Raw genomic sequence first — 56,264 nt, 5'->3', positions numbered from 1 at the left:
GCAATCCCCTCGAGGCCGACCTAATTGAGGTAAAATTAAGTTCTAAACTTCTAATCAAGACACAACCTAATCTATTTGGGGAGTGCTGAGAAGTCTAGACCTTTTTGAGGAAAAATCCTCTCGAGGTGGACTTGGATAAGGTGGAACAAGTCAAAAGAATTAGTTAGGTGAGCTTGATCGAATATCTCGACTAGTGCGCATAGTGGTGTGTTAGGTCCGCAAGTCATGCATTAGGGGATCCATTACACCATTCTCAAGACAACCGGGGGCGGGGGGGGGGGGGGGGGGGGTTTATTTTCTGCTTGCAACTGATTCAGCCGAACTAACTAATTCTGTTGGCTTGTTCCACCTTATCCAAATCCACCTCGAGAGGTGGATCTATTACACCATTCTCTTGGTATCGCAAAGCGCGAGCGCGAGATCTGGCTCGCTGGAACGCGGCAGGTATTACCCACACCATTGATCTATGTTTCGCCTTCTGCGCGGTGGTAATCGTTCACCGCTAGCTGCTTTTCTTTGTTTCTGGAACACCGCAACCAACACCTTCGACTTCCGATTCGGCCAGATGAGCATCACCTTGCTAGATATCTTCACTATCACCGGACTACCCATCGACGGCAAACTTGCATGGCCAGTTTGACTCTACTACATTTACATCGACGATGGCTCAGACCGTCGCGGTTCCTACAACGGTTCCTATCTGCGGTGGCTGACCCATTACTGCAAAGAGCACAACGCGACTGGCTGGATTGCTTTCCTGGAGTACTAGCTATGCAAGTACATTTTCTGCACCTCCGCCAACAAATCCACTGGTCCTTGGACTTTCCTGGCCACGGCCCTCTACAACGGCCGCCGCGTAGGGCTCGAACAACCGGTATTAGGCGCTCTCTACTGCACTCTCTACCAAGCCACTATGCACCCTTTCGAGACCGGCGTTTCTGGCCCCTTCTGGCTCCTTGACTTCTAGATTCAAATTTATTTCCCACATTTCCGCTGCGACGACATCCCACCGCTTCCACCAGATGATGAGCTTCTCGGTCAATGGCTCAACCGCGAGGCAAGGTACATATCCCCACCTTACTCCGAGGGATTCACATATTTGTATGTCCTACACGAGATGCCATACCTGGACTTGGTGCTCAATAGAAGATTCATGTCCCCGCTCGAACATGGGTTCCTTCCTGGGGATCCTAACTATAGTGATCGCGCGCACTTGGCCTTTCGCCGCAAGATCTCCTGCTCAGATATTAGGCTCGCCGCTGACGAACTCAGTTACGAGCTTTATGCCCCCAACCATTTCGCTCACCAACTCGGCCTAATCCAGTTAGTGCCATTCCCCCTCTATGATGCTTGGAACTACAACACCTCCTGGCGCAGAATTGGCTCCCCTACTGGGCCTCCGCCAACCCAAAGTATGCTTGCACTAGTCGATCTTCCTAACTGGGCCAACGAAATTGCTCCCGTCGATGGGACCGCCGAGGACTATGAGCAATGGTGGTCAGAAGTTTATGTTAACTGCTGGAGACAAAGGGATGACGATGTAACGCCCCAAACTGCACGTCACAGTGCCGCGAGGCCCCGAAACATAAACTGAAGGTTCGATTTACATTCCAGAAACCCGCAAGGTATTTTATTAAATAATTTTTCATAAACCGCACAGCGAAAACGTTTAAAATAATATTGAGGTGAAAACTTTAAAACTTTTAATTCAAATGTTCGTCCAGGACTTAACGTTGCAAACAACCGAGGAATAAAGGACTTAGCATATAACAAACAAATTGTGACAAGTTTCGAAAATACAATTTTAAGGAACAAGAATAAGATTGGAACCCAGAACCAGACTTCTATTGAAATATGCACACCCAGCTCCATCCGCTCTAATCCCGTTTCCAGTGCACAGTACCTGTAACCACACTGTTGTAGGGGTGAGCTTTCGTCCTCGCTACTCAATAGGGGCTTCACCCGACTAGGTTTGAAAACCGACACAAAAGATAATAATTTGGGATCCCAGTATGAAAAAGTTAAACCATTTCTTTAAAGAACAACAAACTTTAAATATCTTTCGGACTCAAAATCTAATGCACGAAACTCAAAGAAATGCATAATACCTGATGGCCAGTCCCATGGACCAACTACACGGCCTTACCTCAAATAAAATCATCACCAGGTAAGCGTAGTGAGAGTGTCCACTTACGCCATATCACCTAGAAATAGTGCCACACCTCAGAGGATATCAGACACCATTCCGTCCATACGGCCCCTCCGGAGGTTTAGGGGATCGAAGCCCAAGGAATCGCTATGTTTCACTCACTCTTAAGCCATCAATAACCAAACCATGCAACTCAAATATGCATAAACATTTAATTCAAAACGGAAAACAACTAACTGAATGAGTCCCGAGTCCCCTACTTGGATTCCGATGCTTTAACCTTTTACGTTGTCCGAGATTCACGAACCTTCCGTTCCTCGGGTAACTGGAAATCCTAGATTCCGACATAATTAACGTTAATAATCCGTCGAACAAATATTTAAAGCCAACCCTTCCTGGTTTGACCAGGATTGACCAATTTGACCACGTTTGACCAATCGAGATAAGTTCAATAATTAACTTAGATTATTGAACATTTACTTGAAATTTGTGATACCGACCAAATATATATTGAGCGCACCCAATTGACTAAGGCCACCCAATATATAATTTCTTTTCTTTACTTATTACCAAACCACAAAATACACAAGCAACCAATAACAATTTCACCAAGTAAGTAAACGTGTCATTAGTGAAATCAAACGTATACCCGGAGACTTCGATTTCCACCACAACACCACAGTCACTCAAACTAACAGAGTGTGCAGGAAAACTGAATTTGAATTTCAATGAAGTCAGACCAATCTCAGTAGCCTAACTTCCAATCATCAACACGAGCAGACTTGATTCAAGGGTCGAGTTATACCTTCGGAAATCGACTGTAACTGAGCTCAACACACTGCCGAGACTGGGAAGGTGGTGAACTGATGATTTTCACACTAGCGACTCGACGAACTCCTCGATTGTTGACTAGAAGTGCAGCTGAGCAAGAGATCGAGCCCAGAAAGGCCGGAAACGTCGCCGGAGTCGAAGAACACTGCGGAGCCGAAACCACCCAAAATCGAAAATCATTAAAACCTAATCGAATTCGAAAACTAATCATACAGACATGTAAAGCATGACGAGATGATCGATTTTCATACCACATGCAGCCCAAACGATGACCGGAGTCGCCGGAATTCGTTGAACCCGCCGGAAAAGCTTCAAGCTTCTCATCGTCGATTCTCCGTCCACAGCCGATGCATGGACGATCTGAGGATGCAGGGAGGTAGGCGACGCAGAGACGAAGACGTGGCTTCCCGCGCTCCGTCATGGGGTGGCCGGATTGTGGTACGATGGCCGGGTTTCCTTCTCGGGTCGGTGGCGTCCGGGTCTGGGAACTCCCAGCTCGCTCTCTCTCTCGCGCGTCTCCCAGAGCACCTGATCTGATCCAGCAGCTATATAAGCCTCCTCTTCTTAATATCCAACGGTTGTGATCAATCGATGGAATGATGGATGGCTGGGATTGCTCCACCTATTTTCTATTTCTTGATTTAATTTCTAAAATTCAACAACTTCGGAAAATAGCTATAAATAGCTCGAGTACCCGGAAAATTCCCCGAAAATTTCCACAAACTCGCCGTGACGTGTACTTTATTATCCAACTCCGAATTTGAGGATTTCACTTTATGAAAATTTCTGGAAATTTCCTCGAGCATCTTGACATTTATCGAGATCGTTGAATAATTTCGCGTACGATCTCCATTAAGCTCGATACATTTTTCCGGGGCTCATAGACAAGCTCTTCGCGACCCTCTTCCAGGACTTGAGATATCCCTATGAAGCTGACACAGAATTGCTCGCCCGCTTCCCTGAAGATGAAGCACAATCTCCGCTACCAGAGCCAGCTCCACGACCCGCGCGACCCCCATGTCCTGCTCAAGACGGCATTGTAATCCGCGAACCTACTCAAGAGGTAATTCCCTTAGTAATGTCTCCATTGTCTCCTTCTGTTTCACTACCTCGTCTCCTTAACTCAACTTCATTGCAGCAGGGACGTATGCCGCCTTCCGGCAATCACGCAGCTGATGCTTATCTGGCCATTGGACAGGCCGCAAAACAAAATGCAATAGTGACGGAGCCTGAAGTCGAAGATTCTTCTTCTGATGATGACCCACAGACAGTAAGGAATCTCTTTTAGATTCAAATGTCCTGACATTTTGTTTCAATCACTACAAAAAACCAAGCATTTTGCGACACATAAGCGCGGCCGTCGTAATTACTCATTAATGGGATAGACAATTGACCAAATTTTTTTTTTTTTGCTCGGAGCCAAACTATTTGCCACACTGATTTAAGTAATGTCGCAAAAGATGTAGCAAATAGGTTCAATGGTAACTGCTATTCGCTACACATACGCATCTCGTATTTGAGATATTTTTTAGATAACTTTTTTTCTTTGTAGGTTATTGATAGCGCCTCTGCCAAGAGTTAACTGCTCTTAGTTTCCCCTCTTTCACTCTCACCTAGAATTAGTGATTGAAGCCTCAAATCGATACCCATCACAAAGTTCCTGTAAGTCATTGCGGCCACAATCTTCTTCTCCTTAATTAGATTCATATCTGATTGTTGGTGGTTATTGTAGTTTTAGGTCGAAGAATGTTGTCCGTCCTTCACCTTTGAAGTCGTCTTAGGGTTCCTCCCATCAATCTTTGGTTTGCCCTACTTTTCTAATTGTGCATACATTTAATTGATGTGATCAAGTTTTGTTTTCTTCTCATAGTGCAGGAGAAACCCAAAACAAATCAAGGCCTTCTAGATTGGGCGTCCTTGTTCTTCATATGATTGACGGGTAAATTATATAGTTTCTTTCATGTGATATTTGTATATTAGTTATCAAAGTCTAATATTTGAATGTCAACAGGCAAAAGCCCTAATTCTTATTTGTTGAGTCTACCCTAATTTGATCTAAAAAGAAAAGGTACATCTCTCTATAGATTTCTTGATCTTTTCTGTTCATGATGAATTTTAGGTAAATTGATTTTTACGAGTTTTAACAGAAACGTAGATTTTAAAAGATGAGAAGTATAAAGTTTGAGAAGTGTGATGTTTCCTGACCTTGGATGCCTATATACAGATCGTGAGTCTAGCTACTTATTGAGTGAAGCTTTTATAGATTAGAATTTTGTTTCTTGAATTTGATTAATTATATATATTATATGTGTGCGTCCACTTGATTTCTCTATTGAGTTCATCCAAATACTAACCCATGTCTCTATATAAGTAGCTCTGTAAGTCTGCATCTAATCAAACTTATTAATAATTGGTTTGGTGTTTTCCTTTGCAAGATTGTTTAAATCATTTAGTTGGGTACTTTTGCTTTATTTAGTGAAATCTCTTGACCCTATTTTTTATCTATGTTTCCTCCTCTGATTTGGATAGTTGTCTAATGTTTAGGTTTTTCTTTTATTTTTGCAGGGTTTTAAACTTCCATTTATGACAAGCACATACTCTCGCTTGAGATAAGGATTCTAGTTTTTGGAATGTATGATTAACTTATGACAAGTACCTGACCTTAACTAAGTTATGATGATATAATTTTTATTTTGGCTACTATTCACAGTTCTGGGAGTTTTGACTTTTTTCTTTACTTGGGTGGTTTGATTATTTGTTAATCTTGTTGCTGCATATTGTTTTGTCTTAGGATGTTGATTTCTGAAGTTCCAGTAATACATATCACCATGGGGATTGGAGAGATGAGTTTTGTTACAGCTTTGCCTCTTTTTTTTCTGTTTTTTCTTTTTCAAACATTTACATCTTTGCTTTGATTCTCTTGTTGAAGCACAATTATAGATTGATAAGTCCATATAAATATATATCATTATAAAATAACTTGGTAGATCGTAAGAGTGCATATAAATTACAGTAAGTGAATGAAAATGGGAGGTCTGGAATTTTGTTTACAGTAAGTAACACACTATTTTTTTTCATGACCATGCTAATTAAATCTAATTGTATATGTGCAGGGTTTCAATCGAGATTACATACCAGACCTTACATCCCCATATGAGTATTTTTAATAGTAACATTTGTATATGACATTAGAATATTTTTTGTATAAACAGTTAGATCATGTATGATGTTTACCTACACCCCCTTAGATCAAAAATATAAATGATATATAAACTTGTTATAAGTGAAAGGTATTTATAATTCAAATGCAAATAGTGTATATTTTCAATTTACCTCTTACTGCGACAGTCATCTTGGCTGTTGCGATTTTTTTTTATTTACCTCACAATGTATTTGCGACGGATAAAAAACGTCGTAACCTTGTCGCAAAAGGTTTTTGCGACGTTTGATTACGCGTCGCATTTAATGATAATTATTTATGACATAAGTTATTTATGACATAAGTACTTGCGACACTTGAAAAAACGTCGCAAGACCGTCGCGAAAGGCTTTTGCGACGCCTCTTTATGTGTCGTAAAAAGCGAAAAAGTATTTGCTACGCGATTTATGGCGACGGTTCACCAAGCGTCGCAAAACCGTCGCAAAAGGTTATTTATGACGCTTTTTGTTATTTTTACGACGTTTTCCTTATGTCGTAAAAAACTCTCTTTTTTGTAGTGAATATTTAATTTTATTCTCTCTCAATCCTAGAAGATTGCCGCCGCTTTGGCCCGCAAACGCAGTCGCGCCTATCCCCGGACTGACCAGTGGGCAGAAGACGAACCAATCGCTGATCGACTGGTAATACATATTTAACGCGAGCGCTGAAATTTTCATTTCATCATTATATCTGAACCTATAATGCTCCTTACTTGCAGGTCCGTCGCAGGTCCTCAAGGCAAGTTGGTGAACGATCGTATACTGCTGGCGAAGGAGCACCCTCCTCGCAAACCCAAGCGCTGTTTGATTCAACCAACCCTCCACCTCTAATCAATACCGCGAGTGATTCGCAGCTGTCCCTGGTGCCAGTGCAGATTCTAGATGATAGCTCGCCTGAGGCTGAGGAGAGAGTGCTAATTCAAGACACCCCTCGCAAGCAGCCAACTGCAACATCCATCCTGGAACAACTAGCGCCTGATTCAGTTCCAGACACTGCTGAGGTTGTCCAAGAACAAATGGCAACAGAGACTCTCCGCGAGCCACCTGCTGAAGAGGTACCCTTCTTTGTAACCATTTTTACTCCTAACCCCCATCTTAATCTTTCTGACATTCCAATGCCTGTTCCTAGGGTCAAAATGTCGTTCCAAACGAGGAAGTGGCGGTCGCCGCCGAAGAGATGGCTGTCGAGAACCCCGCTGAACTGGATGGCGAAAACATAGCTGACCAGGAACCTGCCCCCCATGTCCCCCAAGTGCTTGAAGCAGGGGAAGAAGTAAACCCTAAGCCAGCGCCGGAGGCAGTCTCTGTTGCGGAGCCTCTTGAGTCTCCCGTGACGGTCGCTCCAAATCCACCGCCCGCGCCTCCTTCCAGATTAGAGAGGCTGGCTCGCGTGCTTGAAGTGACTCTACCTGGAGTTCCAAATGACGCTAGAGAGGGCCTTCGTCGTCTCTTGGGTCCTGACATTTTGACGCCTGGCATGCCCACCAGAGCTTTAGAGTACCTGAGGGTGCTTCGCCGCGAGCGTGCTATCAGTGAAGCCCAGTTCATTGATATTGATCAGCTGCTGCAGGATCTCCCGCAGTGGCTCAATGAGAAGGCGGCAGCGATGGCCCAGGCTAGGCAAGCCCAGGCACACTATCAGGCCCTTGCCCAACAGATGGACTCTTCGCGCGACTTCTTGGGTGAGCGGGCTATACTCATTAGAGACTTGAGGCTCGCGCAGAATCAACTTCGGTCTCAGATTCAAGATCTTCAGGCCCAACTAGCCGCTGTAACGGCCAGACTTGCCCATGAAGAACCTCAGCTAGAGCAACCCTTAGCCGCTTCCGAAACGCTGTCTCAGAACCTGGCCTAGGCCCGCGAAGTGGCCCAACAAGCTGAACGAGCCGCTGCTGATGCTAGCTTTCGCTTGGACGAACATTTCCTCCGCTTAACTTATGCGGGCCGAGGTCTTTAGGCCTCCACTGTTAGGCCCATTATTTTGTATGAACAATTTTAGTATTAATATTATTATCTTATTTATTTAGCCCACTCACTGGCCCAAATACTTCTTTACTTTTGTAGGCAATTAAGTATTCAACTTTGCCTTAACTGCACATTAAGACGGTTTTAAAAGATAATCTCGAAATGGAGCGGTTACCTCCTTGAAGACGGTTCCATCGCCCACACGTCTTCAATGTTCCTTCATTTCTGAGATCATAGTATTGAATTCTCTTGATGACCCTATTAATGGCGTTGAACCAACTTCAATTGTCCATCAAAGGGTTGAGGCCACTGAAGCTGGCCCTATAAATATCTGTACTTGTGAGAGTGAAAATACACGTAACCATGGCTTCCGCAGAAATAACTTTGCAAGCCCTACTTCTCTTCCTTCTATTTCTGAAATCTTCTCCTCATAGTTTTGCTCCCAGCCTTTAGATCTTAGGCTTTATGGCTTAATCTCAATTCCTAAGTAGGCCTTATAGCCTAATCTCAGGTCCAGCCGCGTGTCTTTAGCCTCACAAAGTCTGGATGAGATTCACCGGTTTCAGTTAGGCTGAAGAACACGCGGCACTCCTAATGCGGGATACCACATTCTGGGGAACTTCTCTCCTTGGGTTTCCTCGAGCGGAGCAAACCGAAGAAGGGTGGAAGGCCACTCAAGGCCCCACGCTCTTCTTTGGCGTCCTACCTCAGGGGTCTGACGGACAGACTTCTGTTTTTCCCCTTAGGGAGATGAAGCAACTGGGCTGCGCTCTCCTCCGGTGACCCATCTCTATCCCGAAGGATAACCAACTGGAAGGGTTGTGATGGATTATTTCCTTCCCTCTCCTTACCGTACAAACGATAGCAGCTGCAGCTCAGGTTGAAGGAGGGTGAAGAGAGGAAGAGTAAGAGAGATCAAATCGCTGCCCCCCTTAGCAGAAAACTCAGATGATCCAGAAACTCCTTAGAAGATCTGAAAAATCGTCATGATTTTCAGCCACTTTTGGCTTTGTAACTTGCAAATGTAACCTTCGCGAATGTATTTGTATTGCTTTTGGCCGCAAAGCCACTTTATAAATGCAAACATATTTCTTTCGCTATTTCAAACTTTTATTATTTAATAAGGCCTCTGATATATGCCTTGTTACACAGATACTCTTAACACTTGTTGTCAAAAGAATTGAAAAAACTTGAAAAAATTCAAAGCCATAAATATCAATATCAGGCCACAAATATGGAGTGTTGCCTCCCTAGTCTTATTAGGTGAAGCGAATACATAAGAATGAGGCCACAGATGAGGCCAAAAAGGGTGATGCGAACCAAGTAAGACTATAGTTGCCCCCTGTCCCAGGTGGGTCTTCAAACTCCCAAACACTGGGGTAGTATTTCTTTAAGAACCTGCCATTGATGGGGTTGCGGTGGATCTCACCATCCAAATCCTTAAGGTGAAAATTCCCGCGTTCCAAAATTCTGTGAATCACGAAGGTTCCTTCCCAGCGCGGAGTCCATTTACCGCGGTTGGTCAACTTCTCGCCAAACGGCAAGACTGCCTTCCAAACGAGCTCACCTTCTTTGTAACTGCGGCCGCGCGTCCTCTTATCATAGGCGCGAGCGATGTGTTGCTTTTCCATCACTAAGCTGTCCAAAGCCTCTAGGCGCTTCTCGCTAAGATCTTCATGTTCTTGCCACATAGCCTGGATGTAGTCTTCACCGATCAGGTCATGTTCATCCTGGACGCAGGGATTGAACATTGAGTTTCAAGGGGAGAATTGCATCGTGGCCAAACATCAAAGCATAGGGTGTGGTGGCGGTTTCGCTTGGAAGTGCGATAAGCCCACAATGTCTCATACAGTGTTTCATGCCACTGGCGAGGGTTCTTGACAAGCGTCTTCTTCAATAAGGTGATGATAATCTTGTTACTGGCCTCCGCTCGACCGTTGGATTGACCATAATAAGGTGAGCTCGTTTGGAAGGAAGAACTCGGCCTTGAAGCAGTTGAAAATATCTTAGTGGTCTTTACTTGGTGTACTGTTTGTGAAATTTTCCCTTTCTAGAAAACTAAGAACACTTTCTACACTAGAATAGGATAGGTCGTTTTCTGCACTCAACTTATGTCGGTGTGGAAATGACGTTGTTTGGACAAGACTAACTAATCAAAAAGACGTCGTTTTGACGAAAGAAAGAGGAAAAGAAGAAAAAAAATCTCACAGGTCATCTTCTTCCTCTCGCTCCAGACGCATTAAGGGCCGCCTCCGCCCAAACAAGCCGCTCCAATGTCGGGGCGGCCGCTTTTCCAGCAGCGCGTCTCATTTTGGACCGGCGAGGCAATTTCAGGCCGCCTCACACCGAAGCGCGCACGGGGCTCGCCTCGGCGTCGCCTTTGAAAACACTGCTCTATACTACCCTATTAACATGGGTAGGTCGTCAGTGGGTGTGGAGTCATTGAGATATTATCAATTTATCTAGTGTTTCGATAATTTTTTTTCGCATTAATATACCGACTGCACAGTAATAACAATAATTTATATTTGACAAGTAATGGTAAGCATTGTAGCAACCATATGACTTCTTGTTGGGAAGAGAACAATGGCTTTGGAGAGTGGACTTTCTGAACCACAGAACTGGCCTAGTAGATACCTATATTGATTTTCCCACCGTTACATTCTATTATTGTTACAGCTCGATCCAGTGCAGTTGTTACTGAAAACAAAAAAAATTATGATTGCGGTAGTAGTATATGCACATGTGTATCATTAAAAGCACTATAAGAAGCAAGACTAGTTCTCCCGGGTATGAATACTTTCCTTTGATAAAAATAGAAAGTGTTTGTGTGCTTGAGAGGCAGGTTTTTCCATGAACTAGACAGAGACCTCCAACTAAAGAAAAACAAGTAAGCACTTGGTTTCCAATGCATGTAAGACCTAGAGTGAGATTTCTGGCTTTTTCCCAATGTTGAGTTCATCTTGATTTTCAGTTTTTACATGCATTTGATGGGTAGCTCTATAGCATTTGAACATATATGTTTGGTTTTGAATAGCACCTTTTCTAACTTGGTGATAGCTTCACATGTACTTTACCTATCAGAGAACTTTTATTTGAAAGAGAAAGTAACTTAGCTATACAAATACATTTTTAAGTACATATGTCATTCAGATGTGTACTCTATGGTCTCAACTAATGGTACTACCCTTGGTCTGCTTAAAATTAACAATGTGTAAGATACATTTCCTTTTCTTTTCTGCTTTCAAATTTTTTAAAAAAGGTAGACCAATGGTACTACCCTTGGTCTACAGCGTCATTCTAAAGTTAGAATAGATGCTATACCTGACTCCCAATACATGGATTGACAGTGATATGGTCAGTGACATGTTCATGACTGTGACATGGCCAATGACATAGTTAGTGACTTGAGGTTAACAGTTACTTGGTTAGTGACCTCACTAACTAGGGACTTGACCTGACCACTGACTTAACTAGCCAGTGACTTGGCTGGAGATTGACATGTCATCGACAAAGTCAGTAACATGGATATAATAATGACTCGACAAGTGACATGTTATTGACAGTGACTTGGTCAGTGACATGACCAGTGACCTGGTCATGTCAATGACTTAACTTGTATTTCAATGACTTGTATAACAGTGACATGGTCAAGGACTTGCAATGTAACATGGTTAATGACATGAATATAACAATGATTAGCCAGTGACTTGACATGTTCTTGTTCCATTTTTAAAATAAGAAGGTTAGCATTGAGTTTGCAAGTTATATGACCAGTTACTTGGCCAGCTACTGATCTGCCCAGTGATGTCACATGGCATGTCAATGACAATGTTAGTGACATGATCAGTTACATGGTCAATTACATACATTGTAAGTTACATGATCAGTTACATGGTCAGTTACATACATTGTAAGTTACATGGTTAGTTACATAATCTGTGACATGAGGTTAACACACGTTGCCAAGGAGTTGGCCTAGTGAAGTCACAGGCCATGTCAGTGACAATGTCAGTGACATGATCAATTACATGGTCAGTTACATACATTGTAAGTTACATGGTCAGTTACATGATCAGTTACATGGTCAGTTACATACATTGTAAGGGACATGGTCAGTTACATAATCTGTGACATGAGGTTAACATACGTTGCCAAGGAGTTGGCCTTTTCCAGTGACTTCTCTGGCCAATGACTTGTCTAGCGACTTGGTCAGTTACAAGATCAGTTACATAATCTGTGACATGAGGTTAACACACGTTGCCAAGGAGTTGGCCCAGTGAAGTCACAGGCCATGTCAATGACAATGTCAGTGACATGATTAATTACATGGTCAGTTACATACATTGTAAGTGACATGGTCAGTTACATACATTGTAAGTGACATGGTCAGTTACATGCATCCTATAAAGTATGCATTTGAACTAGCAGCACTTCCATTTTAGTAAAGCATACAACCTAAATAGCATCACAAACAAGGCATAATGAAATGTGACTTTGCCTTGAAGTAACATGTCAAGGCAAAGTCACTGGCCATTTAATAAGGCATCACCTTATTAAATGGCGACTTGGCCCGACCAATGACTTCACTGGCCAGTGACCTCATTAACTATGGACTTGAGGTTAATAGTGACTCGACCAATTACCTCATTAACTATGATCAAAATTACTTTCACAGGTAAATTGGTTCAATTCTTGCTCCTCACCCAGATTCCTCTCGAGGAGATTTCTACTCACCTAGATTCACCTCGAGAGGATTATTCCTCACTCATATTGGTTTTGAGGTGATTTCTTCTCACACCCATATTAGCCTTGAGAGGATTTCTTCTCACACATATTCGTCTTTAGGGAATTACTTTACTCCTCACCCAAATTTTCTTTAAGAAGATATCTCCTCACCTAGATTTCCCTTGAGAAGATTACTCCTCACCCATATTAGCTTTGAGAGGATTTATTCTCACACAGATTAGCCTTTAGGGAATTACTTTACTCTTCACCCAAATTTTCTTTAAGAGGATATCTCCTCACCTAGATTTCCCTTGAGAAGATTACTCCTCACCCATATTAGCTTTAAGAGGATTTATTCTCACACAGATTAGCCTTTAGGGAATTATTTTACGCCTCACCCAAATTTTCCTTGAGGGGATATCTCATCATCCAGATTTTCCTTAAGGAGATTACTCCTCACTCATATTGGTCTTGAGGGGATATCTCCTCATCCAGATTTCCCTTGAGGAAATTACTATGAATATATGCAATATGACTTGGCCAGTAACTTGGTCAGTGACAAGTGTATAACAGTGACATGGTCAATGATGCAATGTGACTTGGCCAGTGACTTGGTCAGTGACTTATATTACAGTGAAATGCAATGTGACCTGACCAGTGACATGAATATAACAGTAACTTGGCAAGTGATATGCAATTGCCAGTGACATGTTCAGTGACTTGTCTACTGACTTGTGATCAACCTTGGACATGGTCAGTGACATTGACTTGTTGAATTCAAAAGATGCCGAAAATTAGAAGGTGCTATAAAAGATCTATAAAAGTAATGTTTTATTAAGGAAAACTAAACATAACAGTGACATCATAAAAAGATACAAAAAGCTCATTTATTTAATAAACTGGAGTTTACAATTCACCAGTGACTTGCATCCTAAGCCCTAGGCAAATTTCTAAAACCCTAAATCTGCAGAGATCCAATTGTGCCTATGTTCCGCAAATATCTTGATTATATGAGCTTTATATTGCAAAATATCTTTGCCGAGTTTCTTCTGAATCCCCTCCTCTTTCGAAAGTTTCTCCATGTAGTTCACCTCTGTCTTGGAAAAATCAAGTGCCGGTTGTGATATTTCAAGCCCTTCCTTTCGAACAATGGACTCATACCTAGAAGTGTTGTAGAAGAAGAACAATATAGAGTTTGAGCAACAGAGTTTTACAGTAGTTCAAATGCAAGCAAGCATCCTAACTTTGCTAAAAGGAAATGCAGCTACAGTACCGTTGAGGATTGAAATTGTCACCTCCAAGGTCCTAATCCCGTAGAAGAATGCGACTATATTGATCAACTATATCAGGATGTAAGAAACGCTTTGCGAACCACATAGGCATCAAGAAAGCTATCACTCAGAAACGCATCTAAAATAAGCAACTTCTAATACAAATGAAATGATTGAAGGCATAAAGATAAGTCCTGTGTACCATTTTGTTTGATTGACTACAAACACATAAATGACAAGATCATTCCATTGAAATTGCTTCCACTCATCAACGTTACCATCATAATGAAAAAGCATCACAACAAAACCACTTGACAAAAACTGCATTACGGTGTATAAGATCAAACACAAAGCCAATTCAATAGAATGTCAATGCAATATAATCTATTAAATATCACATTCCAACTATGAAAAAGGCATGAAACATCAAATAACATAATTATAAAAATTTCAAATCAGCAACAGTTTAACAGTTCAGTAGTTCAAGAACTTGGAAACTTTGAAACGTTCTTTATAAGTTTTCATGCCAAACCCAACGAGTCTAGAAGAAAAAAAAAACTTAGAAGTGGATTGAGATTGGATTAATATTTTGAAGAGATTGAGAGAATCGGAATGCCCAAAAACTAACACGATCAAACCAGTTTCCGGCAACAATTACAGTTCAAATTTTACTTCAACAATAAAACCTGGGCTTACCTTGATGGTGAGGTAGAGAGGGAGAGCCCAGGAGATGGAGTTGTGTTTGGAGGCTCGTCGTCTTGCCGAGCTCTTACCGGCCTCGAGGAGCACCGATCCCAATTGCAGGGCGCGATCAATGAGTTTGATCTGATCGGCGTCGGAGTCACGGGAGTCGAGGAACCACTAGAAGGAGCGATCGATGGTGAAGGGCGGCGAGTCGGAGAAGTTGAGGAAGGTCTTAAGGAGTCGCGGTCAAGGAGGTTGGGATGGTAAGGGTTTGTGGAGAGAGAGAGAGAGAGAGACAGAGATTTTGGTAAAGGGTTGAATCTGAACGGATAACATATTAATGGAAGGGAGGGAGAGAGAGCCAGCGGTGGCAGTTTTTGTAATTAAGTTTAACTCTAGTGGTAGGTTGTTAATAGATGACCTTAATTATCAGGGGGACATTTGTGGTGTCTGAATTATCATAAAGTAATTTAAAATGACCTCTTTTATCATTGTCCCTTAATCTAAATCTGAATTCATTTAATAATAAAAAAGTTTTAATAATAAAAATTTTCAACCCGACGAATCATTGATAGCTCAATCCAAATCCTTTGACTAAAGGATGCTCAATTTACTAATCTGATCCTTTTATAATAATGAATATTTAAATATTTAAATAATAATATTAATGTTTAAGGAGGCCTAGTTTGTGTGTCTGGCCCAAACTTTGATTACTTGTCTGAGTTGTAATAGAGTTAGTCTAGGGGTCGTCAGTGGGCAGGGCAGGGCCGGCCCTGCCCAAAATTAATGGGCTCGGGCCGGGCCGGGCAGGGCCAAAACATATTTTTTTTAAATTTTTCGGGCCGGGCAGGGCCGGGCTTCTCTTAAAAATCAAGGCCCAGGGCCTTACGGGCTTTTTAGGGCCGGGCCTGGCCGGGCTTTTTTGGGTGGGCAGGGCCGAGCCCATTATATTTATATGTCATAATATTTTGTTAAAAAAAATACAAAAAGCTATGAAAAAATTATGATATGTTAATGATTGACCAAAATAAAATACAAAATTAAAAAAACATATGACCTAATGCAATAATTAGTTCAATATAACTACATAAAAAGATATTAATACAAGAATTGAATGGCCTTTCGGGTGGGCTTATAAGGCCGGGCCGGGCGGGCTTTAATGGGCATATAACGGGCCGGGCCTGGGCTTTGAACCCTCCGCCCTAGCCCTGCCTCGTGCCTAATGGGCAGGGCCGAGATGGGCTTTGCTGCGGGCCGGGCCGGACTTTTGCCCACTGGGCCGGGCGGGCGCCCATGGGCTTTTAGGCCCGCGGGCCAAATGATGACCCCTAAGTTAGTCTCACCGATATCTACGGAGATATTTCAATCATTGTATGATTCAGTTACTTTAATTTTCTATATAAAGAGACCCCTATTATCAATGAAAGCAAAACTCATTTTACCACTTTTAAGGCAATTGTATGCATGTCATACGTTAACACATTGTAGAATTTTCCTAAATTGTTATCATGGTACTTCGAAAAACATTAATAAAATATTAAAAAAAAATGAAGAGTATCACTAAAAATTAAATTACATAACCAAAATATTCCTTAGTTTATCAAACCAAAGTACTAAATTTTCAAAGCAATAATGTGTGTGTGTGTGTCTATTTATATATATATATATATATATATATATATATATATATATATATATATATATATATATATATAAGTTCTCATACTTCTACATAGAATATGTGCATATATATTCTACATATAATGACTACAGTTGACCAATTCGATCGGATTCGAAAATATGGTGAAATTGGCTAAATTTTTCACCACACTCATAATTTATTGTAATAATCTCATCCAACAGTCAGTTTTTCTATTTTCTTTTAATTGATAACGGTTTCCCTTTGGAGTGTATGATATATAAATATAGGTTTATAAGGGTAACTAAGTTTGACCTAGTTGATTGAATTCGAAACGAGAACCAAATTGGCTGGATTTTTTACAACCACCATAAAACATTACAATCTCTCCATCGAGCGGTTGGTTTCTCCAAATTCATTTTTCACTTCATGGTTGCTTTAGAATGAACCTCAACAATTTAAATGCAATATATAAGTCAATACAACTTTAGGAGGTAAATTGGTATAGGCCCACGTCTTTGTAATTAAAATTGAAATTTTTATCTTATGTCCACACACATCCATCGATAGAATATTTGCAGACGTGATGTGAAAAAATAAGCACGTTTCGCGGTCGTCATGCCATCGGTTAACCAAGAAGACACACAAGTGACGACGGTTGACCAATTCGATCGGATTCGAAAGTATGGTGAAATTGGCTAAATTTTTTACCACACTCATAATTTATTGTAATAATCACATCCAACGGCCGGTTTTTTCATTTCTTTGAATTGATAGAGGTTGCTCTTTGGAGTGTATGATATATAAATATAGGTTTATAAGAGTGACTAAGTTTGATCTACTTGATCGAATTTGAAACGAGAACCAAATTAGCTGGATTTTTTACAACCACCATAAAACATTACAATCTCTCCATCGAGCGGTTGGTTTCTCCAAATTCATTTTCCACTTCATGGTTGCTTTAGAATGACCTCAACAATTTAAATGTAATGTATAAGTCATACAACTTTAGGAGGCAAATTGGTATAGGCCAACGTATTTGTAATTCAAATTGAAATTTTTATCTTATGTCCACGCACATCCATCGATGGAATATTTACAAACGTGATGTAAAAAAATAAGCACGTTTCGCGGTCGTCACACCATCGATCAACCAAGAAAACATACAAGTGACTACGGTTGACCAATTCAAGTGTATGATAGAGGTTGAATTGATAGAGGTTACTCTTTAGAGTGTATGATATATACATATATATTTATAAAAAATTAGTGTCTTTAAAGATTTATTTATTAATAAAGCCTGCAAGGCCCGCTTGATATGGACGGGCTTGGATCCTTCGATTTACAATAAAGCCCCGCCCGGCCCGTTATTATTTAAAAATGTAGTAAGGCCCGGCCCGTTGACGAGGCCTACATAAAAGAACCAAAAAAAATAAAATAATATAGGCATTAAGCTTCAACTTCATATTCCCATAATCCCAATATTGAAAACTTATTCAAGAATACTAAGTCCTTTAGGTTTTTGCAAAAAAATTGCTATTAATATATATATATATATATATATATACAGGCCTTCTCCACTGCGGACGTCCGCAGTTTTTCATTGGTGCGGATTTCCAGTTTTGACCCTCTTTCCGATCATATTTTCACATCTTAACCGTTCAGTTTTTAGGTCCTAATGTATAGATCACCTCTGCAAAATTTCAGCCAAATTGGTGATCGTTAAGGCATCCAAAACTGCAATTTACAACAATGTACACGAACGGTTCCGGTTCGGCAAATTCGGTCCGTTCGTGTAAATTGCAGTTTTGGATGCCTTAACGATCACCAATTTTGCTGAAATTTTGTAGAGATGATCTATACATTAGGACCTAAAAACTGAACGGCTAATATGTGAAAATGTGATCGGAAAGTGGGGAAAAAATGAAAATCCGCACCTTTTTCTTAGGTGCGGATATGTTTGCTCAGGTGCGGATATCCGCATCGAAGAAAAAGGTGCGGATTTCCAGTTTTGACCCACTTTCCGATCACATTTTTACATCTTAGCCGTTCAGTTTTTAGATCCTAATGTATAGATCATCTCTGCAAAATTTCAGCCAATTTGATGATCGTTAAGGCATCCAAAATTGCAATTTACACGAACGGACCGAATCTGTCGAACCGGAACCGTTCGTATTTATAATGGTAAGTTGCATTTTTGGATGCCTTAATGATCACCAAATTGGCTGAAATTTTGTAGAGGTGATCTATACATTATGACCTAAAAACTGAACGGCTAAGATGTGAAAATATGATCGAAAAGTGGGTCAAAACCGGAAATCCGCACCTAAGCAAAAAGTGCGGACGTCCGCACCGGAGAAGCCCTATATATATATATATAAGTATTCATAATATTTAGTATTTTGAAAAATAATATTTTATTGATACAAAAATAATATTTAATTATTATAAAACGAACCAGATCATGAATGAATTGGATCGATGTAAATCCATGTTTGATCCGCTAAATAGGCGGATCAACAGATTTGGACCAGTAACAGACCAACGAATCAAAATTTTAATTTAAACCCGTCAAATAACTACAGATCCGGATTGGATATGGATCAAAATCCGGTTCATTGCAAGCCTATATAAGATAATACGAAACATGAATGAATCAGCTTGCATGCTTGCCTTGACTTGAACTACTCGATCAGAACTGTAGGCCATGGAAACTACTATGTTCTTCATTTCCCTGCTAGTTCTCTTTGCTTCTCTCTACTATATCTTCTGTAAAATTATTCCTAGCCCTAGGCAACAAGTAACAGTTTATCAACTGCCGCCATGAAGCACAGGTTGGCCCATCATTGATGAAACCTTCGAGTATCTAAGCACAGCCAGAAATGGTGTCCCTAAAAAGTTTGTAGCAGACCGACGGAAAAAATACTCCAATGTCTCATTATCATCAACTGCAGAAACAGCAGCCTCGTGCAAGGTGTTCAAGACATCGTTGCTCGGCGAATCTATGGCCATGCTGTGCATCGCTGCTGGAAAAAAATTCCTGTTTTCGAACGAGAACAAACTGGTCAAGTCCTGGGGGCCTGCTAACTTCAAAAAGATGTTTCCAGACACCAACAAAGCAGACTTCTCCAAGGAGCCCATCCGAATGCGCGCAGTCATATCAACATTTCTCAAGCCTAACGCTGTCCTAAAGCATATAGGAGACGTGGATCAGGTCACCAAAAACCATTTCGATACACATTAGTCCTCGCTGGATCAAAAACAAGTGGTCAAATTTCACTCAGTAGCAATGAAGTATACCTTAGCATTATCTTGCAGACTCCTCTTAAACATCGAGGATCCACAAGTGATTGCCAAGCTAGAGAAACCCATTCGGTATATAAATGTGGGGCTCGTTTCATTGCCAGTAGATTTGCCGGGCACCAACTTCAATAGAGCCATCAGAGCATCCAAGAAAATGAAGAAGGAAATTGAGAGTATGGTTGTGAAGAGGAAGTTAGATCTCATGAATCTCAATTTGATTGAACGTGAACAATTAGCTAATGCACCACAAGATCTAATGTCTAGCTGGCTCATGGAGAGATATAGCGATGGAGAAGAGATGACGGAAGCGGACATTGCCGAAAAGTTGTGTGGTATAATACTAGTCGGTTATGACCCCAATAATTAACACATTGTACGTGTTCCACTGTCATCTTTCTATCACAGCTTCCTCCAGTTTATGATGTCGTCCTTGAAGGTTCATTATCTACATAAGCAAATTCTACCTAGCTAACTAGCTGCATTAACTAGCTACTAATATATGCTCATTCCAATGATCATTACAATCAAACAAGAATTGAATTATTTACATATTTGATTTCAACTATGCATCCATCTTCTATTAATATTTCATGATTTCTCTGGATCACAAATCTCTACGCCTCTGTGTTTGTAGGCTTAGCATGTACTCACATAGCTAGAGGATAGATATATAATTGACGCAGTCGGAATGATCGGATTGATAACCTAGGTTTACCAGCAATAAACCTAACAAAGAATTCTGGAGTCCACCAGAGATAAAAGAGAATAATCTCAAATTTATTGATAAAAGATAATAGATGTGTTCTGCAGCCTTAAGGCGGCTTATTTATAAGAAAATAAACCCTAGGGCGACTAACAATGAAACCCTAAAGCCCATGGGTAAAAACGAAAACAACCCGAAAATAACTAGGAAAACCAAAACACCGGAAAATAGAAAAATGCAGTTTTGAGGCCCTAAACGACCCCGAAAGCCCGAAAAATGTGACAGGTCGTGGCAAAGCGAGGAGTTTGATTTCTGGCGCGATTCCCTTTCCGGAAAGGTAAGGTGCGTCCCAAATGGACTCTGAGGAGCTGTTTCGCATCTACTAGTCACTTTTCGTTTTCCTCATTTAGCACGATCCAATTGTTCTTCAAATTGGGCTGCCATCTGTTCTGCATCAATAATCAATATATTAATGCCATCTTGAGTGGTCATATACAGTGGAGCCTCAATAATTTAATACTTGATAAATTAATAATCTCAATTAAATAATAGGATAATAATATTTTTGGTCGGTCCCGATTTCCGCACAACATGCTAAATTTGGGCGGCGATCTCACGGTCCCCAGACCAGGCAGTAACGGGACAACGACAGCGAGGATACAGAGAGGCGGTGGTGTTCTTCTTGGTTCGTCAACGGCCTTGGTTCGGTTGGTTTGCTTGACGGAAGTTTGAGACAGTAAGGGCGTCGACTCGCGGCCGTTTCAACTGAGGCGGTTAAGGGTGAGTGCCGGCAGATTGTCTTGCTTGGGGGCGGTGATCTGATCGTGGTTGCTTGATTACCGGTCAGGGGTCTCGGATCTTAGGCAGAGCGGGTGCAGGTTTCTTAGTCGGCGACAAAGGTTTTCCAGGCCTTCGTTGATCGTTTTTTTTTTTTTTTTTAAGCAGGCTCTCAGGTCAGACTCAAGGAGGACCCAGCGATGGTGGACGAGCGATGGAGGCCGCCGAAATGGTGAAGGGCGAAGCTGCCTTCCGATAAGGCTAGTCAGGCCCAGATGGTGTGAGAAAGATGGATTTTGGCAGTGGGCTTGAGCCTTTGCCTCGCTGAGTTGTGTTGTGCATCCTAGTGACCTGGGTCTAGTTGGGCCCAGTTCTCCTCTTTCTTTTCACGGAGTTCGGGCTGGTCTGGGCTTTTCACTGCCAACTGATATAAAAAGACAAATAAGGAAAAAGAAGGAAAAAGAAAAATAAATAAATACTCTTCTTACCTCCTCCATCAATGTAACATTCAATTAATTTTTTTCCTTTAATTTCCTTATATTACTTATATAATTTTAATTTACCTAAAGCAATTATGTAAAAATAATTAAATTTTACAGTACATGGCCCCATCATTTATACAATAATAAATTAAACATAATTTGATTTGAAATTTCATTAAACTAAATTCATTGAATATTTTGGTGTAGTTAGTACTAACTAAGATCCAAAGTCAACTTCTTTTAATTAGATGTAATTGATATATTATCTATTTGATAACCAAAGTCTTTTCTATAACCATCCATATTGCAAAACAAATAAAAAAATTATGATCTGGATTAACAAAACAATATTTATAATTGTTTACTTGTTCGGTCCTCCAAGAATCACTTTTTGGTTCCATCACTAAAAGTACACTAAAAATGTAAGCAACTCTCTCACAAAATTTTTCGCGGTTGAATTGATAGAGAGATTAAAAAAAAAATGTTAAGGATACAGATTTAATTATTCAAGGAGGTGTACTTAGATTTTTGAGTATTAAAAAAATGAATTGGAGGTTTAATAAGTAAGTTAGGTCCAAATAGAATCATCCTTCAAAAAATATGGAAGGAACACCTGAACATTCAGCGAGTCAAAACTCTAATCTATGGGTTTGAGTCCAAAGACGCAATTGTTCTCGATCGTTTTGTTAGAGAAACTAAACAATATGAAAGCAATAGAAATATTGGAACTGAATGATTTTCATTGATTGAAAACAAGCTCTATACAAAACAAACTAAGTAGAAAATTTGGATCAACTACCCAATGACTAACAACTCTCAAGTTGATGGCTTGATAAACTAACACTAACAAACTCCTAGTAGAGTAAGACTTTTACTTATTCAAAACAAATAACGATTACAATACTTATCACGTTTATGATTTATGAGAAAACAGACGAATAGGAAGTCCTTGGGTAGGAAAAGGAACAGGGTCCACGACCATCTTCTCGTCAGGAAAAACCATCTCCCACTTGAATCTGGTGACCAGGTTATACATGAAAACCAATATCTGGAATCGAGCATTTTCTTTCCGGGACACATTCGAGGTCCTCCTCCAAAAGGAAAATACGAGAAAGGAGGTGGTCCTTGTCCTTCAAACCTTGACGGCTCAAACTTGTGTGGATCTGGAAAGTATTCCGGGTTCTTATGTGTAGCAAACACATTCCAATGTAACTGCACTCAGGAGGTATAAAAATGAGAAATGAAGACAATATAGATGTTCAAGAAACTAGATATGTTGAAATAAAATTAGCTAGTGTATGTAATGTAATGTACGTGACTTCATTCCTTTTGGAATTAAATATCCCTCATAGACGAAGTCGGTGATGGCCTCCCTAAAAGTTCCACTAGCTGGGGGCTGCAATCACAATACTTCACATACCACGTTCCATGTATATTTCATCTTTTGTATGTCCCCCCAGTTGAGCAACTCTCCTTCATCTTTTGATTTTGCAATCTCCATTTGCTCTGCAACACATATTTGTACATGGATTCATTTCACTACTCGCTACTTAATTAGTAAGTCCCCAGCCGCAGTTTTCATTAATTTTAGGTACTACAAAATATTGCTTCTTTATATATTACATATATAGTTAAACTTCTATTGATTAAGGGAAAAATTCACCAACGGTGTCTGGACACTTAGGGGACTTTCAGAATGATACCTGAACTTACAAAGTTATCAATGTGATACCTGGACTCATTTTTTCGTATCAAGCTAGACATTAGATCTTGTGGCGCGTTCGCTAATTGTTCACGATCAATCAAATTCAGATTCATGAGATCTATCTTCCTCTTCACAACCATACTCTCAATTTCCTCCCTCATTTTCTTGGATGCTCTGATGGCTCTATTGAAGTTGGTGCCCGGCAAATCTAATGGCAATGAAACGAGCCCCACATTTATATGCCGAATGGGTTTCTCTAGCTTGGCAATCACTTGTGGATCCTCGATGTTTAAGAAGAGTCTGCAAGATAATGCTGAGGTATACTTCTTTGCTAATGACTGAAACATGATCACTTGTTTTTGATCCAGCGAGGACCAATGCTTATCGAAATGGTGTTTGGTGACCTGATCCATGACGCCTATATGCTTTCGGATAGAGTCAGGCTTGAGAAATGTAGACATGACTTTGCGCAGTCGGATGGTCTCTTTGGAGAAGTTTGCTTCGTTGGTGTTTGGAAACATCTTTTTGACGTTAGCAGGCCACCAGGATTTGACCGGTTTGTTCTCGTTTGAAAACAGCAATTTGTTTCCAGCAGCGGTGCACAGCATGGCCATAGATTCGCCAAGCAACGACGTCTTGAACACCTTGCATGAGCCTGCTTTTTATGCAGCTGATGATAATGAGACATTGGAGTACTTTTTCCTTCGGTCTGCTACAAACTTTTCAGGGACACCGTTTCTGGCTGTGCGTAGATACTCGAAGGTTTCACGGTTTCACCAATGATGGGCCAACCTGTGCTTCCTGGTGGCAGTTGATAAACTGTTACTTGTTGCCTAGGGCTTGGAATAATTTTACAGAAGATATAGTAGAGAGAAGCAAAAAAGAGAACTAGCAGGGAAATGAAGAAAGTAGTAGTTTCCATGGCCTATAGATCTAATTGAGTAGGATAGAGGAGTTGTTCAGGTCAAGGCAAGCATGCAAGCTGATTCATTCAGGTTTCATAGTATCTTATATATATAGACTTGTAATGAACTAGATTTTGATCCATATCCAATCCGAATCGGATCCATATTCAATCTCAACCCGTTGATTTGTTAATAGTCCAAATCCGTTCATCCGTTTATTTAACGGATCAAATACGGCTTTAGGTCTGATTTGTTAATAATTCGGTCCATTTTGTAATAATTAAATATTATTTTTCCAAAATACTATATATAAAATATTATGAATACTTATTAGTTTTATATATAAAATAAATATACATATTTATGGCAAAATTTTTGCAAAAACCTAAAGGATGAATTAAGTTTCCAATATCGGGAATATAGGATAATTAAGGATACTGTCAATATTGAGAATATGGGAATATGAAGTTGAAGCTTAAAGCCTATGTTTTTTTTTTTTTTTTTCGTTGTCTTATCTAAAAGGGTTTTTGTCCATTTACCCCATTTTTAGGGATTTTTTTCCCACTTACCCCATTAAGTTTTTTTAATTCTCTCTTACCCAATACACTCTAAGGGAGTCTTCCCTAATACCCCATTAAGATTTTTTTTTTGTTTTTAATTTTTTTTTAATACCATTTTACCCCTCACCCCTTTGTTACTTAGAGAGAGAGAAAAAATGGAAGAGAGAGAAACCATAGGAGACTTCGCCGGAGCCCGTCACCGGTCGCCGGAATCCGGTCACCGGCCGCCGGAATCCGGTCACCGGCCGCCGGAATCCGACCAACTTTTGCCGGAATCCGGCCAACTTTCGCCGGAATCCGGTCACCGGTCGCCGGATTCCGGTCATCGGCTGCCGCCCACCGGAATTTGCTGAAAATCTCACCGGAAAGTTTTTTTGCCCCCAATAGACATCTATTGCCCCCTAATAGAGGGGCAATAGACGTCTATTGGCCCCCAATAGACGACTATCAGCCATGTATTGCCCCCCAATAGACGACTATCAGCCATGTATTGCCCCCCAATAGACGACTATCAACCATGTATTGCCCCCCAGTAGACGTCTATTGCCCCCCAATAGACGACTATCAGCCCTGTATTGCCCCCCAATAGACGACTATCAGCCATGTATTGCCCCTCAATAGACGTCTATCAGCCATGTATTGTCCCCCAATAGACGTCTATTGCCCTCCAATAGCAATTTCGGTCGCTGGAATCGGAACTAATTTCCTTAAATTTAAACTAATAAAATGTTGATTAAAGAAAAAAAACGAGGAGATGATATCAATTGAAAATATCTATTGCCCCCCAATAGACGTCTATTGCCCCCCAATAGACCTTTAATAGACGTGTATTGCCCCAATAGACTTCTATTGCCCCCGATAAAACTTCTTCTTTTTTTTCTTTCCTTCCTTCTGCCTCCGTTTTACCCCAAAAAAAAAAAAGTTGATTTGGGCACCCAGAAAAAGCTCTGGGCACCCACATCTTCTTCTTCTCAATGGAACCTCAACGGAGCCGGCCATGTGTTTGCTGTGGATGTGGTCCTCATCAATCCAAGTCAAAGATAATCCGATGGCTTTCTCCTCGCTGGCTGAGCAGTCGAGGTCGTAATCGGACTTGGAGGCCTAGTTGTTGAGGTCGACGGCGCCAACAACTGAGCAGTGGAGGTCGGTGAGAGAATCGAAGATGCAGTTGTTGACGGCGACTGCAGTCGAGGTCGACGGCGGTGTGAGAGAGGGAGAGAAATCGGACTTGGAGGCTGAGTTGTTCAGGTCGACGACGACGGCAACTGAGCAGTCGAGGTCGGTGAGAGAATCGGAGATGCAGTTGTTGACGGCGACTGCAGTCGAGGTCGACGGCGGTGAGAGAGAGAGAGAGAGTTGGTGACGACGCCATGGTGGGCGGCCCGACTCTGGTAGTAGGTGGAGTTGGCGTCGGGGCTTTGCAGGCCGGGGAGGGCGGGGGAAGAGAGAGAGAGAGAGAGAGAGAGAGAGAGAGAGAGAGAGAGAGAGAGAGAGAGAGAGAGAGAGACAGAGAGAGAGAACGCAGATCGGAGACTGAGAGAGAGAGAGTATTGGCGTCCAAAGAGAGAGAGGAGACAGAATGGCAGTGGGTAATTTTTTAATTGGTTTGAGGGTAAAATGGTCATTTGAGCTTAAATTGTGTATCTGGGAACAAAAATCTGTTGCTGGGGTAAGTGGAGTAACTTTTGCTTATTTTGGTGTTTTGGGTCAAGGACCCTATCCAAAAACATCAATGAAGTATTGCTTTGAAAATTTAGTACCGAGATTTTCTATTGGGACCTCCCAATTTGCTCATTTGACCTCTACCTCTTTTGAATTATTGAATTATATATATATCCTCTTATAAAATGACAATTATAGACAATGAATTTTAATTAACTAATATTTTCTTTACAAACCTCTCTACCTAGCTAGTTTTCACGATACAATGGTTTAAACCCTAGACCTGTGATCTTACTCTCATCCATGATAACGTTCCCGTTTTGATCACAACGTCAAAGCCAGCAACGTGCATAAGAGCTATTGCAACTATTTGAAATAACTTTATTAATGGATACACAATTCAATGTTTTAGAGCCTCCAAGCAAGGTATTATTTGAATACTAGTATAAAGTTTGTTGTTGATTAAAAGGCTAAGAAATTTTTTCAGAACTCTAATTAAGTTCTTAATCTAGACTTTGTTTAAGGTTTGGTTGGAGGATGAGAGTTTTTGGATGGGAGACGATGGCTTTTATTTTTTTTATTTTTTATTTTTTTTGCTGCGTTTGGTTATTGCTGGTGTTTCTTGCTTTGTTTTTTTTTTTTTTCTTTTGCGTTTGTGTTCGACTCTAACATTATCAATCTTCTTAATGGCCTTCAGTGTGTTTAATCACCACATAGGAGCATATGAGTTTGTTTCGATTAATAGGAGCATAGGAGTTAAGGAGTTAACTTTTATATATAAATATTGTAGCTAGTCAAACTATGTGTGTGTACTGCAAGTATGGTTCTAGCTAGAATCATGATTTATTTTTTGTGTAGTAATAAAATATGGTCCAAGTTTGTGTTTGCATGCAAAATATCAAAAAAAAAAAATCAAGGAATGGAGGTGTAGTGAGTGAATTAGAGGTATAATGAGTAATTTCTTGTTTTGTATGTGAATAATATAACTAAGGTTATTTTAGGAATTCAAAAGGAGGTCTAGTGAGCAAACATTGGGTATTTAAAAGCAAGGAGGTGTAGAGAGTAGAGAGGTCAAATGAGCAAATTTGGAGGTTCCAATAGAAACTCTCTTTAGTACCATGGTTACCTTAGTTTATCATTTAAGGAATATTTTGGTTATGTAATTTAATTTTTGGCGATACTCTTCATTTTGTTTTAATATTTTATTAATATTTTCTGAAGTGTCATAATAATAATTTAATATTATTATTTAAAATTTAAAAATATTTGTTCTTATAAACGGATATCAATGATCCGCTAGGTTATTGGATCGAGTCGGGTTGAAATTTTTTATTATTAAACAAATTCAGATTTAAGTCGATACACTCCAAATCCGATACATTTACAGGTCTAATTCTATAGCTAGCTCCCTCTATCTAGTACTCCCTAGCTAGTTTGAGTTAACTTTAATAATTATCAAGTACTGATCCCTACATGAAATTTGGCCACTTCAATAACATTTAACACTCTATGCCTTTGGGTTCCCCTTGACAAAGTCAAAAAAAAAAAAAAAAACACTCTGCACATATTATACACTCACAATATATGGGGTCGTCTTGGGTATCTTGGTGTTTGCCATACCCTTACTTTTTTATTTTTTTTACTTTTAGTAAATTAATATAGTGGAAACCTACTAAACTGGTCAACAGGTTACCCAATTGAATATCGACATGTGTCATTTTTAAAAATAAAATTTATCATATTAACAACACACTCTTTCTTGATATGTAACATTGTTAAAAATCATGTAACAAGTATTGTCAAAATAATAAATTACACATAGTTGAACTACAATTACGACTTATGACAACAGTTGTTGTGGTTATTGTAATTGAGTGGTCAAAGATGTAAATATCATATTTGTACAACTTTTATCAAATTTAGAACCTTGATTATCAAGTGGAGAAGCTCCTTAAATACTGAGTTGTTACATATCTTTTGGTCTAATTTTAATTTTACCATGTTCACAACACAAATGTTGTCGGAATTGTAAAATGGTTGGTAATCTTGTAAATGGTATAGTTTTTGAAGTAATTACTTTTACACCAATAGTTGCAAGTTATGGTAAAATATGTAGTCATTGAGTAATTATTCCATTAATGATAAAAATATAAAGATTTACCACTTTGACAACAAATTTGTTGTTGTACTTGTTAAATTGTCCATAAATTAGTACATTAGTTTAGGTTGAGTAATTACTATAAATAGGACAAAAGTTACCGCTTTTACATCAATTGTTGTGATTGTGGTAAAATGTGTATTAATTGTAGTAATCATTTCATTAATGATAAAAACATAAAGATTTACCACTCTGACAACAAATTTGTTGTCATACTTGTTAAATTGTCTATAAATTAGTACATTAGTTTAGGTGGAGTAATTACTACAAATAGAACAAAAGTTACCGCTTTTACATCAAGTGTTGTGGGTTGTGTTAAAATGTGTAGTCATTGTAGTAATAATTTCACTAATGATAAAAACATAAAGATTCATACATGTTCTATTTTATATAATATTTACGACTTTGAGGACTCATGTAACCACTTTGAGGACACATGTGGTAATTAGAAAAAAAATCTGCATTAAAGTAAATAAGGTCTTCGTTAGAGAAAAGTTGGTTCTCATTTGAGTAATTAAGTACTAAAAGTACGTGGTGATTGTAATAGGTTCTCATTAGAGTAAAGTAGATTCTCATTTGAGTAAATAAGTCCTAAAGTAGGTTCTCATTTGACTACATTTAAAACAAATATTATTTATTTTTACACTAATTGTTGTCGTTGTCGTAAAATGCATGTAAAAAGAATTATATTTGGTTAAGGAAACTACTAATGATATAATTAATTGGTAATAAAGATTACTTAACTAATACTAATTTTGCGAACTTAGGTGAGAAGGTTTTTGTTTTTAATAAGGAAAAAACGTAATTTTCAATTGTGTAATTGTCCATTAATAACAAGCATTAATTCACTAATAATCAAATTAATTAGTAATATAGACTATTTAACTAAAAGTAATTCGGTGAACCTAGGATAGAAGGTTCTTTTAATTTTTTTTGAAAAAGGAAAAATCATAATTGTCAATTGTCAATTGATAATCAAACATTAATTGGCTTTATTGTTTTCACTATCTTTATTGTTTTCAATTCAATTAGTAGTTTGTGTTACCAAAAAAATTAGAAAGGCTAAGGGCTAAACAAGTTACCAATTTGTTAAATATTTTGAACCATTGGATATATTATTAATCCAATGGTCCAAAATATTTAACAAAATGAGGGTATGACAAACACCAAGGTATCCAAGAATTCTCCCACAATATATAATCTTACTGCTTATAATTAGTGCAGTACGTCAACCAAACCAAACAAACTGTGAAACTGAATACAAATTACAGATATGTGTTCAGTCTGCCACACACATTACACATATAGAAGAGATCGAGTAGCTAGGGGAGCTAACAGTCCTGGCTCAACAACTCCAATAAACTTTTTTTTTTTTTTGGGAATGAAAACTTTCATTAAAACAGAAACCATAGGAAACAAGCAGAAGGACAAAGCTCATAAAGCCTCAAAAAGGAGAGGCCAGAGCAGAGGCCATTAAGAAGGGCCAGGGCACCCATCATACAACAAGATTTCAGAAAGAGAAGAAGGCGGGTGTGAAAGCCAGTTCACAGGGCACTTTCCTCTGCAAGCAAGAGCAGCTAGATGATCTGCTGCACAATTTGCTGATCTGCTGGTCCAAAGCCAGCTGACTTGCCGGGTTTGAGTTAGATACCGGACTTGAGTGATAATGTTAGTAGCCTGCCAATCTGCAGGGGGAACATTTGTAGTGAGACTCTGAAGACTGATGAACTAACCTAGCTAGTAATTACTATAATTGTAATGAAACAAATTAATTACTACAATAGCGAGGGTAACGGGTATAATTCGTACTCTTTTGGTCTGTGATAGATCAATCATGACGGTGATGATTAATGAGGAAAAAGGCGAATTAGAAGTCCTTTGGTAGGAAAAACAACTGGGTTCATAATCATTTTCACTTCTGGATAAATTAACCATTTCCCGCTTAAACCAGCTACATAATCATTCTTCATGGCATGGCTTCATGCAAGTTTTATATTATAACCTAAATTTTTCTCTCTGTGCATTGCTTTTAAATTTAGTTGCTTATAACCTTTTCCAAACGCAAACTATATAGCCTTTTCTAAATGCAAGTTTTACATAATCATTCTTCATGGCATGGCTTCATGCAAGTTTTATATTGTATCTTAAATTTTTCTCTCTGTATTGCTTTTAAATATTTAAGTTACTTATAATCTTTTTCAAACGCAATCTCTATAGATTAGATATCTACCGATTGTCAAAATTGTGTTTTTCGATGGATGCAGACCCTTGAGCTGAACTGCCAATCATTATTTAAGGTTTCGGTTCTGCTACATTCACCAAGCAAGCTGCTAGAATGATTGACAATTTTCTAATGACAATTATTCAGAAATTTCAAGCCGACTTTGTTTACGGTTACAGTACTAGGTAGATGATTAAAATAATATAATTAAGCAATGCTGACATTGCTTGACCAAAAGAAAAATTAATCTAGTGAAAAATGATGCAGTGGGTTGTGGACAAAGACACCACATATTTAAAACAAACTGGTGACTAAATTATTGGATAACTATCTGCTACCTAGTTATGCAATCTAAAGATGAAGTGTGATAGTAGAGTACCGCATCTCTTTGTGCTTGTGTAGTGATGGGTTTGCCTGACGTCTATAGTTAGACCCTTGTGTGTGGTATCTTTTTGGGAGGGAGTGATCGTTGGGCATTGCGTATTGCGTGTTGCATATTTCACTTTTGTGGTAGTTGAAATTCTTTGCAACCCTGTGTGTGTGCAATACCATGGGATGAATTATGCGTGGATTGATTTAGGCTAAACCCAATACAAAATGTGTTTTGAAGCGGTAGGACACTGTGTGTGATGAATGCATGCACCATTTCTTTTATGGTAGAACTTGTTGTGGGAGTTGGTTTTGTGAAATAAATTGTGTATTGATGATTGAGTTGAAGTAATGTTGTCATTTCAATTCTAGGAATGCTAGTGTAGCGTTATCAATGTGTGGATGCAGATACTGTTGATGACAGGATTCTGAATTCGTGTGTAGTCTGTGTGAAATGCTATAGTTAACGAATTTTGGTGTAGTGCACAGGAAAGAGATCCATGAAATAATTAATTGGATTAACACCAAGTGGAATGGTGGAATGTACCAGGGTGATACTAGGTGGGGTACCTGTATCTATTGTTGATCTAGGTATGTTGCACAGTGAGACAAGAACAGGTTGTTGAGAAATGAGAATTGGATTTTTGGAAATGAGTTTATTCATACTTGTTGGTTGGTATGTTTAAATTTCGGGACGAAATTTCTTTAAGGGGGGCGGAATGTGATGCCCCGGAAATTCGTATTTATTTTCCGAGGATTTTCCAGAATCTAAATTGTGGTTATTGGACAATTTCGTGGCTCGTGGATGGAGCGGAAGTATTTCGGACGAATTTTTATTCGGAAAGTATGACTTTAGGGGGGGGCTCAAGGTTGACTTTTGATATGTTAGGTATCTCTGAAAACTTCCTTCACGAAAGTTGTAGAGCGCGTCGATACGAGTTCGTGGACATGCGGAACGCGAGAATCGGAGTTCGTATGAGAAAGTTATGAGTGTTTGAAGATTTTGGAAAGTTACTATATATAGAGGTTTCCCTTTCGGGAAAATTACTATTTCCATTTTGGTAAGTTTCCATTTCCGGAAACTCAGAAAAATCCTCCGTTCTCTCTCATCACCTGCGCTCGACCCGACCCGAACCCGGTGATCCGACCCGGATTTTCCGGCGAGCTCCGGCGACGGCAGACCACCAGACGAGCCCAGATCAGTTCGCCTCCTCCGTGCGCTCCTCCCTGTGGTGTCCTCTAGCGCCGATTCTCGGTGGTGGCGGCGCAGCTAGGCGGTGCAGCTTGGCGTTTTCTGACCCGACCGGAAAACACAGCTCCGGCGATTGCACGGCTTCAAGTTTCTTGTTGTGAGCTCAGAACAGCCTCCTTGATCAATCTATGGTCTTTGTTTCGATCGATTTACGTGGAAATCGGTTCAACTCAGTTTGATCAAAAATCCAAAGCTTGTGAGGTAGTTTTCGATCCCTTATGGTTGTTTTCTGACTTCGAGCTAGTTATGAGATTTCACAAGCATGCTTAGATGAAGTTTTTTGATGTTGGGAGTTTTGTGAAATATTGAGTTTTGGCCGGCGGCAGTGCGCCACCGCCTGTGGCGGCGTTCCGGCCATGTATGCGACTGTTTCTGGTATTATATGTCTTCTACTCGTCGATACGAGCGTTTTGATATATAATATGTAGATTTTGGAGTTCGTATGGATTTGTTATGATTTTCACCGTTTCATATCGGTGAATTTATTCAAATCCTTGAGGATTTACACATCGGATCGACTTGTGGCTTGGACACATCGATCGTGGAAGTGTTCCGGAGACTTTAGGAGGTCTCGGATGTGGTTTCGCCTCGATTGGCGTCACATTGGGAATTTTGGTTCAATTTAGGGTTTCGAACGTTATTCCTTGTGATTCGTTAATTGAATCAGAGTTGTGTTTCCTTAGGTACTTGACGAAGTATTCTTTGGACGGCTATTGTGATTGGCTGCTTTGTTCTGTATGGAAGACGCAGCGGGAGTTTCGAGGTGAGTAAATCACGCGATATGTGTTATGAGCCTAGTTACCGTATTGTCTTGGAGTTATGGGCTTAAATGTGACTATAGATGGTATTAGTGGCATTTCTGAGTGGATGACTATGTGTGTGTATATATATATTATGGGGTATATATATATACATATACATATGTATTCATGTATTAGTGACTTCGTGATGAATCTTTGTGATGATTGCCATGTGAAGCTTGTGTAGGAATATTTGTGTAATGAATCGTTGAAATCAGTGTGATGAATCTTTGTGATGATTGCCATGTGAAGCTTGTGTAGGAATATTTGTGTAATGAATCTTGAAATCAGTGTGATGAATCTTTGTGATGATTGCCATGTGAAGCTTGTGTAGGAATATCTGTGTGATGAATTGATGACATCTGTATGATGAATCTTTGTGATGATTGTCATGTAAAGATTGTGTAGAAATATCTGTGTAGCTTGTGTAGGGATATTTGTGTGATGATTGCTATCTGTGTGATGACTAGCAATGAATCTATGTGATGATCGCTATCTGTGTGATGACCGGCGATATATGTGTGATGATTAGTTGGATGATCGCTATCTGTGTGATGACTGGCGATATCTGTGTGATGATCAGCAGGATGATGGCTATCTGTGTGATGATCGGTGAAATCTATGTGATGATCAGTGTGATGACAACTCGGTAGCGGAGTTGAATTGTTATTAAGTTAACAATAATCGAGAAGACTGCTGTGATGGTCGGGGCTATCTATAGACGTCGGAGTGTGGGATTACGATGACTACTTTGACTTGAATTGCTTGACTTAATGTGACCTCCTGAACTAAATTGCACGCAGGGGTTACTATGAATTGTTTTGCTTATTTTGCTGTGACTTCCTGAACTAAATTGCACGCAGGGGTTACTATGAATTGTTTTGCTGTGACTTCCTGAACTAAATTGCACGCAGGGGTTACTATGAATGGTTTTGATTGATCTTTAAGGTCATAGTGATGACGATTGTACTCTGTGTGAGGATAGGAAGGTGATTTATTGCTTTCACATTTGATGTCATGTTGATGACAAAAGCTCCTAGTGGGGAGGGAATGAGTGTGGTTTGGGGTTCGCCGTATGGCGTTAGAATGGTATCAAACATTGCTTGAGGAAGCCTTGTTTGATTGAATTTGTATAATGGGACGCTAGTCGAGAATCTAAGCATGAGGCTGTAGTCACCAGTTGACTCATGTAGGCACGATATGGAAGATTATGGAATTGATGGCCGTAGGTGTGAGCTATGTGTATATCGTGTTTAGGTTGAGGTGACTTAAGAAATGTGTTTTGCTTTGTAGTTTTGAGTTTACTCATACGAGCTTCATAAGCTTACAGGGTTTGTTGTGTGGCAACCCGGTGCACTATTCAATGGAATTGTGTAGGGGTTAATCCTGCAGGTCAGGGTAATCGTGGCTGAAGCTGAGGTGGCGTGCTGGCAGCATTATGGGTAGGAAGCAAATTTTGTTGGTTTTGCCATTGTTATGACTTCCGCTATGTAGCAAAACTCTGAGGAGCATTTACGTTTTATTTTGTGATGACAATTTAATTCGTAAGCTTTTGTAATATATGACTCTACGGAGCGGGTCAATATTGACATAGTAGGTTCAGGGCATCAATATGTGTGTAGTTAAAAGGAGAAAAAGTTTCCAGGTATTTTGTATTGATGACTGAACGTTCACGCGTGTATAATTATGAGGTTATATATCGATTTTTATTTGTGTTAAAAATCAGGGGCGTGACATTTTAAGATTGGAGAGAGAGTATGTCACTCCCCGATTTTGAAGTACAATAATAAACAATTAGCAAAACACAAATACACTGGGCGTGATGGTTCACACATTAACACTAAATACCTGTGAATTTTTTTCTTTTTAAAACAAGTACACAAGATGCCCTGAACCCCAAATGTCAACATAGACTAATTTTTTAGAGTCACATATTAAATTACAACGAGTTTACAAATTAAACTGAACAACAATTCAATAAGTAAACACACCCACCAAACTCAATGTAATACCCCGAAAATTCGTTATTATTATCCAAAGATTTTCCATAATTTTATTTGTGGTTATTGGACGATTTTGTGGCTCGTGGATGGGGCGGAAGTGTTTCGGACGAATAATTATTGAAAAGTATGGTTTTAGGGGGGGTAGTTTCTCTGACAAAACGATCGAGAATAATTGCATCCTTGGACTCAAACCCATAGATTAGAGTTTTGACTCGCTGAGCGTTCAAGTGTTCCTTCCATATTTTTTGAAGGGTGATTCAATTTGGACCTAACTTACTTATTAAACCTCCAATTCACTTTTTTTAATACTTCAAAATCTAAGTACACCTCCATAAGTTTACCAAAACACCCTTGAATAATTAAATTTGTATCTTTAACAAATTGTTTTTTTAATTTTTAATTTTTTAATTTTATCTCTATTAATTCAACTGCAAAAAATTTTGTGAGGAAGTTGCTTACATTTTTAGCGTACTTTTAATGATGGAACCAAAAAGTGATTCTTGGGGAGCCGCACAAGTAAACAATTATAAATATTGTATTGTTAATCCAGGTCATAGTTTTGTTTGTTTGTTTTGCAATATGGATGGTTCTAGAAAAGACTTTGGTTATCAAATAAATAATATATATCAATTACATCTAATTAAAAGAAGTTGACTTTGGATCTTAGTTAGTACTAAATACACCAAAATATTCAATGAATTTAGCTTAAGGAAATTTCAAATCAAATTAGGTTTAATTTACTATGGTATAAATGATGGGGCCATGTACATAATTTAATTATTTTTTACATAATTACTTTAGGTAAATTAAAATTATATAAGTAATATAAGAAAATTTCGGAAAAAAAAATTAATTGAATGTTACATTAATGTGGGAGGTATGAAGAGTATTTTTTTTTTCTTTTTCTCGCTTTGTCCTTATTTGTCTTTTTATATGAGTTGGCAAAGTCTCTTTTTTTTTTTTTTTTTTTTAAATAAGGACCGGTGCGACTGCCCTCAAGCCTTGATTAGTGAAACAGCGGAATACATGGGGGGGGACATGAGACCTAAACCCCAAATAAATTACATCAAGAGAACATCCTGAGATAATGACAGGAGCCTCAACTACAAACATGTATCCAAAAAGGCACCAACTAGCAAAGAGCGCACTACTGGCGTCTCTATTTTCTTTGACATAAGTCACACAGCGGTGACACGACGAAAAGATAACTTGGTCTGCAACTCGATTACAGCTTAGCATAATTTCCATACGTACACTACTAGAATTATGCTCATAGACATCACGACAATTACATCGGTGAGAAATACACGCGATGTAAAACAATGTCATTAACATCGATTCCTCAAAAACCGATTTCTATGAATATAACTAACATCGTTTTTTACTGTTGACCGATGTCTATATTTTGAATCAAAAATTTTCAAAAACGCGGAAAAGACTAAGTTAAAAATTTCAATACGCGGGGAACAAAATTTTCGTTTCCACACACTTGGTCAGTTTTCCCACTCTCTCTGGCAGCCCGTTTTCATCCTTACTCACTATCTCTAACAAAACTGAAGACCCATCTCTCCGACTTTTCCTCAAAACCCTAGCCCACTCCTCCTTCCTCTTCCGCTCTCTTTTCACGGCCACCAACACCTCCTTCTCCTCCGCTCACTCCCTCTACTATCTCTCCAGCGCCATCGCCTCAGCTGGCAAGCTCGCTCTCTCTCTCTCTCTAAAACCCTCTCCGTCTCTCTCTGGGATTTCAGTCTATGCCACACAACAATTTCTCATGGACACAATGGAGCCTCCCCAGTCGCCAAACCTAGCCCCGGCAAGCCTCCAAGGAGAAAAACGCCTGCACCTTCAGATCTAACTATACGGCCTTGGATTCGAAGCCTTCGCCGGCAGCTAAGTTGAAGAGTCTGTTGCCGCCACAGCCGCCACCGTCAAATCCTCTCAAACAGAAGCTTGGGAAAGACTGGGTATTCACATTTTTTCAACCTTTCAAGAGAGACAACTCTCAGGCCAAGCGGTCTAGCATTTTCGAACTCTCGCGCCTGTAACTGATCGCATTTCGTCTCTCGAATCGAATCTGTTTGATTTTGTTCTGGCTAGTTGTTGAGTGGTTGATTTTGCTGTTTGTGTAGGTTGCGGCATCGCGGTCCTGATTGGAGCGGGTTGCATTGCCATGGGGATTGTTACCTTGCTCATTAGCGATTGGTTATTGTGGACCCTGCCTCAGGAGATCAACCACTCTGCAACAAGGACAAGACCGTTATTATCACGGTACTCTCTTTCACATTTGAATTCTCAAACTTCAATTTTGGATGAAGATTAGTCTGTATTGTATTGGAGAAAAGATGAAATTTACAGTTTGCTTAGCTAGAATTGAGAGATGATCGATGCATTTTCATTACCAAAAGAATTAGAATGGGATATTTAAATTAGCTTGAGTTTCGAACTCTTGACATTGAGTCGTGGATTCTGAGCTCTGTAATTAGTTTGATTCATGGTTATTAGGATGGAAAGTTAGTCCATTACATGTGCTAGTGGCAACTGGTTTTAGATTGACTGAGTAACTTAAATCTGTAACTGTTGATTAACTTTGATGCTAATGTTCTCTTTCCGAGGCTTTTACTAAGATGAGCAAAGTTTAGAGTGTATAATTGGTTTGGCTGATCGATCTATTTATCTGACTACATTGACTTAATCTTCTACTTGATTTTTGGAGCTGTCTTTTAGGTTAATGGTGAGATATATAACCACAAGCAGTTGAGAGAAACATTAAAGGGTCATCAATTCTGAACTGGCAGTGGCTGTGAAGTGATAGCGCATCTTGTAAGTAATCAATGACTTCAGCCATGCTTAAGTGACTTCAGCTATGCAGTCAAACTGGTAGACTGCTGCTTCAGTATTTCTTTACACTGATAAAAGAGTTTGTGGCTTATTTTTATAGTGTTTTTTACCTCCCTCCTTTAAAGCCTTGATCATTCGTATTTAACCTTTGATCATTAGATATGCTGAAGCTTTAATTATCTTGCATATTTAAGCTATTTTATATTTTCTTTGCAGGATCAATTTGGTTTGCTTCAGAAATGAAAGCTATAAGTGATGATTGTGAAAGATTGATATCTTTTCCTCCTGGGCATTTATACTCTAGCAAACAAGGTAAGTTGAGCTGAGCTCTAGTTACTAATAACGATTTGGGTTCATGAATCAACTAACAGCCTTTTAGTCAGCAAAAGTTTAAATATAAATCTTCTAAGATCCGCATATTTATTATGATGTTTTTGCCCATTTGACAGCAATTTAGAAGCAGGGGGAACAAATGCTTCTATTATTTCACTTGAAGAAACAAAAACATGTTAGCAAACTTTATTATACATTTTATACTTGGGGGTTTGGACATGCTTTATAAGGATATATATATATATATATATATATTTTGATATCACTAGAAAGACTTTGTATCTGTAAGTGTAAATCAGAAAACTCCTGAGTCTGAGTCAGAAGTTTCTTTCTTTTTGTATATTCATTTGGTTAACAAATAACTTTCAAGATGCCTCTTCTTAGTTCACCGTAGCTGAATTTATAAAATTTCAACTTTGTCTGCCTTAAGTACATTTTATTTACAATTTTATGTGTGCAGGACGGCTGAAAAGGTGGTACAATCCACAATGGTTTTTGGAGAAGATACCATTGACTCCTTACGATCCCATTGTTTTACGCGATTAGTTGCAACCATCACGTAAGAAATTAAACACCATTCTTGCAATTTTGTTTTGAGAAATGTGTTGCTGAGACTACTATGTAAATCATTCCTTTTGTTTACCAAAACCCTTGTTGTTATATCTGGTTCTTTGTGTGGATCCTTGCATTGAAAGGAAATCCTAAAAAGGATAGGTTGATGCCACTTTTTTCTCTGCTAATATTAGTGTTGGGAGTTATTTAGTTGGTGTGCAACTCTGCTAGTTGGGTGAGACTTTATGAACTTACTGAGACTACTATGTAGATCATTCCTTTTGTTTACCAAAACATTGTTGTTATATTTGGTTCTTTGTGTGGAAACTACATGGTATTCCCATGTAGTTTAAAGGTAGTCAAACCCCAAAACTTTTGATTTAGGCATTATAGGATGCCCTTTTAAGAAGTAATTTGCCATGTAGTGAAAAAGCTAGATGGGAATCAAATCAAATGTTTCTCATTTATACGAATGTACACAAACACACTTGTGCACATATCATTTAATATGGTTACTATTGATTTCTAAAGTGATGTTTACTTGATATATTCTGGAAACATATTATAGTTCCATGGGTCAATTCTTATGATGATGACCAGAAAAGTTTCAGTTGGCTTTAAGAATGCCGTCATTCCATGCAGACATCACATGTAATTTACCATAGGACCAATTTTCTGTCCGTAAAGTTTGGCCACTTTCTCTGTGTTTGTAGTGTCTATAAACTGTGTTTCTTAAAATGATTTCTCTAGAGCTGCCTAGGTTGTAAGTGGAAGATAAACTAGGGAAAGAAGAGCCAGGCAGCCTATCGACTCATCCTGTATAGATTACTTGTAGTTTACCACTTTACTAGGCACGTGCATATTAATGTAATCATGATTTCTTACCAGGTACTTCCAGTAATTAATCTAAAGTTCTTGATCACCTTTATATTGTAAAAAGTGTTATCATAAGCATAAGCATCCAAAGATTTGCTTTGAAGGACAGAGACGCCAAGATTAAGTATTGCTTGGGAACTTAGTGTTCCATGATTGGTCTTTCTGATTGATATATATGCGCAAATGATGTGACGTTGAATCTAATTTGCAGGCCAAAATTCTCATGGAAAAACTTCAGGAGCATACAAATGGTGACTGATGTATTATATTTCCTTTTCAATGAAGATTTGAACCTCCGATCCCACTGTTATTTAGAAAAAATTTTGTACCAGTTCTTTAGCACAACCTTTAAGTAGCACACTGGCACACTATGTTACTTCTTTTCAAATGCAGGCCTTGATGCTAGGATAGGAATGTCTTGTAAGCTCAATGTCTTTTTGTCTTTCCCTTTTCCTTTCCTTTCTTTCCTTCTGTTTTTCTTGTTATAGCTAATTGTTCATTTCATTTTATTTGCAGGTGAAAACAGAAGAACAAATGGGATATAAGTACGGCGAGGCTTGCTTTCGTTTCTGTTTCTAGTATTATGTACCATTTAGACTTAAATTTTTGTTTTATTTCGACATGTTATGCATAGAAATACTTGGGATGTTGTTATGTACTTTGAGCATCAACATTAATCAAAATTTATTTACTTACGATATGTATTCTCATTAGCAATAGTTACAAATCAGTTTATATATAACTATAAAAATGAAGTCATATAAGAACTAATACATCAGTTCAAAAAGAAAAAATTGATGTCCCATTAGCCAGTGGATAACAAAATATTAAGTAAGAAATGATGTAACACAACCCAATGAACATCGACTTATTAAGTAAGAAACGATGTAAAACAACTCAATGGACATTGAGTTATTAAGTAAGAAACGATGTAAAACAACACGATGGATATCGACATTGTGTAAGAAACGATGTAAAACAAATCAATGGACATCGATTTATTAAATTAAAAACGATGTCTAGTATAAGTATGAACATCGGTGCCAACCTCAAAAACTGATGTTTAATAGAAAAATGGACATCACTTCATAAAAGGAAACGATGTTTAATAGAATAATGAACATCGGTCGCGTAATACAAAAGAATGTAGATTCAATCTCAAATAGTGTGATATATGGCACGTACCCATAAAGTTATAAACAGCAGGCAAACTTCAAAAACACCGATGTGTAAGAGAATATAACACATCGTTTCTAGACTGAGTAACGATGTTAAAATGAATACTAGTGCTGTTGGACCTATATTTTGTTAAGCATTAAATGCATAAATATGAAGGTTTAACATTATCTAAAAACACCATTTTGTGATCATAATAGCAGTTTAACATCGATTCTAGAAGCTAATCCGATGTTTATTGTAGTATGGGACATCGGTTTTTAACCGATGTCTATTTTTTGCCGATCTTTTACATCACCCACTAACACATGTGTACAAATTTTTTTTTACATCGGTTTCTGGCCGATGTATATGAGAAAAATTCTAGTAGTGGTACAGCTTTCCCATCATGTTGCCACTGGACAAAACATCCAGCGACACTTGGTTTCACCCTACCACTAGGAGGCAGCGACCATTTGACAAAGCAAGGAACTCGCCGCCAACCTAGGGCAGACTCCACCCTACCTCGGAGGAGGAGGGACTTATTTGGGGTCATAACGACCCAAAAACTGCAAAAAACTAAACAACTCAAACCAAAAACAAAATAAAAAACTAAACACCAACGCCCAGCCACACAGCAAGGCCCAAGCACAAGGACTCGGCCCAACCACCACTCCCCACCAAAACTCAGCGCCGCAATCCACCCAGGCAGCACCGCGCTCCACCAAGGCCGCCGCCTGCAAAACGAGCCGCATCGGCAAATCACGTCACCAGTTGCACCTGCACCGTTGCTTCCCCACCACTTCTGCCGCTCCACCACCAGCGTCAAATCCCTAGGACCAACGCTCCAGCCTGCCTGACCCCGCGCACCACCGTAGACCCAAACATCCAAAACCCATGGATCTACGACAGAAACTGAAATCAAACAACAAAAGACCACCGTCGATCCACCGATCCGCAGCAGCAAACCGTAGATCCCGCCACACCTTCCGACCGACGCAAGACACCTCCCCAATCCGACTAAGATCCGACGCTGGACCGGTCTCAAACCTCAGCCACGCCACAGATCCAGACGCAGCCACCACCGCGCCTTCCTCCCTCCTTGAGCCAAACCATCGCCCAAGAACCAAGCCGCAGGCCCAGGCAAACATCCTCTCTCGGACCGGAATGCACGCAGCGGCAGGGCGCCGGCGTCGTTCGGCCGGGAGAGAGCACTCTTGATCTCCCTCTGGTTTTTCTCCGCGCGTGAGGCGCGTTCTCCTCTCTCCTCTCTCTTAACAATTGAAATTTTTCTCTCTCATGTCTTTCACGAGGCCAATTTTTTGGGGACGCCATCAATTCAACGGGTCACTCTCTATCCAATCTCAAAATTTGGTTCAATTCTATACCAGCTGCGATCTCGTTTTCCTTACAAACTATGGTTGTCCAAAGGGTTTTGTGTTGTAATTTCCTTTTCCCTTATAAAAAAAAAAAGAAAAAGAAATACATGGCTCCATCAAGTTTGTTTTCTTTTGCTGAAATTGCTTCATCATGGATTCTTCTCGCCCAGATTAATCTTCAGAAAATTTTCCTTACTCGGATTTCCCTCGAAGGGAATACTCCTCACCCAGATTCGCTTTAAGGAGATTTCTCCCCACCCATACTACTACAATAAGTTAATCAGACGACGGGTATTTGTAGTTGTGTGATGACCAGCCTCACTGTGGTCTAAACGAGTGTTGTGTGATTGAAAAATCAGACAACGGTGATTTCACCGTTGTGTGACAATACTTTGCTCAACAGAATATCTGTTTCCGTTGTGTGAATTCTGCGCAGGCATGTGCCTAGCATGGCATGCACGGGGATGTGTCGGTACATTCAGACAACAGAAGAAGGAATTCACCGTTGTGTGAGACACAACAGGTATAACTCATTCTTTGTTGTTCTAGGTTCATAACACACAACAGATATTACTCATGTGATGACCTGGATTTCTGTTATTTAATTTTGGTAATTAATAATGGACCAGTTGTACGAATAATTGTTATTGTGCTTTATTCGTAGATTGTATGTGAAGTGGAATGGTTTTCGTCTGTATAATTATTTGAATTTCACAGTTTAGGGGGTCGTGTGAAGGTTGACTTTTTGTACGTTGGGATTCTCGGGAAACTTCCTTCACGAAAGTTGTAGAGCGCGTCGATACGAGTTCGTGGACATGCGGAACGCGGGAATCGGAGTTTGTATGAGAAAGTTATGGCTAGCGGAAGAAGTTTCCGTTTTAGTATAAATAGAGGAAAATCATAAATTATTTTCATTTTCCTCATTTCCATTTCCGGAAATAATTTTCATCTCTCACTTCTCTCTCGTCCGCGCCTTCAGAAACGAAAATCTTCGACTGACCCGACCCGAACCCGGCATTCCGACCCGGTCGGAACTCACAGCTCCGGCGACCTCTTCCGGTGAAACCAACCCAGAACGATTCGCCTCCTTGCTCCGGTCGTCTCTGTGGTGGTCTCTATCGACGACTCTCATTCACGGCGGCGCTGCAAGTCGGCCCAGATTGAGGAAATCGGACCCGACCGGAAATCCCTTTTCCGACGTCGGCAAGGCTCCGAGTTTTCTTGGTTGAGCTCAGAACAGCCTCGCCGATCGATCCTTGGTGGTTGTTTGGATCGATTCACGTGAAATTTCGATCAACTCGGATTGGATTACTGTTCACGGCTTGTGAGGTAATTTTTGATCCCTTATGGTTGTTTTCTGACTTCGAGCTAGTTATGAGATGGCACAAGCATGCTTAGATGAAGCTTTTTGATGTTGGGAGTTTTGTGAAATATTGAGTTTTGGCCGGCGGCGGTGCGCCTCCGTCTGTGGCGGCGTTCCGGCGGTGTTCCGGCCATGTATGAGACAGTTTCTGGTATTATATGTCTTCTACTCGTTGATACGAGCGTTTCGATATATAATATGCAAGTTTTGGAGTTCGAATGAATTTGTTATGATTTTTATCGTTTCATATCGATGAATTTATTCGATCCGTGAGGATTTGAGTATCCGATCGACTTGTGGTTTGGACACATCGATCATGGAAGTGTTCCGGTGACCTTGGGAGGTCTCGGATGTGGTTTTGCCTCGATTGGCGCCACTTTGGGGATTTTAGTCCAAAACAGGGGTTTCGGATTTAAATCAAATGTGAATCGTTACTAAGTGGATACCGTTGTGATTAGGTACTTGACGAAGTATTTGGACGGTTAATTGGCGGATTGACCGCTTTGTTCTTGGTTGAAGACGCAGCGGGAATTCAAGGTGAGTAAATCTCACAAGGATCTTTATGAACAGAAGTACCATTATTGTTTTGGCATTAATTAATTAATTGCAAACTATAGTTGGTATTAGTAGGCATTCTTGAGCGAATGACTACGTATATATATATTTACGTGAAATATATATATTCTTGTGGATGGTATTTGATGAATAATATGCATGATGATGCTTATATTATTGTTGAATATGACTTTTCATGGAAACAATATTGTGAAAAAAGATGTTTTCTATTGTTGAAATGTACTGATGTTTGATGTTACATTTTTGAGTCAAGCGTGACTCATTTAAATGTATTGGTCTTTGTACCAAGAGTCACAGATGGTGAGCAGGGATAAGGAAAGCCGAGATTAGATGTTAGTAATGTTTTAGGTCAGGTGTGATTTACTTAACGTTCGACTTTGAGACCGGACGGGGTCTGAAGGTCATAGGTCACAGATGGTGACAGGTTGCAGATGGCGACCTTGATGTTTGATTTCATGATTAGACGGGGTCTGAAATCATATGTCACAGATGGTGACAGGTCGCAGATGGTGACCAAGGCAGGAAGTTGGTAATCACGTCCTTGGTAGGACAAGTGATTACGATTTCAATAGAGCTCTAGTCTATCTGTCATGATAGCTTATGGGAGTGACGGTCGAGGTTGCTGGAGACTCATAGGTATGTAGTTTAAAGGAGAGTTCCGATGGTATTCTTCTTTAATTGTCTAGATGAGACATAAATTGCTACTTGATGGTTAAGTTAGCAAATAGAACATTGTCACGGCGGTGACTCATGTTGTCCTTTCTGTGGAAAGGATATGGAATGTTAGAAGGAATCATGGTTGCATGAGTTCCTTAAGTAGATTGATGTGAGTTGTTGATTGATGTTCATGAGTTACTCATACGGGCTTGCAGAAGCTTACCGGGTTTGTTGTTTGGCAACCCCGGTGCACCATTCAAACGGTGTAGGGGTTAATCCTGCAGGTCAGGAAAATCGTGGCTGAAGCTGAGGTAGCTTGTTGGTAGCAGAACGGGTAGGAAGCAAATTTTGTTGGCTTTGCCAGTGTATGACTTCCGCTATGTAGTAAGCTCTGAGGAGCATTTACGTTTTATTTTGTGATGACAACTTAATTCGTAAACTTGTGTAATATATAACTCTGTGGGCGAGTGTATATTAATTTGGATTGTTTCAGGGCATCAGTATATACTTGTTTTAAGGGAAAGATGTTCCAGGTATTTGTATTGATGACTGAACGTTCACGCATGTATAATTATGGGATTATATATATATCGATTTTTATTTTGTTAAAAATCAGGGGCGTGACAACTCATTCTTTGTTGTCTGAGATATGTAACACACAACAGATATTACTCATCCTTTGTTGTCTGAAATTAATAACACACAACTGAAGTGAAATTATCTCCCTTGTCTGTTGATTACTCAGACAACAGATATGATTTCATTTCTGTTGTGTGTTATGAATCTCACACAACTGAACTTTGTTTTCTTTTGTTGTTGGTTGTTAGTTCACACAACTACTCTATTTGGTTAGCTGTGGTGTGAATATTGTAATCAAATTAGGTAGTAATTACCACAAAAACAATACTCTAATTCATATCATTCCATTACCATTTTTCAAACATCCATACATTCAAGTAACTAGATAATGTACCAAATAAGAAATATATCATTCCTAGCTGCGTACACTTGTATCAAAAGCTGATATAAAATTATTCCTAGATATCATTCCAACTGCTGTTCCACTGACAACTACTTGGCGACCTGATCTGCGACTGCTTTGATGAGCCCCTCAATATCAGCATCTTCATTTTGTGCATCATTTTCTGCTATAAGATGCCAAAATGACATGGAATAAGCCATTTTGATACATCAAACAAACTTCAATTGATTCACCATATACAATTTTATAAGCATTGCAATAAATTTCAATTGATTCACTGTATTCTTGTTACAAAATTGAAATCACGAATCAAGACATGAACAAAAGTGAGGAAACCAGGAAGCAATTTTGGGTACCTTCCATCCATGCCAATGATCATGATGGTATTCTTCCGCTTGCCAAAGGCAACAATATGCTGCAGACCTTCCTGCAAGTGAAATTTGGCCACTGACCATTCTGAGCTGAAATACTTTGGTAGCACACCTGCAAAAGATGAAACCCAGAAAATGGCAGATCAATAAAACATGTAATGAGGTCTTGAGAGTTGGTAGAAGAGGCAGACTAGATAACTATCAGATTAACCAAAAACTTAGAATTGCAATCAGTCAATTTGTCAACTATACCCTAACCAATTAGAAAAGTGGGAAATATTAACGTAAAGCAATGTAAAGGGAAAGTGCCATCATGAGATTGTTTATTGATATACAAGCACAATAGATTATGTAAATTTGGCAACATAATCTGCTGCTAAACATTTAAAGATTAATGACGCATGTAAAAACGTGACATTAACTGCAGCTTATTAACAAAATGCCAAAAATCCACTAGCTATAAGCTCCAAGGAGTAATTTTACATAAGAGTATTTATAAGAGTTCCTATCACATACATAGGCCAATAGACTCCAACAAGTTTCATTCATTCTGTCACTAAGGAAATGACAATCATATGCATATACTAATGAGCCTTTAATATTTTAAACAGACCATTAGTGACTCCATCAACCATAAGCTAGCTGTAAAACTATAACACCTAGTGAGGGGAGATCAATAATATATCTTTATCCAGAACTTAACATAGATTATTTACCAAACATCAGTTTAATTTACATGTTGAAGACAACATCACTTGTAAATGTTGTCTAGTTTGATATCCTTGCAACAAGCCAACATTCAAATAGTTAAGTTGCATGAAGAGACAAAAATACATACCGAAGTAGATATTGTCTTGATCCCTTAAGTTGCATGGATAAGACATCTGTATATCACTATCTTGACCAGCAGTTTTCATTTTATTCCTCTGCATCTTGGACTTCAAGGATGCTGAAATAACAAGATATATTGAAAAGTAATTAGCCATTTGAAATAATACTACTAAGACAATTCTCGACAGCATTCTGAGGAGCTACTAAGACAAACAGGTCATTAGTCTCATTTACATATTTGGCACCTGCACTTGCAAAAAAAGAAGCTAAGGCCATGGCATACAATCATTTATTAGAGAGCTGAATGATGAACTCAACAGGAACACAAGCACAAACACAACACTAAAAGAATGAAATCCTTGAAATCAAATAGGAACACAAAATGTCTATATACCACCTCACGAGATGCCACAATCCATTACCTAAAGAAATTTCTCTGAGTTGAAAAGGAACATCTCCAACAGAAAATTACCATTTGATATACCAGTTGCATAGCTTCTTGACCTAGGAGATATCTGCACATATAGCAATAGGTCAGGAATTGACACAAGCTGGACATGCACTTCCAACAAAACAGAGGAAGTAAAACAAACGAGCTCATGCATTAAGATATTATCTTTCGTGTAGTTTCTATGCACATATATTGTAATGGACAAAGAAGAAGCTTGATGTAAACCCAATAGAAAAAACATACCACTTTAATCCTTGAGCTACAGATTCAAACTTATTTAAGATCCAAATAAGCCTATAGAAGCCCATATAAGTTTTAAATGGCAGCACAAGGCCTCAACTATGGACAACGAAAAGCACTAGACTCCTTTTGTTAGATAGCACATTCTATGTAAATTCATGTAAAACTATAATATAGTTTAAAGATAGAACTCTCACACAAATTTTAATGGCCCATATCATTAATACTCTTGTATAGTTATGTGGCAAAATCATACAGCTTTCATTTGTGTTTTCTGCAATGTAAAGTATCAAATTATCACTGCAACCTAAGGGCCTAAATGGAAATGAGGTAATATAGTTTGAAACAAACCCTAAAAGCTTAAAAACTAGATTGAATGCAATTCCTAAGTAAAGCTCCAACAATTCAAATTTATGCAATTGATTAAACAATTCCAATCTACCTCTCCTACAATGGCAGAACGATCAAACACGAGTTATTTGACACAAAAAACTACAATTGACCCTCATAAAAAGTAAAACAAAAAAGAAAAAGAGAGGTACCATCATCCGAATAACCATTGCAAGGAGAAGAGCCCTGTGATTTCGTTGAGTTTTCAACATGTCCTTGACCAATAGTACAAAAGCTCATTAAGTATTCAGATACAATCTCAATTCAAGTAACTGCAATGAGTTCTGATAATGCATATATGATCAGCTTTTTGGTTAATGAAACTACGACTGCTCTAGATATTCATATATAAACTAAACAGAGGACAAAAATGAAGAGACAGCACCATCTATTGAATGCTTTCCAGGCATCAAGCTCTGCTTCTCTATAGCAACACTAAAATCAAATCAAAATTTTAAGTCTAGACTTTTTTCTTTTCCTGCAATTATTGGCAATTAAACACGACATTAAAGAAAAAGAGTGAGTGCCCAGAAGAAGAAGAGTGACGAAGCTTGATGAGGGAAGCGCAAGACTAAAGGTGAATTCTAGATTAACTAAAACACATCTTCAGTATCATTTCCTCTCAATTCCATTAATCACAACACAAAATCCAAAATGAACACATCAATTAAAAATTGACCAAAAAAGCACCATACTTCGAAAAAGAAGGAAGAGATAAGCTAGTACATACCTTCTAGAGGTGGCCTTGCTGATCCAGATTCGGCATCAAAATGCTCTCGTAGGCCTTGTTCCCGCTGTCCTTTACCGGTGACGCCTTGTCGTTCAGCCCAAACTGGTGGAGCCTGGACGACGACCGACACGGAATGAATCTGTTACTGCACATCGAGGTCTTCGACGAAGAAGACCAGAGGCTCGAGATTCCCCAAATGAGTCGAGTCGCTAATGGCTAGACTCAACCTGTCTCAACGCCAGAAGAATCGAAAATTTAAACTCTCCGGGTTGTTGCTCATCTCACTGCTGCTCGATTACTTGGAACCCTAGAATGTTCAATTCGCAATCCGATTTTTTCAATTGAGGAAAAATTTGGTATGGATTTCGAAAAATTGAGAGGAAAATGGGGAAAATTGAGGGATTGAATTAGTGGTTTGGATTAGAAGTGAGGAGGGCACAGGAATTTCATTTTGTATAAGAAGCGGAAGAGAAAGTGGTGAAGAAGATGACTGAGAGGGTTGAGAGCTGGTCGAGAGAGGTTTTGTTTTCTTTCTTTCTATAGAATCGGAGAAACTGAAGAGTCTTCTGCATCTCTTTGGATTTGGAGGCGAGAAGGAGAGAGAAAGTGGATCTAGGGCACTTTATCTCCTCCATCGCTAAAGAGGATTTGGATTTCAGGAGATAAAGAACAGAAGCAAGGAAGTTGGGGTAGGCGGACCTAGGAGTGGAGGAGGCGGTGAGAGAACGCTTGGCTAGCGACGACATCTTCCTAGAGAGGAAGGTGGCGAAGGTGTGAGGGAAAGGATAGAGTGAGAGATAAGGGAGTATTGAGAGAGAGGGCAAGAGAGAGAGAGTCGGGGAAGACAGAGAAGTTTATTGAAACGTGGTCGCGGGTAAGCTAGTGAATGTATATAGGTAAAAATCTGTCAGACAACGTATGGTTAAGAATCTGTTGTGTGAATGTATATAGGTAAAAATTTAGACAAACAAGGGGAGGGAAAATTGCCGCCTATGCCTACATATGTTTGATTTGAGTGAAACTTTGCCGCGCTCTGCAACCAAGTTCCATGATCAGACAACAGATCTTTAACAATCTGTTGTACAAATTTGTGCATCTTGCACAAGGTACACCTAGTAGGATTTTTCGAACTTCATACAACATTCAATCACACAACGAATAAGAAAAAACTGTTGTGTGTAGAGTTCAAATTCCATGTTGGTGAGCTTGTTCTGAGAGGGAATTATGAGCTCAGAATGGAGGGAAATCAGCTTCCCATTTACACAACAGAAACGTCTTAACTCAGTTGTGTGATATATTCCTAATTTTTTTTTTCAATTTGCTTACATTCACACAACAGAAACAGAATTGTACCGTTGTCTGACAGAGTTTGTGTTAACACACAACAGCGGATTTCTGTTCCGTTGTGTGATGAGTGTTGTGTGTTTCGATTTTTGTAGTAGTGCCATATTTGCCTTGAGGAGATCTCTCCTCACACATATTTGCATTTAAAGAATTACTTCTCACCCAAAATCGCTTTGAGAGTATTTCTCTTCACCCATATTGGCCTTAAGGGATTTCTCGTCATCCAGATTCGTGTTGAGGAGACCTCTCTTCGCACAGATCTGCATTTAATTAATTACTTCTCACCCAGAATCGCCTTATCCTCACTTAGATTCACCTTGAGAGAATTTCGCCTACCCAAATCTACCTTCAGAGGTCTTACTTCGAGATATTTTTCCCAACTTTACTAGGTCATATCCTGACTAGAAACCGTTGTTAAAATTTTACACACCGACATAACCTCCATATTCATAATGTATGCTTCTGTGTGGATAACTGGGTTTTTTTTTTCTTTTATTTTTTGTTTTTTCCTTCAGATTTTACGGATATTTCTTTATTTTATCGGGAATATATCCCAAGAGCAGTGCTAGGGATCCCAAAACTTTGTACCAAAATTACTTACCAAATGACATGGCACATGCCATATCATCAGTTTTTTAAAAAATTTCTGTTGACATGGATTTCCTTGTTGGATATAAAATAAATTTCATGTTTTTTAGGAAATAAAAAAAACTTATATATTGATAAAAATCACAATTAAACAAAATACCAAATTAATCTAGATTAGAAATAGATGCAGTTGTTCTGGCGTTTTGGCTCTCTGTAACCTTGATGTCTAGATCAAAATATTAGAACAAAAGCAAAATAATGAGAGCCGCATGAAAGATTATAAATGGATCTTTGATGTTTGAGTTTTATGAAACAAGCAGATTGATCCATGATTAGTGTATTGATTTTGTTTCTCTTCATAAGATTATGATTTAAGAATAACAACATGGAAAACTCTCAACCTTCTTTCCTAAATACAGCAAGTTTATTTGTTATTTTCATGGATGAATTACTTTTGAGTTTTTTGAAAGATCAAAAGGTTTTCAAATATGTGAGACTGAGTCTAGACCAATAGAGCAAGAGGAATTACATGAGAGAGGCAGATGAGTTGTAAAGAAAGTTGCAGCAGTACTCCGACACTAATGTAATGCTTTACTTATATAATACAAGTGCTACCAGGTTCCTTTCTTAGGGACATCAAGACTCACAGAGTTGTCGTCCTTCGATCTGCTTTAACTGATCTCTGATTGTTTGTTGATCCCAATTGTTGAATAGTGTTCAAGATCCCATTTCTGGTGCCATTGAGGAGTGCTAAAAAGAATGCTATATTTTTGTCCATGAAATGCTTGACCGATTTAGATGCCAAGCTTTCTTCGCCTTGGTTGTAAGTCACATCTCTGTCCTCTTCTTCTCCATCTCTTCCTCTGTTTCCTCCAAAGTTCATTAATAAGCCAACTTATTGCAGGTTTTCTAAGAGCTGAACATCAACCAAGAACTATAAATTCGTCAAGTGAGATAATTGTTGCTTCTCCCCAAGGAAAAACGAAAGTGTCGGCCCCTGAGACGAAAACTTGGATACCTCCATCACAATTTCTCTGTTACAGTACTGGATTTGGAATTGTTTTGATTTTTGTAAAACATTAGGGTTTTGATATATACAAAAATAATATTTTCTCAAAAACATTGTGTTTTGAAATTGAAAATAAATAAATCCATGTCATTGAATTTTCTAGAATGATATTGATGAGGTGGTGTATGTCACATAATTTGGTAATCAATTTTGGTATATGTACATACATGTACATTTGCAAGCATAATTAGCTCTAATGGGCTACGCTCATTCTACCGCCAAAGGTACTAATTCCAACCAAAGGAATGACATGCAGACACACCGCCAGGCGGGCTACAGCCCCAACGTCGGACCACCTCCAGATCGCCGCTAACGCGCCGCCACGCGCCGCGCCAAGATGGCATCAGAAGCTTCTGAAACTGGGAACTGAGGCATGTCAGTCCCACATCGAAAACAAAGAGAAGATCAACCTCTTCCTCACCTATAAAAGGTCCTCTCCTCTCTCCTCATTAATTACGCATTCAATACTTACCTACTGTTACTTTGTCAACATAAATACATTGACTAACTTAGGCATCGGAGAGTTGAAGACCGCCCAACGCGGTCTCCCTCTGACGCCCTTTGTATTTTACTTGACAGGTAGCGGAGGCTTTGAGAACGTCACAAGTATAGATCCGCCCACCGGATCAGCGTTAACGAAGGTTCAGCTACCGCCGAACTTTTAGACATTAACATTGGCGCCGTCTGTGGGAACCCTTGAACAAAAGGCCATCCCACCACAATTACCATGACTAACGGTAGCGGGGGAAACGCGGAGGAGCAGGCAGACCATCCCGCCGTCCCCCAACCTCCCGACCCAGCAGTAGGCGTTAACCGCGCACTATTCACAACCCCGGCCAACCCCGGCGGTGAGGCAAATCCGAACAGCAGCCGCCCGCCGGGCCAAGATCTCGTCACTATGTACGAGCTAGCACTGGCGGATCTTCACAAGGCAAACAGGGAACGTGAGGCGGAGCGCAAGGAAAAGGCTGAAGCCCAGCGGCAGGTGGCTACGCTCATGACACGTTTCGAGGAATTAAAGAAGACGCTGGAGACCACCGCCCGCCCAGCACAGAGCGAGCAGTCACATAGCACCAGGAGTAGCCGACCCGGCACCGGAACGTTGGGACCAGGGCCGGTCATACAGATGCAGGTACCGCTAAACCCACCCGAGTTATTGGGAATGGGACCACCGCCCATACCCCAACCAATGTTAGAACAAGAGGCGGAATCACTCCCGCACACCAACTGCTCGGAGGCTAGGGCACGGACCGAGAATAATCCTCCTGTGCCGGGGCGCAGACTGTCCCAGCGGGTCGTTCAGGCTGATTCCACCAACGATGCAGCCGCTCAGATATTGGAAAGGATGCACCAGCTGGAGCAGAGGTTGATCCGGGCGGAGTCGGGCGTCCAGGCGCCAACTCAGAATCCGCTCTTCGCTTCCAGACCCGGGCCCTTCACCGCTGCAATTCTGCAAGCTGTCAGACCGGCATATGCAAAAACCCCAAAGATGGCGCATTATGGCGGAATGTCTGATCCCTTCGTCCACATGGACACCTTCAAGAAGGTCACCAACAACAAGGGGTTCGACGACGCCACCTTGTGCCACTTGTTCAGCGAAACATTGGATGGCGAGGCAATGAACTGGTTCTTTGAGTGTCCGCCGGGGTCTGTCAGTTCATTCAATGCACTATCCCATGCTTTCCTTTCTCGGTTCATCTTATTATCCGCCGGTCATCACAACACAAGTCAGCTGTTCAGCGTCAAGCAGGGAGAGGACGAGTCACTGAAGGCCTTCGTCACAAGGTGGCGGGCGGCAGCATCTCAGTGCCGTGACCTAGACAAAACGATGGCATCAGCGGCCTTCAGGAAGGGACTGCTCAAGGGACCGTTCCTCTATCACCTCAACTACAATCATCCCAACGCGACATATGACCACGTCATGAGTGAGGCGGTCATTCACGCCCAGGAGGAATTCATCACATATGGAGAAACCCCACCGCCACCACCAACACCAAAGTCAACACAGCCATCCTCCAGTCATCAGGAAACCGCTAACAAGACCCCCTCAGCACCATCAACTGACAAGAAAAGGGAGTGGCAACAGGGCCACCACCAGAATAAGCGGCAGAAGGACCAGCATTACCATAAGGGCAACCGCCCAACTCATGGGGATAACCGCAACAAGCAGGCGGAGTCCTCGTAGCGGTATGCAGTTTTCACGGTCCTGACTGCCTCGTATGAAGACATTTACAATCAGTGCAAGGATCAGATCCCGCCGCCACCCCCTCCAAAATACCCAAAGACAGGCAAACCCAGGAACACCGGCAAGTGGTGCAAATACCACGAGGACAGCGGCCACAATACCAACAGCTGCAATGCTCTCAAAACTGCCGTTGAGACCTTGTACCGTGACGGCAAGTTGGAGCAGTTCAAGGTGCGTCAACCACCACCAGTAATTGCCAACGTTGAGACCTTGGGCCGCATCAACACCATCGATGGCGGTGCTCCAATCACCAGCATGTCTCACAGGGCAAGAAAGCGCTATGCACGCGCTAATCACCCAAAGGAAGTCTGCAACATCCGCTACGAAAGATCCGCCAAACTCCCAAGATCAGGTTGGGAACCTATTACCTTTTCGGAGGAGGAAGAGCGCGGAGTGCATCTACCCCATGACGACCCATTTGTGGTCGATGCCATTCTTGGCAAATTCTCGGTGGGGCGAATTTTGGTGGATAGCGGGTCCGCTGTCAACGTCATCTTCAGTGGCTGCTACGACCATCTTAAGCGGAACAAAAAACTACTCCAGGATCACGAGCCACTGCTCAGCTTCTCCGGTGACGTCACACAACCGCTAGGGTCAGATTACATGCGGCTGGTTATTGGCACTAGCCCCTGCATGGCGGAGGTACATACAGAATTCATTATTGTCGACTGCTTCAGTTCGTACAACGCCATCATTGGTCGACCAGCGCTTAACAAGCTCAAGTGCATCATTGTCGGGTACATGCTTCTCATGAAGTTCCCCACACCCAACGGCACGGGCTGTGTCAAGGGAAGCCAGCAGCTGGCACGAGAATGTTACTCAACGACTATAGCGCGGTCGACGCGCCGCCATGAAATTCTGACAGTGGGTAGTGAGGCACCGCCACCAAACATCTTTGAGGATCCTAGGGATGAGGAGGAGAAGTATGTAAGGAAGGAGCCGGTCGACCCTGACACGTCGTTAAAGGTTGTCTGCCTCTTAGACGAACACCCCGAGCGGACAGTCCGCATAGGCGCCCAACTAAACCCAGAGGTGGAGGCAGAACTCACTCAGTTCCTACGTGATAACGCCGCCGTCTTTGCATGGTCATACGCGGACATGCCAGGTATCTCTCCTGAAATTATCACTCATAAACTGACCATCAAACCCTCCTTTTATCCCATCAAGCAGAAGCGAAGGGCCTTTGATGAGGAAAAATATCGGGCAATCCGAGAGGAGGTCGCCAAACTCCAGGACATTGGATTCATCCGCCAAGTCATCTATCCCCAGTGGATCTCAAACCTGGTAATGGTTAAAAAGGCCAGTGGCAAGTGGCGGATGTGTGTCGACTTCAAAAATCTCAACAAGGCATGCCCAAAGGATAGCTTTCCGCTACCCCGTATCGATCAGCTAGTCGATGCCACTGCCGGACATGAGCTCCTCAGCATGATGGACGCTTTCTCCGGATACAATCAGATCAAGATGCACCCCAGCGACCAGGAATGCACCACCTTCACCACCGACAAAGGCCTCTACTGCTACAATGTCATGCCTTTCGGCCTAAAGAACGCCGGTGCAACTTACCAGCGGTTGATGAACGCCATGTTCGCTGAGCATCTGGGAAAAATCATCGAGGTCTACGTGGACGACATGCTAGTTAAGAGCATAAAGGCCAGCGGACATGTGGCAAACCTCAAGGTCATAGTAACCATTCTCTTGGCCTATGGTATGCGCCTCAACCCATAGAAGTGTTTCTTTGCGGTCACCGCTAGCAAATTCCTGGGATACATCGTCAGCGAGCAAGGCATCGAGGCTAACCCAGATAAGGTCCAGGCCATCCTTGACCTGGCGGACCCTGAGTATAAGGTACACGTCCAGTGCCTCCAGGGCAAGTTAACCGCCCTTTCTCGGTTCATCTCTCGACTCACTGATAGGTGCGCCCCATTC

At 40.2% G+C, this 56,264-nt stretch overlaps 1 protein-coding gene, 1 long non-coding RNA gene and 1 pseudogene across 3 annotated transcripts; 1 reads left to right on the top strand and 2 right to left on the bottom strand.

Annotated features, from left to right (window-relative positions):
• Positions 1–22,531: 22,531 nt before the first annotated feature.
• Positions 22,532–23,171, bottom strand: LOC133714038 (beta-amyrin 28-monooxygenase-like; annotated as a pseudogene).
• Positions 23,172–23,205: 34 nt separating this feature from the next.
• LOC133716178 (beta-amyrin 28-monooxygenase-like) lies at positions 23,206–24,185 on the bottom strand. The gene is made up of 2 exons (XM_062142899.1): positions 23,463–24,185; positions 23,206–23,236 (listed from the first exon to the last, which is right to left on the bottom strand). Exons 1-2 carry the CDS (start codon positions 24,047–24,049, stop codon positions 23,206–23,208), a joined length of 618 nt encoding a protein of 205 aa, XP_061998883.1. The 5' UTR covers positions 24,050–24,185.
• Positions 24,186–36,629: 12,444 nt separating this feature from the next.
• On the top strand, positions 36,630–40,662 carry LOC133713643 (uncharacterized). 2 transcript variants are annotated; one of them, XR_009848170.1, is made up of 7 exons: positions 36,630–37,409; positions 37,498–37,636; positions 38,093–38,188; positions 38,423–38,518; positions 39,000–39,098; positions 40,179–40,387; positions 40,484–40,662. It is a non-coding gene; the product is annotated as an uncharacterized LOC133713643 (long non-coding RNA). The 2 variants fall into 2 exon arrangements; XR_009848169.1 differs by having other exon boundaries at positions 40,179–40,662.
• The last annotated feature ends 15,602 nt before the right edge of the window (positions 40,663–56,264 follow it).

Source organism: Rosa rugosa, chromosome 6 (assembly GCF_958449725.1).
Source record: "Rosa rugosa chromosome 6, drRosRugo1.1, whole genome shotgun sequence".
Classification (NCBI taxonomy): Eukaryota; Viridiplantae; Streptophyta; class Magnoliopsida; order Rosales; family Rosaceae; genus Rosa; species Rosa rugosa.
This window is presented reverse-complemented; position numbering and strand designations above follow the sequence as displayed.

Excerpts from the sequence above, each read along its gene's own strand:
- LOC133716178 (XM_062142899.1), bottom strand. The coding sequence starts at position 24,049 with ATGGCCATGCTGTGCACCGCTGCTGGAAACAAATTGCTGTTTTCAAAC. Across the intron at positions 23,237-23,462 it reads ATACGAAAAAATGAGTCCAG|AGCAAATGGAGATTGCAAAA; the intron begins GTATCACATTGA and ends TATGTGTTGCAG.